Here is a 50,631-nt window from a genome sequence, read left to right on the forward strand (position 1 = left end):
TCTGGCGGCAACCCTGCGCCATGAAGGGGAAGCGGCAGGTGGAGGCTGTGGAGCAAGACAGGAGGAGCTTGGGTTCCAGATGCTGTGCTGGTGCCACACCAGTGCTGACTGCTCATCTCTGGACTTCGTTCAGATGAGAAAAACTAGCTTCTGGTGTTAGCTTCATAGGTACTGTGATTGGAATTTCCTGTCTCTTGCCTATGCTAATTTTAAGTGATACTTTTTAAATTTTCATATGTGATTTATTAAACATATATTATAATCCAAATTTTGGGGCAGGCACGGTAGCATAGCAGGTAAAGCCACCACCTGCAGTGCTGGCATCCCATATGGGCATCAGTTCGAGTCCTGGCTGCTTCACTTCCAATCCAGCTCTCTGCTATGGCCTGGGAAAGCAGTAGAAGCTGGTCCAAGTGCTTGGGCTCCTGCACCCACGTGGGAGATCCAGAAGAAGCTCCTGGCTTCTGGCTTTACACCAGTACAGCCAGTGAACCAGCGGTCATCTGGGGAGTGAACAGTGGCTGGAAGACCTCTCTCTCTCTGCCTCTGCCTCTCTGTAACTCTGCCTTTCAAATAAATAAATAAATCTTCAAAAAAATCCGAGTTTTCCCTTATGCTTCTAAATTCCAATGAAAAATCTCAATATTCTGGTTTCTTTTTTTAAAGATTTATTTATTTACTTGAAAGGAAGAGTTACACAGAGAGGGAAGGAGAGGTGGAGAGGCAGAGAAAGAGAGAGATAAGTCTTCCATCCGCTGGTTCAGTCCCCAATTGGCTGCAATGGCCGGAGCTGCACTGATCCAAAGCCAGGAGCAAGAATATTCCTCCTGGCCGGCGCTGTGGCTCACTAGGCTAATCCTCCGCCTTGCGGCACCGGCACACCGGGTTCTAGTCCCGGTCGGGGTGCCGGATTCTGTCCCGGTTGACCCTCTTCCAGGCCAGCTCTTTGCTGTGGCCTGGGAGTGCAGTGGAGGATGGCCCAAGTGCTTGGGCCCTGCACCCCATGGGAGACCAGGAGGAAGCACCTGGCTCCTGGCTTGGGTTCGGTGCAGCGCGCTGGTCGCGGCAGCCATTGGAGGGTGAACCAATGGCAAAGGAAGACCTTTCTCTCTGTCTCTCTCCCACACTGTCCACTCTGCCTGACAAAAAAAAAAAAAAAAAAGGAGAAGATTCCTCCATGTCTCCCACATGGGTGCAAGGGCCCAAGGACTTGGGCCAACTTGTACTGCTTTTCCAGGCCACAGCAGAGAGCTGGATTGGAAGTGAAGGAGCCAGGACTCGAACTGGCGCCCATCTAGGATGCCAGCACTGCAGGTGGCAGCCTTACCCACTATGCCACAGCCCACAGCGCTGGCCCCTCAATATTCTTTAACAAATCTAATAAATGTTAACAACCACTTGAGCAATACTTAACCCTACTTATAAATCATACTTTCAAATATTTTAAGCTGCATTTATATATTTGTATATATAATCTTTTTATATTTTATTTTCTTATTGCAAAATATACTAAACAAAATTTATCACCTTAGTCATTTTTACATGGATAGTTCAATGGTATTAAAATACATTCATGGGGCTGGCACTGTGGTGCAGTAGGTTAATCCTGCACCTGCAGCACAGGCTTCCTATATGGGTGCCGGTTCTAGTCCTAGCTGCTCCATTTCTGACCCAGCTCCCTGCTATGGCCTGGGAAAGCAGTAGAAGATGGCCCAAATCCTTGGATCCCTGCACCCACATGGGAAACCCAGAAGAAGCTCTTGGCTCTTGGCTCCTAGCTTTGGATCCACCCAGCTCCATTGCAGCCATTTGGAGAGTGAACCAGCGGATGGAAGATGTTCCTCTTTGTCTCTCCCTCCCACTGTCTGTAACTCTGCCTCTCAAATAAGTAAATAAAATCTTTTAAAATAAAATAAAATACATTAATAATGGGGCCAGCTAACCTTCTGCCTAACACCAGCATCTCACATGAGCTCAGATGGGAGTCCCGGCTCCTCCACTTTTAATCCAGCTCCCTGCTAATGTGCCTGGGAACGCAGCCGCTGATGGCTCAAGTGCTTGGGCCCCTGCAACCCACATGGCAGACTCAGGTGGAGCTCCAGGCTCCTGGCTTCAGCCTGAGCTAGTCCCAACTGTTGCAGCCATTTGGTGAGTGAACCAGTGGATGGAAGATCTTTCTCTGCTTCTGCCTCTCAAATAATAAAAATATTTTTTAAAAAATGATAATATACAATATTGTAAAGAGAAAGAATGGAGGGGGAGGGGCTGACATTCCAGCGCAGAGGGTTAAGCCAAGGCCTGGGACACCAGCATTCCATATCAGGGTGTCTAGGACTGAGTTCCATCTCTGCTTCCTGCTAATGCACCTGTGAGGCAGTCAGGAGTACTGAATCTTTTTTTCTGTCAAGGACCATTTCTATGTTTATAACAATTCATGGGTCAAACAAAAGCATGAACTTAAAAATTAGCCTGGGGCCAGCGTTGGGGCTCTGTATCAGGTAAAGCCACTGTCTGCAACACAGGCATCCCATATGGGCACCAGTTTGTGTCCTGGCTGCTCCACTTCCTATCCAGCTTCCTGTTAATGCCCCCAGGAAAGCAGCAGAAGATGGCTCAAGTGCTTGGACCCCTGTCCCATGTTGAAGACCCAGAAGAAACTCCTGACTCCTGCCTGAGGTCTGGCCCAAACCTGGCCATTGTGGACATTTGGGGAGTAAACCAATGGATGGAAGATCTCTTTCTCTCCCTGTAAATCTTTCATATAAATAAATATATTTTTAAAATTAGTCTGCTATAGATGTATTGAATTTCTAGTTCTGCCTGGAGTTGCCTTGACAGGGCCAGACCAAATGATTTCTCATGCCTTATACAGCCTGCGGGCCAGACTGCCCCACCTCCGTGAGTAGATGATGGCTCCAGTGTTTGGGTTATTGCTACACATATGGGAGACACAGATGGAGTTCCTGGCTCCTGGCTTCAGTATGGCCCTGCCCTGGTTGTTGCAAACATTTGAAGAGTGAACCAGCAGAGGAAAAACCTCTCCCCACCCCACCTCTGCCCATCACCCTTCTATCACTCTGCCTTTCAAATAGATATTTTTTAAGGGGCTGGCACTATGGCATAGGGGGTAAAGCCACCGCCTGCAGTGTCAGCATCCCATATGGATGCCGGTTTGAGTCCTGGCTGCTCCACTTCCAATCCAGCTCTCTGCTGTGCCCTGGGAAGCAGTAGAAGATGGCCCAAGTCCTTGGGCTCCTGCACCCACGTGGGAGACCCAGAGAAGGCTCCTGGCTTCAGACTGGCACAGCTCCAGCCATTGCGGCCAATTGGGGAGTGAACTAGCAGATGGAAGACCTCTCTCTTTCTTTCTCTCTGCCTCTCCTCTCTTTGTGTAACTCTGACTTTCAAGTAAATAAATAAATCTTTTAAAAAATAAAGAAAAAGAAACCTTGGACTCATCATGATCTCCTTCCTTCTCCCCTCCTCCCATATTCAACCAATCAGCAAATTCAGTCACTTCTATCCCCAAAACATATCTCAAACCCATCTTTCCTGGGTCACCACCTTGGTCCTGCAAAAACATTCCAGCAATTTCACTTTCTACTCCCTCCAGCCTCATTCATTCCCCAAATAAGAGCTAGAACAATGTTTTATTAACATGAATCAGGTCATATCACTTTCTGCATAAAACCCTTCCAGGGCTTCCCCTGGCACTCTGAATAAAACCTAAATTCTTACCACTGAGAATTCTTGTATCCATCAGGCCATCCTGGCTCACTGCCTAAGGGCTGAGACCTTCTCAAGGACCTATAAAAAATGTTTGGGACGAGAAAAAAAAAAAAAAAAAAAAGAATTGGCTCCAAAAAGACACAAAGCCGAAACTGATACATGTAACTCAGCCTTTAGTAGTTGCGTTTTTTCAATTTGCTAAATATAAAAAGTTCCCCAAATGCAGGAGACTCTTTCCCATTTCTGCTTCTCCCCCAGCCCTGCTCCAGCAGACCAGATCCGTCTCTGTCAGTTCTCAAATGAGACGTCACCGCCTCAGAGGGACCTGGGTAACCAGTCCATCTAAAGCGGCTCCCCCTCCACACACACCTGCTGTTCCCTGCCGCCTCATTTCCTCTCCTCATCGCCCTTGCCATCTGTAGATCCTTCGTGTGTTTATCCTACCTTCCCCATTACACTACTAAACGCCATGAAGGCAAGAAACGTATGTGTCTTGTTCTGCGTTGTATCCTTAGGCCTACCCCAGTGCCTGGCCCAGCACAGGCTCCAACAGTTACTGAATGAATTAATGAGCGAATGAATGAAAGAGGGAATGAGAACCGAAGCTTGGGGGAGAGGGTTCTGCTAAGAAGACCTGCCTCGGACTCCAGCTTGGCAGGCTGGAGGCGTTTCTCTTCCTTGGATTCTAGGCAGACAAGCAGGTTTTAAAAGGAAATATTTGGAGGTTCCCCCTCCCATACACACACACACATAAAATTTCGATGAAAGCCATCGGGGTGAGGGTGCAGGGAATCAAACACTGACCCAAAACTAGGCAAAAGGGAAACGCCTGTGGGACTCGCCGGTTTGCACCCTCCCCGCCCCAAGACCGCCATGGCTCCAGTCCTTTCCTGTCCAGCTTGGAGCAGAGCGGCTGTCGCCCGGGTTCGGCCTCCCAAGGCCTCACCGCCATTAATCGCTCACGAGAAGCGGAGCACCATGGGAGCTGGGCTCCTGTTATTCATAAGGGGGCGGAGCCTCCTTCCGCCGGGGCTCCTGGGAGGAATCTAAGTTATCGCTGTGGAAGGAGAGCCCCACGGGACCGGGACCGCGTCTGTGCACGGCGGGGCGGGGCGGGGCGGGGCGGGGTCTCCCTCCCGCTGGGGATCTTGGGAGGATTCTGAAATCTGCTGGAGCCCGCGGGGGCGCCAGCCTGGAACGCCGCTCCGGAGTCGGCCCGAGGCAGAGGCTCTTCCCAGCGGGAAAACCCTGAGGACAGATTTTTTTCTTTTTAAACATTAAGTAATTTGAGGATGATGGGGAAATACGACTAAAGCCCATTTCCCGTGATTGTGTAGCCGGAAAACTCAAAATCTGTGGTAAAAAGTGGTTTTGTTCCCCCCTCCCCCGCCCGTACTTTCTTGTGGAGATAATTTCAGCTTTTCATGGACTGAAGCGAGTCAAAAATGCATCACCGGGCGCGGTGATTCTCCTGTTGGCCGATTTTCCTCATGGTCTCCGGCGTTTACCTCTTTGGAGATGTTTTGGCCTAATTCCGATCAGATGGGGTGGATCCCTTCAAAGCGTTGTGTTTTAAAACAAATCCCGCTGATTGTCGTTTGAGGGTTTTCGTGTTTTTTTTCCTGAAGGGGGAAAAAATGTTCACCTAATAGGGCGCTCAAAACCTGTCGCGCTCAAGTATGAGTGGAGTGGACCAGGGCTTTATTCTGGGCTGACTCCCACTCTCCAGCGGGGTGATAGGAAACCAGGAATAATACGGGATTTTCGGAAAAGGCTGCTTACCCCAGAGTGTCCCGGTTGAGGAAAATAAGAGATTGAAAGAGGAGACTCGGGTTTTAAAGAATTTTGGTTTTTTTTTTTTTTTTTTTTTTTTTTTTTAAGAACTCAGATCTGAGAGGTTTCCAAATAGGGATACCTCGTGGTTGACACACTCAGGGTCCCCCTTGAGTTCTGAGAAACCCATAGGCCCCTGCCCAGGCCCCCTTCCTGCAGATAAACAGGACAAAACAAGCCAGATTGGTGTTTTCTTATAATGGAAAAGTTCTAACATGCCTGTTGTGATGAGTTACAAACCTCATTGACTAAGTAAACTAGGATTTTTCTAGCTATTAGAGCATGTATACTTGCACAAGTATATTTATTGGCATGGAAAAAGAATTCATTGAATAAAGCAGATTTAAAAATAGTATCACTAAGGATCCCTCTGCTTTGTTAAGAAATAAATACATATTATATATTAAAATATATATAGGTATATATATGTAAAATTCTGGAATGATAGAAACTAAAACATAAGTGAATTTAATTTTTTGCATTTTTATTTAGTTGTGTTATGCCATGTTACTTGTGTAATAGTTTTTTTAAAATGTCCACTAATAATGTAAAAGTTATTTTAAGATGTCTGCTAATTTAAATATTCCCAGACTAATTTAAATGTTCATGGAATGCCAAAGCCCAGTGCTATGGTGTTGTTTAAAAGAAATTCAGATTCTGCTCCCCACCCACCAGGCACTCAATTTCTTTGTCATGTTTTCAGATGTATAACTCAAATAAATATAAGTTACTATGTAACCTTTTAAGATGGATAAGTAACAATGTGATTTTAGCAATTTTGTTTGGCAAGGGGAAAATGAATTTGGGTCAGATATTTTTGTAACTCTGATGAAACATAGTAATTGTTACTTTGGAAACAATGACATTAGAGCTGTAGTTATGCATTTATATAGGTATATATACCAAAAATACATTGTTTCCAGAACTGAAATGATAAAATGACAGTCACTGTGTATGATACAGAATGCATAATATATTTTAAGGAATTGTTTTTTATTGTGAGTAATCAGTGGTTTTTCATAAGCCACATTTAACAAGTTCTCTTTAGGAAATATTCTTCTTTATATATATATATATATATTTTTTTTTTTTGAAATAAATAGAGAGGTAGAGACAGAGAGAGGTCTTCATCCCTGGTTCACTCCCCAAATGGCTGCAAAAGCCAGAAGTGGGCCCATCCAGAACCAGCAGCTTCTTCCAGGTCTCCCACGTGGGTGTGCAGGGGCCCACGGACTTGGGCCATCCTCCTCTGCTTTTCCAGGAGCATTATCAGGGAGCTGGATCAGAAGTGGAGCAGCTGGGACTCAAACTGGTGCCCATATGGGATGCTGGCACCGCAGGACAGGGCTTTAACCCACTGTAACACATCGCTGCCCTTGGAAATGTTCCTCTTTAAAGTCAGGTTTTAGAGGCTGGTGCTGTGCGTAGCAGATGAAGCCTCCAATGGCCAAGGGTTCAAGTCCCCTCTAATACACCTGGGAAAAGCAGCCTTGCCCCTGCACCTATACAGGAGAGCCAGAAGAAGCTTATGGTTTGCAGCCATTTGGGGAATGATGGAAGATCTCTTTCTCTTCCTCTCTGACTTTCAAATAAATAAAATATATCTTTAAAAAAAAGACATGTTTTGCTCTTCCTAAGATTTACCAGTGATTATTATTAACATAAGATATAACAGAAGAATTATTATTCATCTATTTAGTTTATCAATTTGATAAAACTTTAATTCACTGCTTATTTGTATATACAGCACAAATTGGAAATAGTAATGCCACCAACTTAATCTGAGGTAGTAAATTTAAGTAGTTCTAGTCTCTATTTCTTCTTTCTTTCTTTTTTTTTAAGATGTATTTATTTGAAAGGCAGAATTATAGAGAGAGAGAAGAAGAGACAGAGATCTCCCATCTGCTGGTTCATTCCTTATATGGCCACAGCAGCTGGTGCTGGGCCAGGGCCAAACCAAAGCCAGGAGCCAGGAGCTTCATCTGGGTCCCAAGTACTTGGGCCATCCTCCACTGTTTTTCCAGTCGCATTAGCATGGAGCTGGATCAGTAGAGTAGCCAAGACAAGAAAACTGCATTCATATGGGATTCTGGAGTAGCTGGCAGCAGCTTAACATGCTGCACCATAATGCCAGGCACCCTCTTTATTTTTAATGTTTCTAATGAAAGAACCTGTCAATATTCTGTTTTAAAGAAATTTAAAATATCTCCACAAAATTTTAAGCTACATTAATACTTCTTTAAAAAATATAAATGTTGTAAAAGCAAATTAGTATTTAATATTGAATTTTTATGTTATATTGATTTTTTGTGTTAAATCATTTACTATTTTCCTCTTTTGCATTTATATTTTCTTTTTTTGTAAGATTTATTTATTTATTTGAAAGTCAGAATTACGCAGAGAGAGGAGAGGTAGAGAGAGAGAGAAAGAGATCTTCCATCTGATGTTTCACTCCCCAATTGGCCTCAAAGGGCCAGAATTGTGCCGATCCCAAGCCAGGAGCCAGGAGCTTCTTCCAAGTCTCTTACACTGGTGCAGGGGCCCAAGGACTTGGGCCATCTTCTACTGCTATCCCAGGCCATAGCAGAAAGCTGGAGCAGAAGAGGAGCAGCCGCGACTAGAACCAGCGCCAATATGGGATGCGGACGCTTCAGGCCAGGGCATTAACCCTCTGAGCCACAGCACCGGCCCTGCATTTATATTTTCTTAGAATATATCTCATCCAAATATAGGTTTCCTTTCCTACTAAAATTCACTCTATCCAGAATATTTGGTCAAGTAGTAAAAGATTTTAAATTTTTTCTTTTTATAAAAAAAGATTTTTTTATGTATTTGAAAGAGTTTCAGAGAGAGGGGAGAGAAAGAGAGGTCTTCCATCTACTGGTTCACTCCCCAGATGACTGCAATGCCAGGAGCCAAAAGATTATTTGGGGTCTCTCACATGGGTAGCAGCAGCCCAAACACTTGGCCCATCTTCCCCTGCTTTTCCCATGTCATTAGCAGGGAGCTAGATTGGAAGAAGAACAGCCAGAACACGAACCGGTACCCATTTGGGATGCTGGGTTCGTAGGCAGTGGCTTTACCCTCAGTGCCAGCCCCTTAAAATTTTTCAAATGATGGCAACGTGAGTAAATAGACTGTATTGATGGGAGCTCGGTGAACTGGGCATCATAGAAGAGTTTTTTAGATATGGAGAGGCAGTTATTACCCATCAAACTATTGACCTTTTCACTTAAAAAAAAAAAGACAATTCATTACTTTAATTTCCTTTCTGCTTTGTACTTTCTTTTTGTAAACAGGATAAATTCATGAGATAAGAACAAGGATGGCATCTAAGATAAATACTGGTTTCACTGTGATTCCCAGCCAGAAATATAGACGTAGCAATCGTCGTTCCAGCGACTTTTCCAACACTCTTGATTCAGAGGCTCAGCCCTTATCAACACTTGGAAGTTTTAAAGCCTTGCCGTTGGAAGTATTTCAAATAATTTTGAAATATTTGTCAGGTGAGGTTTGGGGCCTATGAGTAGGCTACACAAGATACTAGAATAATTTAATTTCCCCTGAGAACTAGTTTATCATCTTAGGCCCTGCTAAAATGTTAATAATGATACTTATGTTTTTTTAAGATTTCAACATTGTTAGATAAGGGGTCAATGAGAAAGCACAAAATTCAGACTGTTTAAAAGCATACTTCGAATCATAATGGCATGGTAACCTGATTGTTACATCTAACATTTCTAATTTATTAATAATTGGATGTAAAACAATATTCAGACTTTTTAGATTTTTACCTGCCTGGCTTATCATTGTTATTTTTTAACTTTTTTTAAAAATTTATTTATTTATTTGAAAGGCAGAGTTAGAGCAAGAGATATCTTCCATCCGCTGGTTCCCTCCCCAAATGGCTACAATGGCCATCCTGGTCTCTTACATGGATGGGAGAGTTCCAGGCACTCAGAACTTTTTCCACTCCCTTTCCAAGTGCATTAGCAGGGAACTGGAATGGAAGTGGAGCAGCTGGGATTCAAACCAACCCCTCAGGTATGCCAGCGTATCAGGCAGCAGCTTGATCTGTTATGCCACTATGCTGACCCACAGGCTTATCATTCTTAATGAATTAACTTATAAGATAATAAACTGGGGGCCAGCAATGGGGCACAGCCTGTAAAGCTGCCACCTCTAATGCTGGCATCCCAAATGGGCGCTGGTTCCTGTCCTAGCTGCTCCACTGCCAGTCCAGCTCCCTGCTGGTGACCTGGGAAAAGCAGTGGAAGGTGGCCTAAGTGCTTGGGCCCCTGCTACCAGTGTGGGAGACCTGCAAGATGCTCCTGGCTCCTGGCTTTGGCCTGGTCCATCGCTGGCTGTGTCAGCCATCTGGGGAGTGAACCAGTGGATGGAGGATCTGTCTCGCTCTCTCTCTGTCAAACTCTGCCTTTCAAATAAATAAGTAAATCTAAAAAAAAAAAAAAAAAAAAAAAAAAACCTGCTAACAGTGACATTCTTCTATTTAAACCATTCATAAATGTATATATGCATGTATCTGTTCTTTTGGTAGTGAAGGATATCAGCATGTTAAGTATGGTGTCCAAAACAGTGAGCCAGAACATTATTAATTACATCTCAACTTCATCAGGAAGCAAAAGACTTTTGCTACAGGACTTTCATACTCTTGAGCTACATGGCAGGAGACAGAACTTTGGTATCCTGGAGCACTACCGATCTCTAGGTAATTTACATAAAGAGAATTGCAAAAAGTAAAGAAGTGTGCCTAATTGAGAGGATATTATACAGTCCTGTAATGCTAGCAGGAAGTGAAATACTTCCTAAAATGTGCCCATTTCTATGATGGTGTTACTCTTCAGTGTGAGGACTTTCTCCTAACAGCCCCTTGCACTTTAAAAAAGAAAATACATTTCAATGCAAAGTCCTGTGATTTCATGTGAGTACAATGTCACCCATGCTTATTGACTAGGTGCTTTACCAGTTTTGGAAACATGTGCTTTAATTCCTGTGGATTCGATGAGTTTTATCTCCTTAGCACTTTTCCCTTCAACCATAATCTAGTCCTTAAAAAAAGGAGTGTAAACACATTATTATGGAGTATCATGTGCTCTCTTATCAGAAACTATGGTTTTCTTTTTTTAAGCACTGTGCAATTACTAATAAATCATTATGCTATAATTAAATTGACTTTATCAAAGGAAATTCTGTATAATCTTTCTTCCCTTGATATGTAATCATTTATATCTTTTACCCCATTCATTAATTTCATTCTCCCTAGAGCGCTGAAATAAAATTCTAATTTCAACTTGACTAATGATACCAACTTAATTATGAAACCACTTTATAATTAACCAAAGCATGGCAATAAAACCAAGAATCACAATGATGTTGGGATTAAATAAAGACCCAATAATAAGTTAAATATTTCCTTTTGGTGGCCCAAAAGTGCCAAATTGTGTTTTTGTTTTGTTTTGTTTTTTTTTTTTTTTTTTGCAGGCAGAGTAGACAGTGAGAGAGACAGAGAGAAAGGTCTTCCTTTGCCGTTGGTTCACCCTCCAATGGCCGCCGCGGCCGGTGTGCTGCGGCCTGCGCACCGCGCTGATCCGATGGCAGGAGCCAGGTACTTCTCCTGGTCTCCCATGGGGTGCAGGGCCCAAGGACTTGGGCCATCCTCCACTGTACTCCCTGGCCACAGCAGAGAGCTGGCCTGGAAGAGGGGCAACCGGGACAGAATCCGGTGCCCCGACCGGGACTAGAACCTGGTGTGCCGGCGCCGCTAGGCGGAGGATTAGCCTATTGAGCCGCGGCGCCGACCTTTTTTTTTTTTTTTTTTTGACAGGTAGAGTTAGACAATGAGAGACAGAGAGAAAGGTCATCCTTTCATTGGTTCACTCCCCAAATGGCTGCTACAACTGGCGCTGCGCTGATCCAAAGCCAGGAGCCAGGTGCTTCTTCCTAGTCTCCCATGTGGGTGCAGGGGCCCAAGCACTTGGGCCATCCTCCACTGCCTTCCTGGGCCACAGCAGAGAGCTGGCCTGGAAGAGGAGCAACCGGGACAGAATCTGGCGCCCATATGGGATGCTGGTGCCGCAGGCGGAGAATTAACCAAGTGAGCCGCGGCGCCAGCCCCAAAGATGCCTAGTTTTGAGATAATAAAATAGGACTATGTAAATATTCAACTTCGGCAAAGTATATTTGAAAAGTATATTTAGGGGGCTGGTGCCATGGCGTAGAGGATAAAGCCTCCTCCTGCAATGCCAGCATCCCATATGAGCGCCAGCTCAAGTCCCGGCTGCTCCATTTCCAATTCAGCTCTCTGCTGTGGCCTGGGAAAGCAGTAGAAGATGGCCCAAGTCCATGAGAGACCCAGAAGAAGCTCCTGGCTCCTAGCTTCGATTGGTACAGCTCCAGCCATCGTGGCCATCTGGGGAGTGAACCAGTGGATGGAAGACCTCTCTATCTCTCTGCCTCTGCCTCTCTGTAACTCTGCCTTTCAAAAAAAAAAAAAAGTACATTTAATAAGACCAAGTGAGATATATGTGTTTAATTTCTGTTAATGGTTTCAATATTTATGACTGGGTTAATAAAGCCTGTAACAAAATACTTTTTGCTACTTCTCATTGAAAATATCTTTTTTCAAGCATTGTTAGTTGCAGGGGAAGTGGTACTTGGGTAATAGGAGGTACTTCAAACACTTCCAGGAAATATCTTTATTATTAAGATATATTTATTTATTTGAAAGGCAGAGTAACAGAGAAGGAAAGAGACAGAGATCTTTCATCTGCTCGTTCACTCCCCAAATGACTACAACAGTGGGGGCTAGTCCACACTGAAGCTAAGAGCTATGAACTCCTTCAGAATCTCCCACTTGGGTAGCAGGAGCACAAGCACTTGAGCCATATTCTGCTGCTTTCCCAGGTGCATTGGCAGGAAGCTAGATCAGAAGCAGAGCAGCCAGGCCTAGAACCAATTGCTCCCATATGGGATGTCAGTGTCACAAGTGGCAGCTTACTGTATGTACCACAATGCTAGCCCCTATTTTTTTTTTAAGATTTATTTCTTTATTTGAAAGGTAGAGTGATGGGATGGAGGGAGCGGGGAGGTATCTTCCATCTATCTCATTCATTCCTCAAATGCCTAAAACTGTTGGGCCTAGACCAAGCCAAAGCCAGAGACCAGGAACTCTAACAGTCTCCCATATGAGTGGCAGGGATTCAAGTACTTGGGCCATCATCATCTACTGCTTTCCCAGGTGCATTATCAGGAAACTAGATCAGAAGCAGAGCAGCCAAGACTCAAACTGGCACTCTGATATGGGATGTTAGGGTTACAAAGGTGGCAGCTCAATCTGCCACACAACTTTACCTTTTAATTCTGTGTTTGATGAATGTTTTGGAGAACTCATAAAGCTTATCCTTTGTTTTTTTTTTTTTAATTTTTAAAAAATATTTATTTTATTTATTTGAAAGAGTTACAGAGAGGGAGAGATCCTTTTTTTTTTTTTTTTTTAAGATTTATTTATTTGAAAGTCAGAGTTACACAGAGAGAGGAGAGGCAGAGAGAGAGAGAAAGAGAGGTCTTCCATCTGATGGTTCACTCCCCAGTTGGCCACAACGGTTGGAGCTGTGCCAATCTGAAGCCAGGAGCCAGGAGCTTCTTCTGGGTCTCCCACGTGGGTGCAGGGACCCAAGGAGTTAGACCATCTTCTACTGCTTTCCCAGGCCATAGCAGAGAGCTGGATCGGAAGTGAAGCAACCGGGTCTCGAATCTGCGCCACAGCGCAGGCCCCAAGAGAGGGAGAGATCTATCCACTGGTTCACTCCCCAAATGATCACAATACCAGGGCTGAGCCATGCAGGATTCAGGAGCCAGGAGCTTCATCAGAGTCTCCCATGTGGATTGCAGGGCCCCAAGTACTTGGGCCTTCTTCCACTGCTTTTCCCAGGCCATGATCAGGGAGATGGATAGGAAATGGAGCAGCCTGTATTTGAACTGGTACCCCATGGGTGTTGTAGGTGTTGCAGGCGTTGCAGGCAGCAGCTTTACCCCTCTAAGCCACAACTCTGGCCCCTATTCTTTGGTTTTGATCTGAAAGAATTTCTTTCTCCTTGACTAAGTTTCAGTTGCTTAAACAAACAAAAAAGCATTAAGACAATTATATGGATCGTTTAGTTAAAAAGTAAAAATACCAATCTTAATAGCCAGCTTTTAAAAATGGTTTTATTCCAGGCCGGTGCCGCAGCTCACTAGGCTAATCCTCCGCCTTGCGGCGCCGGCACACCGGGTTCTAGTCCCGGTCTGGGCGCCGGATTCTGTCCCGGTTGCCCCTCTTCCAGGCCAGCTCTCTGCTGTGGCCAGGGAGTGCAGTGGAGGATGGCCCAAGTCCTTGGGCCCTGCACCCCATGGGAGACCAGGAGGGGCACCTGGCTCCTGCCATCGGATCAGCACGGTGCGCCAGCCGTGGCGGCCATTGGAGGGTGAACCAACGGCAAAGGAAGACCTTTCTCTCTCTGTCTCTCTCTCTCTCTCACTGTCCACACTGCCTGTCAAAAAAAAAAAAAAAAAAAAAAAAGGTTTTATTCGTGTAATGATTGCAGCTTTCCATTTAATTTTGATGCAGACACCTGGTTTATGTCTAATTCTTTAGGTAAATGTTTGATGGTAAGTACGTTTTCTCATGTTGCCATTCCTATCGGATCTTTTCTTGTTTTCAGACATTAAAATAACATTTTCAGAATCCTGCACTTTAGAGATTATAAATTTTAATTTGCTTCTTCATACAAAGCAGAGCAGATGGGCAGTGTGGAAAGAACATTACATCTGATTCTATTTTAGTGGGGAGAACTTAAAGAAGTTGGTCTCTAAAGGGTACAGCAGAGCACCTGTGTGGGAAAAAAAGTAAATCAACCAGTATTGGGTTTTATGGTAAATTGTAATCCTTAAAAATAGGAGTTTTACATTAGAAAGGCAACCAACATGCAATTATAATTCCCCAGCTATTATATGTGGACTAGATGCCGAAATATGAAGGGAAAAAAAAAGTTCAGCCTAAAAACCAAACACTGAAAATGTCTTTTATATACAAAAATAAGGAAAGTTTATGTTTAAAACTCAATTCTGGTCATATGTTTCCCAAACATAGCCATTTCTAAAAATAAATTAGATTCCCATAGATTCTTCAGAATTATATAAAGTAGATATTATATTATATAAAAAGTAAATGCAAAGAAGTTGAAAACTGAAGAAAGTCATGAAATGCAGGCATATATTTCTCTACTATGTATCTTATTTTTAGTTTGAGGACATCTGTCCCGATAGGAATTCTAACAGTGCATTGCCATTTTAGGAAAAACAGAACACTTAGAAGAAATAAATCATATACTTCCTGTCACTGTGGTTCAAGTCACATATCTCACTGAGAACTGAGGTGCTTTTTTTCTTTTTAAAATGTCTGAACACAAAATCCTGTACATTCTTAACGTGCAAACCCCATAAAAGGATATCTTTCAAGGAAGAAATAGGTATTTCATCCAAACTATATACCCTCTGTGAGCAAAGATGACTTCTACCCTCTGAAATTTTAAGTACTAAGATTTCAATTATTTTGTATTTGGAGAAAGGAATATCAACCTCTTTTCCCAGTCTTTCTATGCCTTACATTAACAACTCATAAAGCATTTTCCTTTGTGGCCATGAGGTTAATTTCAAGAGATATTGCAATATATTTTCTAGGAAATAAAGACAAAGTTTCCCTAATGTATAATTATATCTTATTATTATATCTTTTTAAGTCTAAATAATTTTCTGTAGCATCAATTTGGTATCCTGGAGCACTACCGATCTCTAGGTAATTTACATAAAGAGAATTGCAAAAAGTAAAGAAGTGTGCCTAATTGAGAGGATAACAATGTTATCCCAAGGCCTCTTAGACAGAAATCAGAATCACTTAGAGAACTCCATATAATTATTTAATACCCTTTCTCCCAAACTTTCTGGTACAAATCATATCAACTCATAGTCCACTGTGGTAAACCATACCTGACTTTCAAGAAGCATTGTGTTGGGGTCTATTGATATTCTTAAATTAATTACATTGTCATTTTTCTTTCCCACCTCTACCTTTTCAGGTCTACTGTTTAAAAGATGTACGTTGCTGTTACCTACCAAGGAAAGACTAAAGTACATTCACAAGATACTCACGGAAGTAAGATAGTTCTGAATTAGTTCACATTCTTGATTGCCTGTAAAGACATTTTATTATTGTTTTAAATTTTATTTAATTAGTAGATTTTCATGAATTAGCACTAAAGAATTTGTTAATGGTAATCTAATACTTTGCCAAGTACTCAGAGATTAAAAAACACTTAGGTAGTATAGTATGGTAGTCCCCACCCCCCATCCATTCTTTGAGTTACCCACTGTCATCCACAGACCAAAAATATAAAATGAAAATCTCAGAAGTTAACAATTCCTAAGATTTAAATTACATACCAGTCAGAGTAGTGTGGAGAAATCTCTTGCCATTGTATCCCACCCCACCAAGGATGTGAAGCAGCCCTTTGTCCAAGGTGTCCTCTCTGTATGTGCTGCCTGCCCGTTAGTCACTCAGTGGCTAGGTTCTCTGCGTTATCAGATCCATTTTTTGGTGTCACAGTGCTTATGTTCAAGTAACTCTTATTTTATTTAGTAATGGCCTCAAAGCACAAGAGTAGTGATGCTGACAATTGTATTACCGATATATTATTATAATTGTTCTATTTATTATTATTGCTAATATCTTACATTGCCTAATTGAAAATTAAACTTTAACATAATAGATAGTATGTACAGAAAAAACATAGTACAGTATGAAGTATTTTTAACTCCCATAGGAATCTGAGATTTTAGGGTGATGATGTGGATATTTTATTAAAATTAAATAATTTCTGAATGTTAACATACTACTTAAATATTCCAAAATATAGAAATATATATATATATATTTAAAGTTTTTTTTATTTGTTATTTGTCAGAGTTGCAGAGAGTGAGCGTGAGAGAGAGATCTTCCATCCACTGGTTCACTACTTAGATGGCTACAATGGCCAGGGCTGGGCTAGGCTGAAGCCAAGAGCCAAGAGCTTCTACTGAGTCTCTCACGTGGTTGGCAGGGACTCGAGCACTTGGGCCATGTTCCACTACTTTGCCAGGCTATTAGCAGGAAGCTAGATTGAAAGTGGAATAGCTGGGACACAAACTGGCACTCGAATGGGTTGCTGGTGTCAACCATATATATATGTTTTCCCCAAAAAACTTTTATTTAAGGAATACAAACTTCATGTATTTCATAAATACAATTTTAGGAATGTAGTGATTCTTCCCACCCACACTCCCACCCCTCTTCCTCCTCCCTCTCCTATTCCCAAGGAATATGTTTTTAATATGTAAACTGACAAACCTTTAATGATGACAGACCTGGAAATATATAGCAATGTGATTAGACATAATCTCTAATTAAGACGGAACTTTCTATACAGATTCAAACACATATCCAACTGAGCTGGTTCAGTTGTGCACTCAGTAGTGTGCCAGCTGTTTCTGAAGCACTGACTCTTCTTCATGTTAGGATTTGTGTTGAGCTCTGGACTGTATTCTTACAGCAGCTTCCCAGATGATTTGTCCACCATCCACTTCATCACTTCCCAAATCATTCTGATGCTGGATTAAGGTTATTTTTACTAAACAATAACATTCATCAAGATAATTTTATTGCTGAAATTTTTTTCAGTGGCTATTCATTTTCAGCAAATTCCTAGTTGGGTATTTAGGTTTCTCCCAGCAATGCATCCTCAATTCCTACTACTTTGAGCCTAATAAACTGGTTATATTTTTCTTACCAAGTACAGATTTTTATTCTACCTCAATACAATTTTGTCTTTACTAATTCTCTCATCAATCCTTTCCATTCATTACATCTGATTCCTACTTTAAGATTTTAAGGTGATTCCTAAATTTGTCTTTTCCTTGTTTTCATATTATCTGATATAGGTTTTTTTCACTAATTTAAAAATTTATACACATTCTAATCCAGATTATTATAACTTCATATGTATATATCTAAACTCCTTGAGGGCAGATACTTCTTATACTTTTTTTGTAATCCCTGTCTATGTGACACAGGGATAATTAGAATTTATGCTGAAAATATTCTTGCTTATTTCTGTTAAATTTGAATGTCAAATCGTTGTGCAGTTCTTCTGAAAAGGGAGAATTTACAGTTGTTCTTTTTACAGATTCCCTGTTTTAAATTCAATGGCTGTGCAGCTCCCATACAATGTTTAGGATTATCGTGCTATGGCATGTTTTTACAGGTACTTTTTATTTTAAAGATTTATTTACTTACTTAAAAGTCAGAGTTACAGAGAGAAAGGAAAGAAGAGAAAGAGAGAGAGAGATCTTTCATTTGCTGACTCACTCCCCAAATAGTTACAACGGTCAAGGCTGAACTAGGCCAAAGCCAGTAGCCTGAAACTCCATCTTGGTCTCTTATGTGGGTGGCAGGGGCCCAAGCACTTGGACCATCTTTTGCTGATTCCCAGGAGCATTAGCAGGGAGCTGGATCAGAAGTAGGGCAGACGGGACTCAAACCAGTCCCTTTATGGGACATTGGCATGGCAGACAGAGGCTTAATCCACTGTGCCACAACACCGGCCTGGACCCGCAGGTACTTTTTTTAATGAAAGAAGAAAAGGAATGTTTTTGAACTATTTAACAATTGTGCATGGAATCTATCTTTCTATAGGTTAATAGAAGTTATAATCATATTTTAAGCTTTATTTATTTATTTGAGAGATGGAGACCAAGAGAGAGAGAAACAGATAGACAGTTCCATTTCCTGGTTCATTCCCCCAAATGCTTGCAGTTGCTGGGTTTGGACCACACCAAAACTGGGAGCTGGGAATTCAATCTAAGTCTCTCATGTAGATGGTAGTAAGAACCCTATCACTTGAGCCATTACTGCTGCCTCCCAGGGTATATGCATTAACAGAAAACTGGAATCAGCTCTCTGCTATGGCCCGGGAGTGCAGTGGAGGATGGCCCAAGTCCTTGGGCCCTGCACCCACATGGGAGACCAGGAGAAGCACCTGGCTCCTGGCTTCGGATCAGCCTTCCTCTCTCTCTCTCACTGTCCACTCTGCCTGTCACACATACACACACACACACACACACACACACAAAAGAAAGAAAAGAAAAGAAAAGAGAAAAGGGCCGGCGCCGTGGCTCAATAGGCTAATCCTCCACCTTGCGGCGCCGGCACACCGGGTTCTAGTCCCGGTTAGGGCGCCGGATTCTGTCCCGGTTGCCCCTCTTCCAGGCCAGCTCTCTGCTATGGCCAGGGAGTGCAGTGGAGGATGGCCCAGGTGCTTGGGCCCTGCACCCCATGGGAGACCAGGAAAAAGCACCTGGATCCTGGCTCCTGCCATCAGATCAGCACGGTGCGCCGGCTGCAGCGGCGGCCATTGGAGGGTGATCCAACGGCAAAGGAAGACCTTTCTCTCTCTGTCTCTCTCTCTCACTGTCCACTCTGCCTGTAAAAAAAAAAAAAAAAAAAAAAAAAAAAAAAAAAAAAAAAAGAGAAAAGCTGGAATCAGAGCAGAACCAGGACTGGAACCCATGCACTCTGATATGGGATGTGGGTATCTTAACCACTAGGCTGAATACTCACTCCTATAATAATCTTAGAGCAAAATAAAATTGTACAGATTTGAGACTATAATACTCTAATCATATTATGACATCTCAGATTTTTCCCTTGTGAGAAATGATTAACATTTATTTACTTTATACCAATGTTCTCAAAGTTTCCAGGCAATTCTAAAGACTAGAAATGTTACAGGGTAGTATGTGTATGTGTGTATTACATACCTGTATATAATGAGTTTGAAGTCTTGAGCTAATTATTTAAGGTAAATTTTAGACATCAACATTATTATTTCAGTAACATTTTGATTAATCTTTTATTATAAACATAAAAATAAGAATTGCCAGCATTTGTTGAGTCTTTGCTATGTATTGCACTATCATAAGCATTTCATATGTGTTACTAATTTAAAATTTGTAACAGACTTAAATGGATACTTCTCACCTTCTAGATAGTGGGTTATTATTGTCTAGTATTAAACTCTTTGTAATCCTGAGAAAACAAAACTTACAACCTTGTGAGGTAGGCATATGGGAGAATCTTTTCTTTTTTTAAATTATTTATTTATTTGAAAGAGTTACAGAGAGGCAGAGGCAGAGAGAGAGAGAGACGCGGAGGGGGAGAGAAAGAGAGAAGTCTTTCATCTGCTGGTTCACTCCCCAAGTGGCCTCAATGGCCAGAGCTGAGCCAATCTGAAGCCAGGAGCCAGGAGTTTCTTCTGGATCTCCCATGCGGGTGCAGGGGCCCAAAGACTTGGGCCATCTTTCACTGCTTTCTCAGACCATAGCAGAGAGTTAGATTGGAAGTGGAGCTGCCGGAACTCAAACTGGTGCCCATATGGGATGCTGGCACTGCAGGTGGCAGCTTTACCCGCTACGCCACAGTGCAAGCCCCCTGGGAAAATCTTGCTCTGTAACCTGATCTGCCAGCCACAAACTCCCATGTAATTGGATTCCAGCAGCCTAGGGCTTCCAGAGCCTTCTTTCAAGACAATTTTTGCCTTTTCTCAAATTTTTTATGTATGTGTGAGGGGTGGTTTCTCTCTTTCTTTGGGACAGTAATACACATAAATGCATTTATGTAACCTTTAAAAGGTATGAAATGTCTGAAGTGAAGTCCATCTCCCTCCCAGGCCTGTCCCTTGTCTACTATTTCCCTTTGCCAGAAGCAACCACTGTTAAGTTTTTCATGTCCCTCCAGAGAGATTAAGATAAATTTTTAAACTACTGTAATCCACTTAACTATTTTCTTTTTTTGTTTGTTTTAAAATATTTATTTATTTAAAAGGAAGAATTACAGAGAGGGAGAGAGACAGAGAGAGATCTTCCACCCACTGACTCACTCCTCAAATGGTCAGGACAGCTGTGGCTGGACCAGGCCAAAGCCAAGGGCCCCAGCCATCCATGTGGGTGGCAGGGGCCCAAGTTCTTGGGCCATCTTCTGCTGCTTTCCACATTAGCAGGGAGCTAGATTGAAAGTGGAGCAGCAATGCCTTGAACTGGCACCCATATGGGATGCCAGCAACACAGTTAGCGCTTAACCCCATGCACCACAACACTGGCCCCAACTTACCTATTTTCAAAAGAATTTATGTGTTAATCAGCATTTCAGAATCTAATTATAGTAACATACCATTTGAACCTCCTTTTCATATATGTTTGTGCATTTTAATATGTTCAAAAATAATTACTAAATTTTGTCCTAATTAAAGTTTTTGAAGTTGCTTTAAATAAATGCTCAGAATTGTTATACGTACATGTCTGGGTACAGTAGGCTAAGCCACCACCTGCGATACTGGCACCCCATTTGGGTACTGTTTCAAGTGAGGCTGCTCCACTTCTGATCCAGTTTCCTGCTAATGCGCCTGGGAAAGCAGGGGATGATGGCCCAAGTCCTTGGGTCCCTTCACCCACATGGGAAACCCAGATGGAGTTCTGGGCTCCTAGCTTTGACCTGGTCCAGCCCTCTCCATTACAGCCATTTGAGGAGTGAACCAGTGGGTGGAAGAGCTCTCTTTCTCTGCGTCTCACTCTCTAACTCTGCCTTTCAAGACAAAACAATTAAAAAAAAATTGTCACATTAACATGAGATCATTCTCATTTCTAAGCAGTATCATAAATGACAGCTAGAGGGGGCAAAAAGGGTTTCCTTGTGGTCTTAAAATGAAACCACAGTGTAGTTGTGAGAAGTCGAAAGCTGTGTTGTAGGGTTTGGCTTTACTTTGTCATTTTCCTCATATTGTCAAAGTTCAAGATTCAGTATCAATATAAAGTTCTGAGAAAGAAAATTTCCTTTCTCACTGAAAAGAAACTGGATTTTAGAATATTTCAAGGTTATGGCTATATAAATTTCTTATTAAATAGTTCCATAGTGGATAAAAATTGCATGTCATCTTGATCATGTTCTAATAACAGTATACACATGAGACAGTGGTGACTTATACATCGCTCTGATGACCTGAACATCTTCAGTGTTGATTTTGTTTTCCTCAGACCTTGACAGCAGGTTGGGATGACCTCGAATGCCATCGTGTGTATAACTTCTTGTGTGAGCTGACTAATCTGTCTCGTAAGATGCAGGCTGTTGTTTGCAACAAACCAGGTAAAGAACTACAATGCTCAAATAATAGTATACGGCCGGCGCCACGGCTCACTAGGCTAATCCTCTGCCTTGCGGCGCCGGCACACGGGGTTCTAGTCCCCGTCAGGGCTCCGGATTCTGTCCTGGTTGCCCCTCTTCCAGGCCGGCTCTCTGCTGTGGCCAGGGAGTACAGTGGAGGATGGCCCAAGTCCTTGGGCCCTGCACCCCATGGGAGACCAGGAGAAGTACCTGGTTCCTGCCATCGGATCAGCGCGGTGCGCCGGCCGCAGCGCGCCGGCCGCGGCGGCCATTGGAGGGTGAACCAACGGCAAAGGAAGACCTTTCTCTCTGTCTCTCTCTCTCACTGTCCACTCTGCCTGTCAAAAAAAAAATAATAATAGTATACAACATATAGATTCATTATAATAATTCTAACATGCTATGTGACTGTTCAAAAACATATTCCTATATTTTTGCTATATAAACTGACAAACCTGTAATGATGATAGACTTGAAAATACGTATCAATGTGTTTAGGCATAATCTCTAAATAAGATAGAGTTTTCCTATACAAATCCAAAGATACATCTAACTCTAATGGCTCATTTCTGTGCTCGCTCGCTCGCTCGCTCTCTCTCTCTTTCCCTCCAGTCCTCCCTCCACAGAAGCCATATTCAGTGTCATGATTACTTCTGTGAAGGAGTGGGAAAAAGGATTAGAAGGAATGTAAAAGAATCTTTAGCATTTGTAGTGTTTTATGTAATTTTTAAAATCTGATGCAGAGGCTAGAATTTGGTCTAGTAGTTAAGGTGCCAACTGGGACACCCACGTCCCATATCAGAGTACCTGGATTCCATCCCCGACTCTGGCTCCCAATTCAGTTCCAGTTTCCTTCTAATGCAGACCCTAGGAGGCACATTTATGGCTCAAGTAATTGATTCCTGCCACCCATGTGGGAGACCCAGACTGAGTTCCCAACTTCTGCTTGGCCCAACCTTTGCAGTTGCAGATATTTGGGGAGTGAACCAGAGGATGGGAACTCTCTCTCTGTCTGTGTGTCTTTAGTCTCTGCCTTTCAATTAAAAAAAAAAAAAGAAGCAGATTTAGAAGCCCAATGAAATAATAACAGTATTAATTGATCATGTTCCTCCCTTGATCAAAAACTTTTATTAGCTCCTGATATCTTCAAAATAAAGTCGAAATAATTTATACCAGCCTTCACAATCTGATCCCAGTGTGCTCTTTCAAGCTAATTGCCCAGTACTCTTTTGTTTTTTTTTTTTTTTTTTTTTTTTTTTTTTTTTTTTTGACAGGCAGAGTTAGACAGTGAGAGAGAGAGACAGAGAGAAAGGTCTTCCTTTTCAGTTGGTCACCCCCCAAATGGCTGCTACAGCTGGTGCATGTGGGTGCAGGGCCCAAGCACTTGGGTCATCCTCCACTGCCTTCCCGGGCCACAGCAGAGAGCTGGACTGCAAGTGGAGCAACCGGGACAGAATCCGGCACCCCAACCAGGACTAGAACCTGGAGTGCCGGCGCCGCAGGCAGAGGATTAGCCTAGTGAGCCGTGGCGCGGGCCCGCCCAGTACTCTTTACATCAGTTTACGTAAGCATATTGCTCTTGGACACCTCTTACACATTTCCACCCCAGGGCTGCTTGGTCCATTCTGTCTCATTGTCCTGAGGCACCTTCTGCCCTTCCCATCCTTTAGACTGCTCTGTACCTGGCCCTGTAGAGCCTTTCCTGATCTCCTCAGATGGCCATCATCTCTCTCTAAATGTCTGTATTACTTGACCTGACAAAGCAGAGGGGATAGTCTCAGATCATTAGTAGGCATCCTATTTATACTCCTCTCACCTACAAGTAAGTAGAACATAAATGGGATAAAATGCAAAATGATGCCGCTATGGAAAATAGTTTGGCTAATCATCAAAATGCTAAATGTAGAATTACCATGTGGCCCAGCAGTTCCACTCCTAAGTATATACTTAATGGAACAGAGAGCAGAACTTAGTCAGATACTTTTACACTAAAGTTCATTGCATCATTATTCACAATAGCCAAGGTGGAAACAACCCGAGTGTCTATCAACAGATGAATAAATAAACACAATGTGATATATACTACAATATTGATGAAGCTTGAAAATGTCATGCCAACTGAAAGAAGGCAAGAACAAAAGGACAAGTATTATAGGATTCTACTTACCTGAATAGGCAAATTCATAGTGATAGAAAGTAGATTATGGCCGGCGCCACGGCTCACTAAGCTAATCCTCCGCCTGCGGACCTGGCACCCCAGGTTCTAGTCCGGTTGGGGCGCCGGATTCTGTCCCAGTTGCTCCTTTTCCAGTCCAGCTCTCTGCTGTGGCCCAGGAAGGCAGTGGAGGATGGCCCAAGTGGTTGGGCCCTGAACCCGCATGGGAGACCAGAAGGAAGCACTTGGCTCCTGGCTTCCGATCCGTACAGCGCGCCGGCCCTAGCGGCCATTTGGGGGGTGAACCAACGGAAGGAAGACCTTTCTCTCTGTCTCTCTTTCTTACTGTCTAACAATGCCTGTCAAAAAAAAAAATTAAAAAAAAAAAAGTTTGGTAACAAATGTTGGCCATAATGGAGATTAGAACCCTACTACAATGCAGGTAAGAACAGTAAAATGATGTGGCCATATTAGAAAATAATATGACAAATTTGTTAAATGATTAAACAACATCACCATCTTTTAAAATTTTATTTATTTATTTATTTGAAAGTCAGCGTTACAGAGAAGAAAAGGCAAAGAGAGAGAGAGAGAGAGATCTTCCATCCACTGCTTCTCTCTAGATGTCTGCAATGGCCGGAGCTGGGCCAATCTGAAGCCAGGAGCCAGGAGCTGCTTCTGGGTCCCCTACATGGGTGCAGGGGTCCAAGCACTTGGGCCATCTTCTTCTTTTTTTTTTTTTAAGATTTATTTTATTTATTAGAAAGACAGAGTTATAGACAAAGGTAGAGCCTAAGAGAGAGAGAGAGGTCTTCCATCCACTGGATCACTCTCCAAATGATCGCAACAGCCAGAGCTGATCTGATCAGAAGGCAGGAGTCAGGAGCTTCTTCTGGATCTCCCACATGGGTGCATGGGCCCAAGGACCTGGGCCATCTTGCACTGCTTCCCCAGGCCATAGCAGAGAGCTGGATCAGAAGTAGAGCAGCTAGGACTTGAACTGGCACCAATGTGGAATGCTAGCGCTTCAGGCCGGGGCTTGAAGCCATTCCTTAACAAAAAAAAAACATGTTAATAACAGCATTATTCATAACAGCCAAAAGGCAGCAAAAAATCCAAATGTTCTTCAGTGGTGAATGAATAATCAAACTATGGTATATCCATATAATGAAATATTATTTGGTCATAAAATAATATATGTTACGAATGGATGAACATTGAAAATGCTTTGCGGGGGCTAGCGCGCTGGTGCAGCAGGTTAACAACCTGGCCTGAAGTACCGGCATCACATATGGGCACCAGTTCAAGGCCTGCCTGCTCCACTTCCGATCCTCCACTTCCGATGCTATGGCCTGGGAAAGCAGTAGAAGATGGCCCAAGTGCTTGGGCCCCTATACCCACATGGGAGACCCAGAAGAAGCTCCTGGCTCCTGGCTTTGAATCAACCCAGCTCCAGCCATTGCGGCCAATTGGGGAGTGAACCATCAGATAGAAGACCTCTCTCTCTCTGCCTCTCCTCTCTCTGCGTAACTCTGACTTTCAAATAAATAAATAAATCTTAAAAAAAGAAAAGAAAAGAAAATGCTTTGCTTTGCTAAGTGCAATAAGACAGTCACAAGAGACCACATACTATATGATTTCATTTATATGAAAATCCAGAATTGTGAAAACTATAGATACACAGAGCAGATCATTGGTTATTTAGTGCTGGGGTGATAAAGACACAGAAGTAGGGTGGTGATATTTAAAAGAACAGGAATTCTTTCTGAAGTGATGAAATTGTTCTAAAATTGATCATGGCTACACATATCTGTGAATGTACAAAAAGCATTGAATTCTGTATTCTACATGAGTAAATCATATGGCAGGCAACTAGTTAAATCTGAGCGAGCTGGCATCCTTGCAAGTCCCACAGTAAAATGTTATCTCCTTACCTGTCAGTCAAAGACACCCACCTTCCAAAGATAGCACCTCTGTTTCCTCTGGGGACAAGAAGGAGAAAGCCATGATCATCATAAACTCCATGTAGAGGTGCCATAAAATTCCCAGATGACTTCACACACATTAAGGCTTCAGCCCCTACCTCATAGAAAAGGCTGAGGGGGACCGGCACCGTGGCACAATAGGTTAATCCTTCTGCGGTGCTGGCTTCCCATATGGACGCCGGTTCTGGTCCTGAATGCCTCTCTTCCGATCCAGCTCTCTGCTATGGCCTGGGAAGGCAGTGGAGGGTGGCCCAAGTGCTTGGGCCCCTGCACCCGCATGGGAGACCCAGAAGAAGCTCCTGGCTTCAGATCAGCGCAGCTCCCACTGTTGCAGCCATCTGGAGAGTGAACCAACAGAGGACCTTTCTCTCCCTCTCATTGTCTGTAACTCTACCTCTCCAATAAATAAATAAAATTTTTTTTTTAAAAGAAAAGGCTGAGAATGGGGGACAGCTGTCTTTGCCGCAGACCATGGTGGGGGGTACTATTCAATGTTTCTCTACATTTGGGCAACTCTCTGGCCCACTTTTGATAGGTATTTCTCCGTGTGGGGTAGCCCACATTCACATATGAATGTATGTGTTCTCTCTCACTGTTAAATAAATCCTGTCCCCAGGTTGCCTCTTATGATTCTTATCTATATGAGACAAGAACCTAGATTCGAAATTATTGTGCTCAAGCCCACATCAGTATGTGAATTAGATCTCAGTAAAGCTATTTTTTTTAAGATTTATTTTATTCATTTGAAAGGCAGAGATACAGAGAGAGGAGGGGAGAGAGAGAGAGCGAGCATGAGAGCGAGAGCTCCCCCATCCATTGGTTCACTCCCAAATGGCCACAAAGACCAGGGCTGGGCCAGGCCAAAGCCAGAAGCCAGGAGCTTCCTCTGGATCTCCAACATGGATTTAGGGTCCCAAAGACATGGACCATCCTCCACTGCTTTTCCAAGTGAATTAGCAGGGAGCTGGTTTGGAAGTGGAGTAGCCACAATTTGAGCAAGCCCCCAAATGGGGTGCCAACATTTATAGGTGGAGACTTCACTCCCTGATACCACAGCGCTGACCCCTCCATAAAGCTATTTAAAAATATAGCCCCTTTGGGGGCCAGCACTGTGGCCCAGTGGGTAAACTTGCTGCCTGTAGTGCTGGCAACCCATATTTTTTTTATAAGATTTATTTATTTATTTCAAAGTCAGCATTACACAAAGAGGGAAGGAGAGGCAGAAAGAGAAGGAGAGGTCTTCCATCCTCTGGTTCACTGCAAATAAATAAATAAATCTTTAAAAATATATCTAGTCCTTTGATCTAAGATTTTTGTGGATGTAAAGGAAGTAATACTTTCAGTAAAAAATGTGCTACTGGTAAATATCTTTAGTCTTTCCCTTCATTTATTTCTTTTTAAATCCAAAATTGTGTTAGATTCTGATAAACTTAAGCATGTCTCTTTTTTAAGATTTTATTTATTTATTTATTTGAGAGGTAGAGTTACAGGTGGGCAGAGCAAGAGACAAAGAGAAAGGTCTTCCATCCACTGGTTCACTCCCCAAATGGCCGCAATAGCTGGAGGTGGGACCATCTGAAGCCAGGAGCCAGGCGCTTCTTCCAGGTCTCCCACGCGGGCACACGGGCCCAAATACTTGCACCGTCTTCCACTGCTTTCCCAAGCCATAACAGAGAGCTGGATGGGAAGAGGAGCAGCTGGGACTAGAATAGGCACCTTTTTGGGATACTGGCACCACAGGTGGAGACCCAGCCAGCTACACCACAGCAAAAGCCCCTTAAACATATCTTCAAAGTTTTGAATATTTATCAGGGAGGTAAAGGTAAGTAGATAGTCAAACTATGAAGTTAGGGCAGTTTAAGAACAGATAAACCCTTGTATACTTTTTGTTTAGAAACCCAGTTTAGAATCACTATTTAACCACAGAGTTTGATGTGTTGCTCTGATCACTCTCCAATGAACACATTGACTCTAGTAAGGATGGTTTACGATTCTTGTCTTCACAGGAAGTTCCCGAAAACTGGAGTTAAGGATCCGACTGTTCTGTAGGAATGTTCTGCTTGATCACTGGTCACAGCGAAGTGATTCGGCTTTTTGGTTGACACGAATATTAAAACCATGGCCAATGGTGAATCAGGCAAGATTGCTGTATATCATCTTTGGGCCAATATCTCCTCAAGATGGTGAGCACCCATTTTTCAGGAATGTGTGTTATATAGCTGCTTAATTAGTTTTACTTTAGGAAGTGTATAATTTTGTATCTGCTCAGTTTTGTCATTCCTAATGACTGAACTGCATTTCATGATTTCATAGATGTATACTACATTAATTTGAGCACAAAGCTACAAGATAGATATTGTTCTTCCATAGATCATTGCTAAGTATTTATTTATTTATTTGAAAGAGTTGGCTGGCGCCACGGCTCACTAGGCTAATCCTCCGCCTGTGGCACCTGCACCCTGGGTTCTAGTCCCGGTTGGGGTGCCAGTTCTGTCCTGGTTGCTCCTCTTCCAGTCCAGCTCTCTGCTGTGGCCCAGGAGTACACTGGAGGATGCCCCAGGTCTTTGGGCCCTGTACCCGCATGGGAGACCAGGAGGAAGCACCTGGCTCCTGGCTTCAGATTGGCGCAGCGGGCTGACCGTAGCAGCCACTTGGGGGGTGAACCAATAGAAAAAGGAAGATCTGTCTCTCTGTCTCTCTCACTGTCTAACCCTGCCTGTCCAAAAAAAAAAAAAAAAAAGTTACAGAGAGAGGGAGAGAGGGAGAGAGAGAGAGAGAGAGATAACAACCTAACAACCAGGGCTATGCCAGGCTGAAGCCAGGAGCCAGGAGCTTCTTTCAGGTCTCCCACATGGGTGCAGGGACCCAAACACCTGGGCCATCTTTTGCTGCTTTTCTCAGACCATTATCACGGAGCTGGATGGGAAGTAGAGTAGGCGGGACTTAAACCAGTGTCGTACAGGATGCTGGTGTTGCAGACTGTGGCTGAACCTGCAGAGCCAAAATATGGGCTCCAATTTTTTAAATTTTAAAGTATTTTTTTTCAGGGAACAGTGCTGTGGTGTAGCAGGTAAAGCCACTGCCAGCAGTGCCGGCATCCCATATGGCACCAGTTCCAATCCTAGCTGCACCACTTCCAATCCAGCTCTCTGCTCTGGCCTGGGAAAGCAGTAGAAGATGGCGCAAGTCCTTGGGCTCCTGCACCCATGTGGGGATTAGAAGAAGCTCCAGGCTCCTGGTTTCAGATTGGCCAAGCTCTGGCCATTGCAGTCATTTTGGTAATGAACCAGTGGATGGAAGACCTCTCTCTGTCACTCTGCCTCTCTGTAACTCTACTTTTCAAATAAATCTTTTTTTTTTTTTTTTTTTTTTTTTTTTTTTTTTTTTTTTTTGACAGGCAGAGTGGACAGTGAGAGAGAGAGACAGAGAGAGAAAGGTCTTCCTTTGCCGTTGGTTCACCCTCCAATGGCTGCCGCTGCAGCCGGCGCACCGCGCTGATCCGATGGCAGGAGCCAGGAGCCAGGTGCTTTTCCTGGTCTCCCATGGGGTGCAGGGCCCAAGCACCTGGGCCATCCTCCACTGCACTCCCTGGCCATAGCAGAGAGCTGGCCTGGAAGAGGGGCAACCGGGACAGAATCCGGCGCCCCAACCGGGACTAGAACCCGGTGTGCCGGCGCCGCAAGGTGGAGGATTAGCCTATTGAGCCACGGCGCCGGCTCAAATAAATCTTTAAAAAAATTTTATTTTCATTATATTTGAAAGGCAGAGAGAGAAAGAGAGACAGCAAGCTTCTATCTACTGGTTCACTCCCTGCATGCATGCAACAGCTAGAGTTAGGCCAGGCCAAAGCCAGGAGCTTGAATCTCCATTTGGATTTCCTGTGTGGGTATCAGGGACCCAAGTACTTCAGTTAATATTTTCTGCTTCTCACAGTACACATTAGCAGGAAGCTGGATTGGAAGCAGAGGGTGCAGGACTTGAACATGGGATGTGGGCATCCCAAGCAGTGACTTAAGCCACTGTGCCAAATGCCTATACCACTAAATATTTTCTAATAATCTCTAGTTTACTCAAAATAGCTGCTTTTCTTTTTTAAGATTTTTTTTATTTGAAAGAGTTACAAAGAGAGAGAGGTCTTCCATTTGCTAGTTCACTCTCCAAATGACCACAGTGGCCAGGGCTGGGCCAGGCTGAACCCAGGAGCTTCATCCAGGTTGGAAGTGGAGCAGCTGGGATTTGAACTGGTGCTCATATAGGATACCAAGGTCACAGACAATAGCTTAACCTGCTGTGCCACAATGTTGGCATTTTTTTAAAAAAGATTCATTTATTTATTTGAGAGACAGAGGCAGAGAGAAAGAGAGAGATCTTCCATCTGCTGGTTCATTCCCCAAATGACCACAACGGCTGGAGCTGAGCTGATCCAAAGCCAGGAACCTGGAGCTTCTTCCAGGTCTCCCACATGGATGCAGGGACCCAAGGACTTGGGCCATCTTCTGCTGCTTTCCCAGGCACATTAACAGGGAGCAGGATAGGAAATGGAGCATCCGGGACTAGAACCGACACCCACATGGGATACCAGCCCTGAAGGCTGGGACTTTAACCTGCTGCACCACAGTGCTAGCCCCTGCTTTTCATTTTTTAAACATTATTTTAACTTACGGTTGTGTTTCCTGCTGGAGGGGACTAATAGTGATAGTGAAGCAAGATCATAGTCAGAATTTGTGCTTTACTTAATTTTGGATGCATAGTAGGATTTTTGGCAAGTTTGTTTTACTTCTCTATAAGTCTTGATTGATTAATATTAAAATTATCATGCATTGCTTTAATTCACATTGGCTTACTTCAGGAAGTAACAAGTTAAGGGATACTGAGTCACAGCAGGAAGCCAATCTGGGATTAGAATTTTGTTGTGTGTAACCCACAAAGAAAATCGATCATAGACAAAGAATCATAATTGATTGACTCTCTCTGCTTGGAAATTGACTAAATTACTGTTTTGATTCTTGAATATAACATACTCTCATTTTGAAAAGATAATAGATTTTATTTATTTTATTTTAGTAAGATTACATCAATTGCTTGTTCCAATTTCTATTATGGGACAGCATCATCTCTAAACCGGAAGCACTGTTCTGCATGGTGAAAGTACCCTTATTTCATTGGCTGTTATTGTGCTTCATCACATCTGTATGAAACATTCAAATTTATACTGTTTTCAGAATTGACACTTCATTATGAAAAGTCAATAGTCTATATATGTAATGGCATTCCAGTGTGTAATTCACTTTCCTCTTTAAATAATCCATGAAGTCTTTAATACAAGTCAACTATTCTGTCATAGCCTAGTTTTTGTTTCGATTCAGGACAGGTGTTTTGGCAGAAAATGATAGAAGGACCTACAGATGAGTCCAGTCTTAAAGGTCTGGCAGAGGCTATTAAATTACTGTATGACACAGGTACCAAAGAGTGGACAGCAGATGATGTTATCAGTCTTGTAGATGAACTATCAGGTAACAATAATGTAACTAATGTAGAGTAATATAATTATGAGAATACAGTAATAGAATTATAATTATACTTCTATGTGTGCAAATTAAGTACCTATTATAAAAACACTAATTGCTCTAAAATATTTTAAAAGTTTGGTATTATGTTTGCAGAAAATACATATAATCAGCTTTATATCAATTGTCAATTTTATAAGTATATATTATTATTATTGTCATATTTTAACTAGGTTCATTACTCTCATTTTGCAAGTTTCAGAAGCACCCTCCTAGGTTATGTAAGAAGAAAATCCTCTCTGCTGGTGCAGGAGAGGTGAAACAGTTTTTTCCATTCCTGCATAATCCTTTAGATTCTGAGGTTTCCCAAGTTTCTTCCTTACCACAAGCTTAGACCAGCTTGCCCACCGATGAAGTGTGTGCAGACCAGCTTCCACTTGATTACTAAGGCATTCGTAAGAGCCATCACAACATGGCCATAATCTCTGTCTTTAGCTGAATGCTGTAATTGAAAAACTGAAACGTTTTCCCCAAGCGTTCCCCTTGGCACTAATTGTATTTCTGATAAAGCGCTATAATGTTGCATGTATTAATGATGTTTGCTATGGCCATAGTGTGATTTCTCATAAAATAACTGTTGTCCCTCTAATAAAAGTGGTTCCCCGTGAGTGGCTTCTAGAGAATAATGCACGACTTCTAATCCTGAGTGGGAACAGCATCTGCTTCACTTTCATGGCTAGTAAAGCTGTCAATGGACGGGCCACTGAACTGGCGAGACTTGTAGTCTTTTTGGCTTTGGTAAGTGAAAAATTATTTTTTCTCTAACAAGATGTTTAACATTACAGTTGACCTGCCAGGGATTGCCCTGAAGAAATTTAAGTGTGTATTTTTAAAATTTCTTTTTAAAAATACTAGAATATATATAACAAGCCATGTCATTTTGAAGCATTCTTTATATTAACCTGTTCCTTATATACCTCAAAAGCACCCCCAGGGCCCAGACATTTGGCCTAGAGGCTAAGAGGCCAGTTTGAGACGCTCACATTCCATGTTGAACTGCCTGGGATTGAGGCCCAGCTCTGTTCCTGAGTCCAGCTTCCTGCTAATGTGCACCCTGGGAGACATCAGGTGATGGCTCAAGTGCTTGGTCCCTGACACCCACAAGGGAGACCTGGATTGCATTCCTGGCTCCTGGCTTCCAGCTCTGGCCCAGCTCTGGACATTGTGAACATATGAGGTGCAAGCCAAGGGATGGGTGTTCTGTCTGTCTGTCTGTCCTTCTTTCTCTGTGTCTCTGCCTCTCAAATTTTAAAAAACTTTTTGATTTCCTTCAAAATAATCAGTGTGGATGGAGAGGTAGGGAAAGGATGTAGCAGTGAATATAGGGGTCGGCACCGCGGCTCACTAGGCTAATCCTCCGCCTTGCGGCGCCGGCACACCGGGTTCTAGTCCGGTCGGGGCTCCGGATTCTGTCCCGGTTGCCCCTCTTCCAGGCCAGCTCTCTGCTGTGGCCAGGGAGTGCAGTGGAGGATGGCCCAAGTGCTTGGGCACTGCACCCCATGGGAGACCAGGAGAAGCACCTGGCTCCTGCCTTCAGATCAGCGCGGTGCGCTGGCCGCAGCGGCCATTGGAGGGTGAACCAACGGCAAAGGAAGACCTTTCTCTCTGTCTCTCACTGTCCACTCAGCCTGTCAAAAAAAAAAAAAAAAAAAAGGCTAATCCTCCACCTGCAGCGCCGGCACACCGGATGCTAGTCCTGGTCGGGGCGCTGGATTCTGTCCTGGTTGCCCCTCTTCCAGGCCAGCTCTCTGCTGTGGCCCGGGAGTGCAGTGGAGGATGGCCCAGTGCTTGGGCCCTGCACCTGCATGGGAGACCAGGATAAGCACCTGACTCCTGGCTTCAGATCAGCACGATGCGCCGGCCGCGGCGGCCATTGGAGGGTGAACCAATGGCAAAAGGAAGACCTTTCTCTCTCTCTCTCTCACTGTCCACTCCGCCTGTCAAAAAATAAAAACAAATATTTTAAAGATATATTTATTTATACTTGAAAGGCAGAGTGACAGAGATAGGGAGAGATAGCAAGAGAGAGATCTTCCAACTGCTGGTTCACTCTCCCAAGTGCCTGCAACAGCCAGGGCTGGATCAGGCCAAAGCTAGGAGCCAGGAATTACATCTGGGTCTCCCATGTGGGTGGCAAGAACCCAGGTACTTGGGCCATTATTTGCTGCTTTCCCACGTGTATTACCGGGAACCTGGATCAGAAGCAGAGTGACCAGGACTTGAAACAACACCCTGATAAGGGATGCAGATGCCCTAGATGGTGACTTAGCCTCCTGTACCACAACTCTTACCCCTGCTTACATCTTTTAAGAAATATCAAGGTATAAATAAATACCTTCAAGAACAACTGCAAATATGTTAGCAAATATATATGTATGTATGTGTTTATTTCCCTATATATGTGTGTGTGTGTGTTTATGTGTGTGTGTATGTGTGTGTATCAGAGGAAAGTAGAGGACAATGGGCTTCTCTGATCCCAGTAGATGATGGCCTTTAAAAAAAAGATTTACTTATTTATTTGAAAGGCAGAGTTACAGAGAGGCAGAGGCAGAGAACGAGAGAGAGGTCTTCTCAAAGGCTGGAGCTGGGCCAATCCAAAGCCAGGTACCAGAAGCCAGGAGCTTCTTCCAGGTATCCCACCTGGGTGCAGGGTCCCAAGGATTTGGGCCATCTTGTACTGCTTTCCCAGGCCATAGCAGAGAGCTGGATTGGAAGTGGAGGAGCTGGGACTAGAACCAGCGCCCATATGGGATGCTGGCACTGCAGGTGGTGGCTTTAAGTACTACGTCAGAGTGCCTGCCCCAATGATGGCTTTTTAAAAAGGAATTCACAGGGGCAGATGGAGAGTGGCAACAGATTCTTCAAGGCTTCTGAGAAGTGGAGCCACATAACTATAATCAGGGCCATTAAAGCAGTTCAGTATTATTTCTGAAGGGTAAAAATGTGCAGAAGAACAGCAGGAGGTGAGGCTAGATAGGAAGGGAGAGACTAGTTAGGAAGAGCTCTGTAGGCCACTCTGTGGAGCTGGAACCCAACCTCTAACAGGGAGATACCTAAAAGTTGTAAAGAAGGCAGAGATGTGATGTTTTTGGCAGGTCACCTTGGTAGCACTGTAGCAAACAGAGGACACTAGGGGTAGGGAAGCTTTCTCTGGAAGCCTTTAATAATTCTGATGGTCATGTTCTCTAAATTGCCTCTGATTTGTCTTCTCTTTGTCTTCATATACTATTAGTGCTCTTAAGCCATTGTGTATCGGCTAAGTCATTTCCCAAAATAGATTACAAATAGATTGATATCCAGGGCTGTCACTTACTTCTTTCATAGAACCAGATACAGTGCTTTACACAGAACGAATAGGAAATCTTCCTGCAAGATTAGCAGTATTCAGTTAGATCGTTATGTAGTCTGTTTTCATGCTATACGTGATCTATTTGGCTATGTGTGTTACATCAGCCATTTAGAACATTAATACATAAACCTTTTTCGTTGCAGTCAGTTTTGGCTGGGAACATGTAGTCTTTACTTTAAATATTTATATTTTAAAGATTTATTTATTTGAAGGTCAGAGTTACAGAGACAGAGAGAGAGGGAGAGAGAGAGATCAATCTTCCATCTGCTAGTTCACTTCCCAGATGGTCGCAATGGCCCAGGCTGGGCCATGCCTAAGGCAGGAGCCAAGAACTTCTTCCAGGTCTCTTTGTGGGAAACACGGGCCCAAGTCCTTGGGCCATCTTCTGCTGCTTTTCCCAGGCCATTGGCAGCTAGATGTATCAGAAGTGGAGCAGCCAGGACACAAACTGACACCTATATTGGATGCCAGCATTGCAGGCAGTGGCTTTACCTGCGATGCCACAACACTGACCCCTGAATATTTGTATTTAAATAATGGAGAAACAAATATTACTAAAACTCCTAAGGCGGGAAATTGATAATTTCATGGAGTTCTTCTGCCTATTGAAATAACCTATTTGTCCATAATCCTCATTAGACTCCTTGAAAATAGAGTGGTATCTTTATGGCTTATCATTGTACCTCTAACTCTTAACAGGTACTCAGTAAATGTTTATGTGTTGAATGAACAAAAGTCTTATTTCTCATATAATCAATAAATTTTGAATATATGTTTGCACTAATAATATTCTGTAATAATCTTAGAGCAAGTCTTCATTTTTTTTACTAAAATTGTACCATTTAAAAGCAAGATTATTAGAAGAACATTTTCCACTTATAGACTCAGTATATGGTATAATGTGTAATAAATTATGCAGAATCAAAAGCCATAATTGTCAATACAGTTTTCAATTTCTACAGCTTTCTTCACAAGATTGACAATAATGCTTTGTATACTTAAATCAGGTGTGTGAGAAAGAACTATACTGCATGGATTGGGCAGTGAAAATGATGCAGAAAGTCTGTAAAGTCTTTAACACTCCAATAGAAAGAAATAACTTCCTGCAGAGTGTGGCCAATGCGTTTGCATGTGTTATAATGGAAATGCTGCAATCAATTATGTCTGGTGAGTAGAAATGTAGGAAGTGCACAGGTGTGGGCCAAACACATTCAAGTCCCCACTCTGTCTTCAAGAGCTATTTCTGCGTCGACTTTTGTCTCTAAACTAACAATAGAAGGAGCAGATATTTTTAGCTTGTTGGTTTTTCTATTAGATATATTTAGTTCCTTGTTGGTTTAGCTAGACAAAAAAAAATAATAATAACCTTGTTTTGTGGCTAAGAAGACTAAGGCTTAGAAAAATGACCTGACCTGCCCATGGTCAGAAAGCTGAAGCAGCAGAGCACGGTCAGCATCCTTCCCTTCTGGTGTCTGATCCAGTGTTCTTATATGATTCCATGATTTCAGCAGTTAGTGTCTGTCTCAGGAGAGGTCACTAACAGAAAGTCTTCTGTTTTAAATTTTGTTGGGGGCAACTGGAGCATCTTGTTTCCAATTGCATATTTAAATGTTTAACTGTCATTTTCTTTTCCCTACTGTCGATTCCTGTGTATGGCATATAGGAGACCGTGATGAAGACGACAGAAGCTTTTTGAATTTGTTCCATCTTGTGCATGCTCAGGCTAACTTCCATAAGGAGGTCCTGTATTTGACCATGGGTTCTGTGTCTTCCTAAATACTCGGACAGCTTTTCCTTTAGAGGGCATCTCACTGAACAATTAGAAGATGGCTACTTTTTCACATCTGAAGAACAGCAGCCATGGGACTTATCCTCATCTAAATAACCTAAGAAAATAGCATAGAATTTTAGAAGCAACTACTTATTCCTATTGTATTATAAAAAATAATAAACAAACCAAGAATGTAGTGAGATTTCTCTAAACAAGCGCGGCCTCTGTAGGTTTCAGCAAACCCAACACCAAACCAAAATGGAATTTTAACTGTCCCAGATTCTGGATCCAGCCCAAGCTGTGTGTCTTGGAAGGTATGGGAAGCAAGAGAAAATTCTGTTTTGTAGTTAGAGCAGATCCAATTCACTAAATAGCATGTTTCTGTTCATTTTGCTTAGGTTGTATAGACTTTGCCCAGAATATTTTGTAAAGATTTGCAATATGATGTTTTGTAATATACAGAATATAAACCACATTCATCACCACCTTCTTGGCTTATGATTATAAACGTCATTATATTCGTGCATGTTTTGTATAAACTAATGGATTTTTTATAGAAGTTCAAAGGAAGAACATGTATGTGTGTGTTTATACATATACCTATGTGGGAGTATATTTGTGTAAACTACAGACACACACACACATACACACAGGATTATTTCAAACAGTTTGTGGAAATATAGAGCTAAAAGTTACATGTGACCTCCATTGTGGCACAGCGGGTTAAGCCGCTGCCTGCAATGCCAGCATCCCATATGAGCTCCAGTTTGAGTCCAGGCTGCTCCATTTCCAATCCAGCTCCTTGCTAATGCACCTGGGAAAACAGCTGAAGATGGCCCAAGTGCTGGGACCTCTGCTACTCATGTGGGAGACCAGGATGGAGTTCTGGGCCCCTGGCTTCAGCCTGGCCCAGCCTGGCCATTGCAGCCTTTGGGGAATAAACTAGCAGATGGAAGATCGCTCTCTTTCTCCCTCTCTCTGTCCCTCTGCCCTTCAAATAAAAGAATGTCTTTTGGATTTTTAAAAATTTATTTTTGTACAAAAACTTTTAAAATATCATCATAGTTTTTCATAATACACATTTTCCATGAACTTTTTGAGACCTCTCTTGTTTCTGTAAGACTAACCATGGTGGGGCCAGCGCCATGGCGCACTAGGTTAATCCTCCACCTGCAGCGCCGGCAGCCCACATAGGCGCTGGTTCTAGTCCCGGTTGCTCCTCTTCCAGTCCAGCTCTCTGCTGTGGCCTGGGAAAGCAGTAGAGGATGGCCCAGGTCCTTGGGCCCTGCACCCTCATGAGAGACCCGGAAGAAGCACCTGGCTCCTGGCTTCGGATCGGTGCAGCTCCAGCCATTGCGGCCATTTGGGGAGTGAACCAACGGAAGGAAGACCTCTCTCTCTCTCTCTCTCTTTCTGTAATTCTACCTGTCAAATAAATACTAATCATGGGGCTGCCACTGTGGCACAGTGGGTAAACACCCTGGCCTGAAGCGCCAGCATCCCATATGGGTGCCGGTTCAAGACCCAGCTGCTCCACTTCCAATCCAGCTCTCTGCTATGGCCTGGGAAAGCAGTAGAAGATGGCCCAATTTCTTGGGCCCCTGCTCCCAGGTGGGAGATCTGGAAGAAGCTCCTGGCTCCTGGCTTCAGATTAGTGCAGCTCTGGCCGTTGCGGCCAATTGGGAGTGAACCAGCAGATGGAAGACCTCTCTCTCTCTGCCTCTCCTCTCTCTGTGTAACTCTGACTTGCAAATAAATAATAAGTAAATCGTTTAAAAAAAGACTAATCATATAAATAACCTATAAGAAGAAGAAGGTATTTATGTTTAATACAGTCAAATCATCTTCTATACTTTCCTGAGGATTACAGTAAAATGTTGCAAACAAGGGGAAGTATAAAGTGACAGTAGCTATTCTGCCAGAACAGTCTTTGCAAACAATTTGCACTTCTTCCTAAAGCTTTTCTCCCTGTTTCAAAAAGCGGGACTTGCTGAAGGAAACCAGAAGCGTGAACGGTTAGAGCAGCCAGTGAAAGAGTGGGGTTCCAAGAAGCTTCAGGACTGTTTCTGTCCGTGGGCACCTGCCACCAGCACTTTCACTGTTGAAGGAGATGGCAGTAGTGCCTTCTGGGACTGAAATAATGCCAGAGCCGCCCGGATCTCCAGTTCTTCTCGTGGGTTGTTCTTCCCGCTGGGATTCTCTGAGCTGGATTGCTTTGCCCAGTACCTGGATATAAGTAGCTTATGGAGCTGGTAAAGCAAAGAACACCAGCTTGTCTGGAAATTAGCTACAGGAAAGGGGCGTGCACTGTGCCAAATTCTCAGGTGTTCGGATAAAGGGGCTCAAAGATTTAATAGAACTCAAGAGTGAAAACTGTGGAGAATGTAAATGTGATGACAAGAATTCACTATATATTTTGGTAGCAAAATCACTTAATTTCATTTTGGGAGTGTTGGAAATCAACTACCTTTCTTTGATGGATTATCCAATTATTATATTGGGGCAGGAATTTTTTTACTCAAGTTAATAATTTGCATGTTTATGCAAAAAACAAAGTTATTGCTTTTATCTTGGCTTCATCTTTTTCTTCTCAATTCAATAATTATCCATAACTGGATTTATAAACATTAAAAGCTGGCAGGTATCAGAGTACAAAATAACTCTTTAATTGTTTTTTTCTCCCCTTCCTCCTTTTCCCATTCTTGCTTTGGAAAGCCTAATAGATTTATGTATCAAAATATTGGTGATTCCAATTTGAGAATATATCCCATTTGATTACTTGCAGAAGAAAGAAAAAAGTAAAAATGTTAATATAAGTAGTGTCTCTAATGTTGCACCAAATAGATGCTGTTTCATTTTCTTAGAGAAAGAAATTGGGCATTGTGAAATTTCCCGGAATTCTTTGAATTATTCAACTGTGTACGACGGCTACTTCAGCAAGTTTACAAAAGAAATGTGGTTTAATTTAAAACATCCTTGACTCGGACTTTGAACCTCGTTACACACGTGAGCTCCATGACTGCTCTATAAGCACTTGTTACTTCTTACAGTTTCATATTTCATACATGTCAGATTATTATCTTACCCTCCCCAGAAATTTGGGTCATAAGAAATCAGATTCATTTTTGCTTGCAATAGATAAATGGCAAAAAGCTAAAAAAAAAAAGCCGATGAATTCTTTATTTGTTTATTAAGAGATATAAATAAGATTTCTGACCAAATTTTCAGTTTCTTCAACTCAGTGGTTCAGTTTTTGTGGAATACATGTATCATCAGGAATAAAGTGTCGTATCAAGTCTTAAGGTGGGAGACTAACTTGGCACACACTCTGATAACCCCTAGTGTGGATATGTATGTGCTGGTATAGGCAGTCATATCGCCACAAAAAAAGCATTTGCAGAATGCATAGCCTAAAACCCTCGGAGACCGTCCATTTCTAACTCCAGAGCAGCCGTAGTGTAACTGCACAAACTACCAAGTCAGACAACAGCCTGTGTCTTGTCTAAACTAGAAGATTGACCTAAAAGCGAGGAGACCTGGCTCCAGCTCTTTTTCCCTCTTTCTAGTCGTTTCCTTTGCTTTGCTTTGTGGGAGGATTTTAATTTCCACCAGAGTACAAGCTCACAACACATTATTGGTTTTCATTACTGTTTCCAAACACATACCACACCATAGGAATGCTAAAGACTAATGGCTTCTTTCCTTAGGAGCTAAGGTTTTATCTTGGGATGAATCCTGTGTGTCTTATGAGACCCTCCAGCACCCGTCTGCAGCACGTTTTTGGATGACCCTTCTAGTCTGCCCCCTCCACTTGATAGGATCTCAAGGCAGCAGTCAGTGCCTACACTTGGAAGGCCAGGCCTCCCTCCCAGGCTCACTCTGCGCAGCATAAACAATAGGCACCTTGTTTCACTTTCACACTGTTCCCAGCCTCTGATGACTCAGTTCATGCTTCCAGTTCCTTGGTTAAGAACAAAGATTTCATTACTGTGATAATTACTCACAAGCACCAGGGCCAGCGCCGTGGCATAGCAGGTAAAGCCGACACCTGCAGTGCCGGCTCCCTATATGGGTGCTGGATCGAGTCCCAGCTGCTCCACTTCTGATCCAGTGCTCTGCTATGGCCTGGGAGAACAGTAGAAGATGGCCCAAGTCCTTGGGCCCCTTGAACCCATGTCAGAGACTGGGAAGAAGCTTCAGGCTCCTGGCTTCAGATTGGCCCAGCTCTGGCCTTTGTGGGCATCTGGGGAGTGAACCAGCAGATGGAAGACCCACCTCTCCCTGCCCCTCGCTGCCTCTGTAACTCTGCCTTTCAAATAAATAAATAAATCTTAAAAAAAAAAAAAAGAGAGAGAGAGAGGCACTAACCTGGCTGTGCAGTTGTCACTGAAGAGTTAACCTCTTTATATGAATAGCACATAGCACGCAACCATTTGTCTTTAAATACTGCCAGGGGTGAAAACCAGAGCTGCTAAGGAGCGCTTCCCTGGTTACCAGACACCTTCCTAGCAAGTCCACCAGCAGGGAACTGGGAAACCTTAGGGCTAACCGCTGTGTGGTTGAGGGGACAGCACCGATGGGAGGACACAACCTGAGAGCCAGCTGCGCTGACACCTTCTCCAGGCGACAAGGAAAAAGTGGGAGGGCAGAGAGACCTTTGTTTTCATCAAGGAAGCAAATACAACTCCGGAGAATTCCACAGGCAACTGAAGGCTTGAAAAGCAAACAGCTGTTTAGTCTTTAAAAGGCTCTTATTTTTTTTTTTAACTTTTATTTAGTAAATATAAATTTCCAGAGTACAGTTTATGGATTACAATGGCTTTCCCCCCCCATAACTTCCCTCCCACCTGCACCCCTCCCATCTCCCGCTCCCTCTCCCATTCCATTCACATCAAGATTCATTTTCAATTATCTTTATATACAGAAGATCGATTTAGTATGTATTAAGATTTCATCAGTTTGCACCCACACAGAACATAAAGTGTAAAATACTGTTTCAATACTAGTTATAGCGTTACTTCACATTGGACAACACATTAAGGACAGAGATCCCACATAAGGAGTAAGTACACAGTGACTCCTGTTGGTGACTTAACAATTTGACACTCGGCTGGCGCCATGGCTCACTAGGCTAATCCTCCGCCTTGCGGCGCCAGCACACCGGGTTCTAGTCCCAGTCGGGATGCCAGATTCTGTCCCGGTTGCTCCTCTTCCAGGCAGCTCTCTGCTGTGGCATGGGAGGGCAGTGGAGGATGGCCCAAGTGCTTGGGCCCTGCACCCCATGGGAGACCAGGAGAAGCACCTGGCTCCTGGCCTCTGGCCATAGCGGCCATTGGAGGGTGAACCAACGGCAAAGGAAGACCTTTCTCTCTGTCTCTGTCAAATTAAAAAAAAAAAAAATTAACTTTCCTTTAATAAAGAGTAACAATTTGACACTCGTTTATGGCATCAGTAATCTCCCTAGGCTCTAGTCATGAGTTTCCAAGGCTATGGAAGCCTTTTGAGTTCACCGACTTCAATCTTATTTAGACAAGGTCATAGTCAAAGTGGAAGTTCTCTCCTCCCTTCAGAGAAAGGTACCTCCTTCTTTGATGGCCCCGTTCTTTCTACTGGGATCTCACTCGCAGAGATCTTTCATTTAGGGTTGTTGTTTTTGTTTTTGTTTTTGTTTTTGTTTTTGTTTTTTTTTGCCAGAGTGTCTTGGCTTTCCATGCCTAAAATACTCTAATGGGCTCTTCAGCCAGATCCGAATGCCTTAAGGGCTGATTCTGAGGCCAGAGTGCTGTTTAGGACATCTGCCATTCTATGAGTCTGCTGTGTATCCCACTTCCCATGTTGGATAGTTCTCTCCCTTTTTTATTCTACCAGTTAGTATTAGCAGACACTAGTCTTGTTTGTGTGATCCCTTTGACTCTTAGACCTATCAGTGTGATCAATTGTGAACTGAAGTTGATCACTTGGACTAGTGAGATGGCATTGGTACATGCAATCTTGATGGGATTGTATTGGAATCCCCTGGCACATTTCTAACTCCACCATTTGGGGCAAGTCCAATTGAGCATGTCCCAAATTGTACATATCCTCCCTCTCTTATTCCCACTCTTGTATTTAACAGGGATCACTTTTCAATTAAATTTAAACACCTAAGAATAATTGTGTGTTGGCCGGCGCCCTGGCTCACTAGGCTAATCCTCCGCCTTGTGGTGCCGGCACACCGGGTTCTAGTCCCGGTCGGGGCGCCGGATTCTGTCCCGGTTGCCCCTCTTCCAGGCCAGCTCTCTGCTGTGGCCAGGGAGTGCAGTGGAGGATGGCCCAGTGCTTGGGCCCTGCACCCCATGGGAGGCCAGGATAAGTACCTGGCTCCTGCCATTGGATCAGCGCGGTGCACTGGCAGTGGCGGCCATTGGAGGGTGAACCAACGGCAAAGGAAGACCTTTCTCTCTGTCTCTCTCTCTCTCACTGTCCACTCTGCCTGTCAAAAAAAAAAAAAAATTCTGTGTTAATTAAAGAGTTCAACCAATAGTATTAACTAGAACAAAAAAAATACTAAAAGGGATAAAGTATTAAATTGTACAAATTTTAACAGAATTGATTCTTGTAGACTCTGAGATCACTGCATACAAGCATAAAACTGAAGCATATATGGTATCATCTTGAAAGTATTCATGGAAAAAATGTTTTTAGTACTTAACTATTTAATATTTGCTAAATTATCTTTGATATTTACTGTTTAATAAAATTAACATTGGAAGCATTTCCAACTGTTCAGAGTAGGCCATGATGCAAGTCCTCCAAGTTCTTGCCGGGAGCTTTATCTAAGGTGCTAACTGGAGCTCCACTGTGACGGAAAACTGAAATGTCTTCAAATAACGTCACAATTGGCTACATACTTACGTGTCTATATGTACATTTACAACTAATGGTATAGTGCATAGAAGTAATTACATCTACCAGCAACAACTCATAAATGGAACAGTGATCTACACAAGGAACAATATTCTACACTGGTCTGCTAATTAATTCCCAGTCCACATCCCCTATAAATTAACATCCCAAATGCTGCTGAAGCTAGAAATACTACAGTTATCATAGTTTATCACCACTTTCAAAAAACAAAATATGCCTCTCTGTCCCTCCCTTTCTCTCTCTCCGAAACTCTGCTTTTCAAATAAATAAAATAAATCTTGAAAATACAGATAAATGGCCGGCGTCATGGCTCACTTGGCTAATCCTCTGCCTGCGGCACCTGCACCCCAGGTTCTAGTCCTGGTTGGGGTGCCAGATTCTGTCCTGGTTGCCCCTCTTCCAGGCCAGCTCTCTGCTGTGGCCCGGGAGTGCAGTGGAGGATGGCCCAAGTGCTTGGGCCCTGCACCCCATGGGAGACCAGGAGGAAGCACCTGGCTCCTGGCTTCGGATCGGCGCAGAGCACCAGCCGTAGCGGCCATTTTGGGGGTGAACCAACAGAAAAGGAAGACCTTTCTCTCTGTTTCTCTCTCTCACTAACTCTGCCTGTCAAAAAAAAAAAAAAAAAAAAAAAAAAGGCCGGCGCCGCGGCTCACTAGGCTAATCCTCTGCCTTGTGGCGCCGGCACACCGGGTTCTAGTCCCGGTGGGGGCTCCGGATTCTGTCCCGGTTGCCCCTCTTCCAGGCCAGCTCTCTGCTGTGGCCAGGGAGTGCAGTGGAGGATGGCCCAGGTGCTTGGGCCCTGCACCCCATGGGAGACCAGGAAAAGCACCTGGCTCCTGGCTCCTGCCATCGGATCAGCGCGGTGCGCCGGCCGCGGTGGCCATTGGAGGGTGAACCAACGGCAAAGGAAGACCTTTCTCTCTGTCTCTCTCTCTCACTGTCCACTCTACCTGTCAAAAAAAAAAAAAAAAAAGAAAGAAAGAAAGAAAGAAAAAAATACAGATAAATATGTAATTAAGTGTTGTGGGTTACCTACAATTTCCTGGGACTACAAGATCCTAGAGTGTTTTCTAAGAACAAAGAAATTCTTACATATTTGAAAATGTATCTGCCTTAGCATGTCTGGTTCTGTAACAGAAGCTGTGCCACCCTTTTCTCTTTCTGCCTTTGTAAGTGACTGGTTTTCCTTTTGGTTACAACAGATGGGAGCGGGGACAGGCCCTGCAGTGGAGGGTGGCCCGAGCGCTTGGGCCCACGCCACTCATGGCTCCTGGCTTCAGCCTAACCCAGCGCTGGCTGTTGTGGCCATCGGGGAGTGAACCAGCGGATGGAAGATCTCCTCTCTCTCACTCTGCAACTCTGCCCTTCAAAGTAGATAAATAAATCTTTTTTAAAAATTTTAAAAACAAAATGAAATAGGAGCAAAACTGATGTCCACAAGGCTGTTCCAGGCTCAGCAATATTCAGAATTGTGAAACCAAAGCACTTGATTTACAGGGGCCATGTTCTACTCCATCTATGCTTCAGTTCCTTATTAAGGGAAAGCCACTTTACTTTTGAGTAATTTTACACTGAAATGACATTTTTCAGGGCTTTAGAAGTCTGAATAATGCTAAAACCAAGCTTTTTGAAAGCGAGCACATCTTCTGGAATGTGATAAATCATGTCGTCTCGCACTCAGAGGGCAGGTTTGACTAGTGCACCTACAACAATGAGCCGGTGGTAGTTATGATTCTATAGTTAATTATTTTTTATTTAACTTTATCAAAATATATTCTCTTAGTAATGCTTTCTCCGGAAATAAAATACAACACTTTCTGGACACGTGCCCTATTTTCATCAAGGAAACGGATATCAGTGTAGTGATTCTTGGCATGATATCCTATTAATTTTTCTTCCGTAATTTACAATTTTCAGACATCTTTTTACTATGTTGACATGAGCCAAGTACAACTCCCATTTTATTGGACATGATTTCCCTATAATACAGATTTTTTAAAAGATTTTATTTATTTTTCTTTAAATATTTTTTTATTTATTTGAGAGGTAGAGTTAATGAGAGTGAGAGAGAGACAGAGAGAAAGGTCTTCCTTCCGTTGGTTCACCCCCAAAATGGCCGCTACGGCCGGAGCTGTGCCAATCTGAAGCCAGGAGCCAGGAGCTTCTTCTGGGTCTCCCAGGCGGGTGCAGGGGCCCAAGCACTTGGAAGATGGAAGACCTCTCTCTCTCTCTCTCTGCCTCTCTGTAACTCTGTGCTTCAAATAAATAAAATAAATCTTTAACAAAAAGAAAACAGTATTAGATAATGTACCCTAGAATTCATGAACTTTAGAGCGGAAAAGGACAATAACCATGTTCTAGTCTAACTCTCATTTGACAGAACAAGCGGGAGGCCTAAAGTGAATGACTGATTGATGGTGACATAATTTGTTGCCAAGACAAAACTTCCAGGACAGGGTTTTTTCTTGTCCAGAATTATGAAATACAAGTTTTCCATTTTAATTGTGACATACAGTATACTGCACCAATTTTATTTCTTTTTAAATCATGGCAATGAGACATGCTATTACCAAAAAACTATCAAGTCATTCTACTTCTTATTTATTTATAAGCTAGAAAGCAAAATCAAACATAGCACAATTATGATGGATTTTCAAAGGAATAAATAGCAAAGATTTGGAAGCTAATTTGACTCTGACCCCATAATACACGGTTTCTATAAATCTAATTAGACAGAGAAGCATGTAGAAAGTTTTTTCCCAAAAGAGACATTTGCCACTATTAAAAAAAAAAAAACCACTCACTGTCAGGTAGAATTTTTCCTTAGTAGGATTAGCGGTGCCATCTCGTTTTAATCGTTTATAATTCGGTTAGACAAGAACGGGCGGCCTATCTAACCAACCGTCTCCAGAATGAGAAGCTGGGGCACACATGCTCTGGGCTGGGGAAGAAGCGAGAACTCCTAAACACTCCAGGACAAGTTGTTCTGGCTGGGAAGGAGACACGCCCGCCCGCCAAGTTCAGGTTTTGTGACAGAACTGGAATTCGCCCTTGGACTTCCGGGAACCCCTGCCTGGAAGAGGGAGAGGAAGGGCCCATTCCAGCGTCGGGACCACGGAGAGGCCGGCAGAATGGACTCGGGGACAGCTCTCCGCGGCTGCTCCAGCGAGTCTGCATCTCAACTTTCCGTATTCTCACCACGCGCCATCCGCAGCTCCTGCGCGCGGCGCGGCCGTCAGCCACGACCCGAGTCCCTGCTGTCCCCGCCGAGCGTCTCCGAGTCGGCCAGAGGCGAGCCGCGGCCGGAGGCCGCCCGAAGGGGTCCTGCGGGGCAGCCCGACGGCGGATAAGCGGCCTCCGGTGGGGCTGGAGGCCGGAAACTGTGAGAAAGCCAGAAACACAAAGGGTCAGCGCCGCCAGGAAGCCCCTCCGGAGTCCCGCCCTCCGCTCTGCGCGACCCCCAGCTGGGGAAGAGAAAAGGACATCCCCTCGCCCCAACGCACGGTTCATTCACCACCTTGTCCTCGAGAGAGAACGAGTCACTAATGAATGAATGAATGCGCTTATACCGGGACGTGGTGAACCACGGCGGGGGCAGGAGGGTGTGTTCTACCTTTCATTTCCTGGAGAAAACAGACAATTGGAGTTTCAGCGCCTAACCTGAGGCAGAAATTAGAAGTCCCTCCCTGCCACGCACAGCACCCTGCACCCATGCACCTAAAAATCCTCGCATTGTGGGTTTTGGCTTTAAGAACTCCATATATATATATATATATATATATATATATATACACAATATACATACACATACACGTATGCACATACACTTTACAAAGATTATAAACTATACATATGTATGCATCTTAAATTAGGTCCAAAGAAAGGTTTCTTATTCTGTTCAGAGCGCTCCAGATATACGACATCAATGCACCCTGAGAGAAGGAAAAAAACAAAACAGGAAAACGAGCTCCCTGTTCACCTTGTTTTTGAACCAATACCCGAAATAATGACCGAAGCAGAACTCGGCCGGCGTCAGCGCGGGGTGCTCGGCCTTGCGCTCCATCCTGGCTGTCTGGGCCGCGGCTCCGGGCCCCTAGAGCAGGTAGATGATGTAGGACAGGACGACCAGGCCGATGATGGCAAACAGCATCAGGATGAAGATATCCAGCATCGTGGAGTCTCGGCTGCCCAGGCCCCGGGGCTGCGGGCGCGGAGCTGGCCCTGGGTGCGGAGAAATGGCTCCTCGCCCCGCCCGGGCTCGGCGCCCCCTTCTGGTCCCCGAGCCCCGCCCCCAGGCTAGAGACCCCGGGATGCGGCGGCTGCGTCCGCGGCTCACTCCCGCCTCCGCCGCAGCCGGCCAATCGCAGAGCAGGGGTGGGGGTGGTAGCCAGGGAGCGGCTAGGTGTGGACCGCTGTCCACGGCTAGGTGTGGACCGGGACGCCGGCGGCTCGACTGCCCGCAGGGGTCCCTGGTTGGGGAGGACAGAGGCTCGCCCGGTCCCCTGGGAGTGACTCCTCCTGACTGCTCGCTTCTTCCCTGGCGGATTGTCTCCGAAAAATGATGGGCGGTGCAGGCTCCTGGCTTCCGCCTGCCCCGCCCGAGCCGTTGCGGTCATTTGGGGAGCGAACCAGTGGATGGGATGGGAGATCTCTCTCCCTGCCTCTCTCCGTAACTCCGCCTTTCAAATCAAGCAATCTAACAAAAGGAATAGATGGGAGCCAGGTAGGCAGTGGCAAGTCCCGAGTCACGTGACGGCGACCCTGTTTGCGATCCCTTTGCACTGCGCTGGACACTGCCCCCGTGGCGCAAGTCCACCCTCCCCAAGCGCTTTCTCCACGGGGCTCAGAGGTGGTCAGGAAGCGGCCTCGTGCTCACAGCATGGAAATGGCGGGGACTGAGACTCACCACGAGGCCGGCAGACCCCACAGCCCGCACCCTTTCCCCTGCTTCCGGCCAGCTGGCCCGGCGGGTCCCGAAGCCCTCCACCCTGTCTGCACTGGCTGCTCTGTGCCGTGCACTTGGGTTTTGTGGCTCCATTTGCCGGATGGGCCCCCACAGCTCTCCTCCTACTCCTCCCCCCCCCCCCATCTCCCTTCTGCACCACAGTGTCCTGTGCAGAGACGTCACTAAAGCCCATCCCGGTGGTTTCTTCCGAGGCCAAAAGGAGGACTGGTGTATATTATTTTTGTAAAGACTCAGTTATGGCGTGCTGTTTTGCATTATTTTTCTAAAGAAAATAGAGGGGAGAGACAGACAGACAGACGGACATAGATTTTCCTTCTGCTGGTTTACTCCTCAAATGCTCACGCAGCCTAGGCTGGGCCAGGCCAAAGCCAGGAGCCAGGAGCTCAATCCAGGTCTCCCACATGGGTGGCAGGGACTCAGCTACTTGAACCACCACTTCCTGCCTCCCAGGGCACACATCAGCAGGAAGCTGGAATTGGATGCGGAGCTGGGGACTTGTTCTCCGCACATAGCTTTCTGTGAGCAGGGAGGGGAGGGGAGGGTGGCACCGATGCCCCCAAGGCAGACGGGCCCCTCAAATTGCTCTGGAGGTGGAGGAAGTCGGGGGGAGGGGCTGCAGCTCTGCAGATTGGGGCAAGCCATGCCTGCTCCTTCGTGTCCACTGGGGAAGCAAGAAGAGGCAGGTGCTCGGGGGGCGGGGCACGCTCGGGGGGCGGGGTGCAGGGCACGCTCGGGGGCGGAGCACGCTCGGGGGGGGGGGGGGGCGGGACACAGCAGGACCTTTAACCAGCCAGTGCCCTCGATCCCTCCACTGCTGCAGCTCTACCTGGCTCTCCTCCGACAAACCTCAGGGTTGGGGGGGGGGAGCCTGTCCCCCCCCATTGCTCTTATCCTGAAACCAGAGAACCCCCGCCTTCTGAGCCCGACATGGGCGTCCCCTCCCCACTGAGCAGCTGCACATGGGCCCACTGGTGGCCACATGGCAGCAGAAGGGACTGGATTCCCTTCTCCCTTAGCCTCTTCCCAACCCCTTGAGCAAGAGGGGTGGCGGCCTGGACTTCCGGCCGGAAGTCACAAACCCTAAGCACCTGTCACAAAGCTGGGCAGGTGGGAGATGCTGATCTGAGAGCAGCTAAGGTCAGGGCACGGCATGGCCCTCTGAGCACCGCGTGGGGGTCCCAGCTCCGCCACTGGCTGTAGGACTTCCACCAAACCATTTTGCCCTTCGGGGTGTCAGTGAGCCACCTGTGAGCGGACACTGTGAGAAGACTGAGGGCACCACACTGCCATGGCATCAGGCACACTGCTGCAGGCTGCCGGGCCCCGCCCACTGGGAGCTGTCACTCATCCCGTTCCTCAGACACTTGCGGAACTCCTACCACGTGCCGGGCTGAGCTCATTCACTAGTTCACACGGGTTTGCACAGCAGCTCCAGGCCTGCCCCTGGCCAGGTAAGCAGGGACTTAAAGGGGACCTACCCTGAGTGCACTGGCTGGTGGAGAAGTGAGCCGGTCCCAGGAGACAGAGCTCAAGGGCTCTCCCGGTCACCAGGCTGGGCAGGGAGGGTGATGCGTGGAGGGAAGCCAGAACCAGGCTTGAGGAAAAGTTCTCACGGAGCAAGCCTGGGGGCCGGCGCTGCAGGGCCTCAGCCGAAGCTGCCACCAACATGCTGGCACTGCATCTTGCAGCAGCCAGTTCTAGTCCCAGCTGCTCCCTGCTAATGCGCCTGGGGAGGCAGTGGAGGATGGCCCGTGCTTGGGTTCCTGTTACCCATCTGGGAGACCTGAACGCAGTTCCTGGCTCTGGCTTTTGCGATCATTTGGGGAGTGAACCAGTGGTTGGATGATCTCTGTCATTCTGCTTTTCAAAAAAAAAAAAAACAAACAAAAAAAAAAAAACAAAAAAAAACACAACAACAACAACTTAAAAGAGGGAGGAGAGCAAGCTTGGGCAGGTGTTATGATACAGGGGGCTTGGCCCCACCTTGGGACGCCTGCGTGCTGGTTTCACACCTGCCAGATAATGGCTCGAGTGCTTGGGTCCTTGCCACCACATGGGAGACACAGA

General features: G+C 44.5%; 1 protein-coding gene and 1 non-coding gene across 8 annotated transcripts; one reads left to right on the forward strand and one right to left on the reverse strand.

Moving 5' to 3' along the window:
- Positions 1-4,874: 4,874 nt before the first annotated feature.
- FBXO47 (F-box protein 47) lies at positions 4,875-37,395 on the forward strand. 7 transcript variants are annotated; one of them, XM_002719335.4, is made up of 11 exons: positions 4,875-5,087; positions 8,862-9,068; positions 10,121-10,291; positions 15,696-15,772; positions 17,838-17,915; positions 21,739-21,847; positions 28,012-28,188; positions 31,372-31,518; positions 32,168-32,310; positions 35,929-36,088; positions 36,585-37,386. In XM_002719335.4, the coding sequence occupies exons 2-11, from the start codon at positions 8,888-8,890 to the stop codon at positions 36,695-36,697; spliced, it is 1,356 nt and encodes a 451-aa protein (XP_002719381.3). In that variant the 5' UTR covers positions 4,875-5,087; positions 8,862-8,887; the 3' UTR covers positions 36,698-37,386. The 7 variants fall into 7 exon arrangements, with proteins under 7 accessions (XP_002719381.3, XP_008269614.3, XP_051680861.2 ...); XM_008271392.3 differs by lacking the exon at positions 31,372-31,518 and having other exon boundaries at positions 36,585-37,395; XM_051824901.2 differs by lacking the exon at positions 10,121-10,291 and having other exon boundaries at positions 36,585-37,390.
- Positions 37,396-46,094: 8,699 nt separating this feature from the next.
- On the reverse strand, positions 46,095-48,720 carry LOC103351625 (uncharacterized). Its single transcript, XR_011383269.1, has 2 exons — positions 47,578-48,720; positions 46,095-46,978 (listed from the first exon to the last, which is right to left on the reverse strand). It is a non-coding gene; the product is annotated as an uncharacterized protein (transcript).
- Between the last annotated feature and the right edge of the window lie 1,911 nt (positions 48,721-50,631).

This window comes from Oryctolagus cuniculus, chromosome 17, assembly GCF_964237555.1.
Source record: "Oryctolagus cuniculus chromosome 17, mOryCun1.1, whole genome shotgun sequence".
Classification (NCBI taxonomy): domain Eukaryota; kingdom Metazoa; phylum Chordata; class Mammalia; order Lagomorpha; family Leporidae; genus Oryctolagus; species Oryctolagus cuniculus.

Coding starts and splice junctions, on each gene's coding strand:
- FBXO47 (XM_070059999.1), top strand. CDS start 8,888: ATGGCATCTAAGATAAATACTGGTTTCACTGTGATTCCCAGCCAGAAA. Junction 10,292..15,695: donor GGAGCACTACCGATCTCTAG/GTAATTTACATA, acceptor CTACCTTTTCAG/GTCTACTGTTTAAAAGATGT. Junction 17,916..21,738: donor GCTATGGCATGTTTTTACAG/GTACTTTTTATT, acceptor TGTTTTCCTCAG/ACCTTGACAGCAGGTTGGGA.